Below are 72,089 nucleotides of genomic sequence, written 5' to 3'. Positions count from 1 at the left end.
TCTGCAACAGCGTGGAACCTGATTAAGACCATCAAAGGCCGCTGACACCCTGCAGCACTGTGGAACCTGATTAAGACCATCTAGGGCCGCTGACACCCTGAAGCACCATGGAACCTGATTAAGACCCTCTAGGGCCGCTGACACCCTGCAGCACCATGGAACCTGATTAAGACCATCTAGGCCCGCTGACACCCTGCAACACCATTGAACCTGATTAAGACCATCTAGGGCCGCTGACAACCTGCTGCACCATGGAACCTGATTAAGACCATCTAGGTCCGCTGACACCCTGCAGCACCATGGAACCTGATTAAGACCATCCAGGGCCGCTGACACCCTGCAACACCATGGAACCTGATTAAGACCCTCTAGGGCCGCTGACACCCTGCAGCACCATGGAACCTGATTAAGACCATCCAGGGCCGCTGACACTCTGCAACACCCTGGAACCTGATTAAGACCATCTAGGGCCACTGACACCCTGCTGCACCATGGAACCTGATTAAGAACATCTAGGGCCGCTGACACCCTGCAGCACCATGGAAGCTGATTAAGACCCTCTAGGGCCGCTGACACCCTGCAGCACCATGGAACCTGATTAAGACCATCTAGGGCCGCTGACACCCTGCAGCACCATGGAACCTCATTAAGACCATCTAGGACCGCTGACACCCTGCAGCACCATGGAACCTGATAAAGACCATATAGGGCCGCTGACACCCTGCAACACCATGGAACCTGATTAAGACCATCTAGAGCCGCTGACACCCTGCAGCACCATGCAACCTGATTAAGACCACCTGGGGCTGCTAAAATCCTGCAACACCATGGAACCTGATTAAGACCATCGAGAGCCGCTGACACCCTGCAGCACCATGGAACCTGATTAAGACCATCTACAGCCGCTAAAACCTTGCAGCACCATGGAACCTGATTAAGACCATCTAGGGCCACTGACACCCTGCAGCACCATGGAACCTGATTAAGACCATCTAGGGCCGCTGACACCCTGCAGCACCATGGAACCTGATTAAGACCATCTAGGGCCGCTGACACCCTGCAGCACTATGGAACCTGATTAAGACCATATTGGGCAGTTGACACTCTGCAGCACCATGGAACCTGATTAGGACCATCTAGGGCCGCTGACACCCTGCAGCACCATGGAACCTGATTAAGAATATCTAGGGCCGCTGACACCCTGCAGCACCATGGAATCTGATTAAGACCATCTAGGGCCGCTGACACCCTGCAGCACCATGGAACCTGATTAAGAACATCTAGGGCCGCTGACACCCTGCAGCACCATGGAACCTGATTAAGACCATCTAGGGCCGCTGACACCTTGCAGCACCATGGAACCTGATTAAGACCATCTAGGGCCGCTGACACCCTACAGCACCATGGAACCTGATTAAGACCATCCAGGACCGCTGACACTCTGCAGCACCATGGAACCTGATTAAGACCATCTAGGGCCGCTGACACCCTGCAGCACCATGGAACCTGATTAAGACCATCAGGGGCCGCTAAAATCCTGCAACACCATGGAACCTGATTAAGAAAATCGAGAGCCGCTGACACCCTGCAGCACCATGGAACCTGATTAACACCATCTAGGGCCGCTGAAACCCTGCAGCACCATGGAACCTGATTAAGACCATCTAGGGCCGCTGACACCCTGCAGCACCATGGAACCTGATTAAGACCATCTAGGGCAGCTGACACCCTGCAGCACCATGGAACCTGCTTAAGACCATCTGGGACCGCTAAAACCCTGCAGTAGCATGGAACCTGATCAAGACCATCTAGGGCCGCTGAAACCCTGCAGCATCATGGAACCTGATCGCTGACACCCTGCAGCACCATGGAACCTTATTAAGACCATCTGGGGCCACTGACACCCTGCAGCACCATGGAACCTTATTAAGACCATCTAGGGACGCTGACACACTGCAGCACCATGGAACCTGATTAAGACCATCTAGGGCCGCTGACACCTGCAGCACCATGGAACCTGATTAAGACCATCTAGGGCCGCTGACACCCTGCTGCACCATGGAACCTGATTAAGACCATCTAGGGCCACTGACATCCTGCAGCACCATGGAACCTGATTAAGACCATCGAGTGCCGCTGACACGATGCAGCACCATGGAACCTGATTAAGACTATCTAGGGCCGCTGCACCCTGCAGCACCATGGAACCTGATTAAGACCATCTAGGGCCGCTGACACCCTGCTGCACCATGGAACCTGATTAAGACCATCTAGGGCCACTGACACCCTGCAGCACCATGGAACCTGATTAAGACCATTGAGTGCCGCTGACAAGCTGCAGCACCATGGAACCTGATTAAGACCATCTAGGGCTGCTGACACCCTGCAGCACCGAGGAACCTGATTAAGACCATATAGGGCTGCTGACACCCTGCAGCACCATGGAACCTGATTAAGACCATCTGGGGTCGCTAAAATCCTGCAACACCATGGAACCTGATTAAGACCATCTAGGGCCACTAACACCCTGCAGCACCATGGAACCTGATTAAGACCATCTAGGGCCGCTAAAATCTTGCAGCACCATGGAACCTGATTAAGACCATTCACGACCGCTGACACCCTGCAGCACCATGGAACCTGATTAAGACCATCTAGGGCCGCTGACACCTTGCAGCACCATGGAACCTGATTAAGACCATCGAGTGCCGCTGACAAGCTGCAGCACCATGAAACCTGATTAAGACCATCCAGGACCGCTGACACCCTGCAGCACCATGGAACCTGATTAAGACCATTGAGTGCTGCTGACAAGCTGCAGCACCATGGAACCTGATTAAGATGATCTAGGGCCGCTGACAACCTGCAGCACCATGGAACCTGATTAAGACCATCTGGGGCCGCAAAAATCCTGCAACACCATGGAACCTGATTAAGACCATCTAGGGCCGCTGACACCCTGCAGCACCATGTAACCTGATTAAGACCATCTGGGGCCGCTAAAAAATCCTGCAGCACCATGGAACCTTATTAAAACCATTTGGGGCCACTAAAATCCTGCAACACCATGGAACCTGATTAAGACCTTCTAGGGCCGCTAAAATCCTGCAGCATCCTGGAACTTGATTAAGACCATCCAGGACCGCTGACACCCTGCAGCACTATGGAACCTGATTAAGACCATCCAGGTCTGCTGACACCCTGCAGCACCATGGAACCTGATTAAGACCATCCAGGTCCGCTGACACCCTGCAACACCATGGAACCTGATTAAGACCATCTAGGTCCGCTGACACCATGCAGCACCATGGAACCTGATTAAGACCATCTAGGTCCGCTGACACCCTGCAACACCATGGAACCTGATTAAGACCATCTAGGTCCGCTGACACCCTGCAGCACCATGGAACCTGATTAAGACCATCCAGGACCGCTGACACCCTGCAACACCATGGAACCTGATTAAGACCATCTAGGTCCGCTGACACCCTGCAGCACCATGGAACCTGATTAAGACCATCTAGGTCCGCTGACACCCTGCAGCACCATGGAACCTGATTAAGACCATCAAGGACCGCTGACACCCTGCAACACCATGGAACCTGATCAAGACCATCTAGGGCCGCTGAAACCCTGCAGCACCATGGAACCTGATTGCTGACACCCTGCAGCACCATGGAACCTTATTAAGACCATCTAGGGCCACTGACACCCTGCAGCACCATGGAACCTGATTAAGACCATCTAGGGCCGCTGACACCCTGCATCACCATAGAACCTGATTAAGACCATCTAGGGCAGCTGACACCCTGCAGCACCATAGAACCTGATTAAGACCATCTATGGCCGCTAAATCCTTGCAGCAGCATGGAACCTGATCAAGACCATCTAGGGCCGCTGAAACCCTGCAGCACCATGGAACCTGATTGCTGACACCCTGCAGCACCATGGAACCTTATTAAGACCATCTAGGGCCGCTGACACCCTGCAGCACCATGGAACCTGATTAAGACCATCTAGGGCCGCTGACACCCTGCAGCACCATGGAACCTGATTAAGACCATCTAGGGCCACTGACACCCTACAGCACCATGGAACCTGATTAAGACCATCTAGGGCCGCTGACTCCCTGCAGCACCATGGAACCTGATTAAGACCATCTAGGGCCGCTGACACCCTGCTGCACCATGGAACCTGATTAAGACCATCTAGGGCCACTGACATCCTGCAGCACCATGGAACCTGATTAAGACCATCGAGTGCCGCTGACACGATGCAGCACCATGGAACCTGATTAAGACTATCTAGGGCCGCTGTACCCTGCAGCACCATGGAACCTGATTAAGACCATCTAGGGCCGCTGACACCCTGCAGCACCATAGAACCTGATTAAGACCATCTAGGGCCACTGACACCCTGCAGCACCATGGAACCTGATTAAGACCATTGAGTGACGCTGACAAGCTGCAGCACCATGGAACCTGATTAAGACCATCTAGGGCCGCTGACACCCTGCAGCACCATGGAACCTTATTAAAACCATCTGGGGCCACTAAAATCCTGCAACACCATGGAACCTGATTAAGACCTTCTAGGGCCGCTAAAATCCTGAAGCATCCTGGAACTTGATTAAGACCATCCAGGACCGCTGACACCCTGCAGCACCATGGAACCTGATTAAGACCATCCAGGTCCGCTGACACCCTGCAGCACCATGGAACCTGATTAAGACCATCCAGGTCCGCTGACACCCTGCAACACCATGGAACCTGATTAAGACCATCTAGGTCCGCTGACACCATGCAGCACCATGGAACCTGATTAAGACCATCTAGGTCCGCTGACACCCTGCAACACCATGGAACCTGATTAAGACCATCTAGGTCCGCTGACACCCTGCAGCACCATGGAACCTGATTAAGACCATCCAGGACCGCTGACACCCTGCAACACCATGGAACCTGATTAAGACCATCTAGGTCCGCTGACACCCTGCAGCACCATGGAACCTGATTAAGACCATCTAGGTCCGCTGACACCCTGCAGCACCATGGAACCTGATTAAGACCATCAAGGACCGCTGACACCCTGCAACACCATGGAACCTGATCAAGACCATCTAGGGCCGCTGAAACCCTGCAGCACCATGGAACCTGATTGCTGACACCCTGCAGCACCATGGAACCTTATTAAGACCATCTAGGGCCACTGACACCCTGCAGCACCATGGAACCTGATTAAGACCATCTAGGGCCGCTGACACCCTGCATCACCATAGAACCTGATTAAGACCATCTAGGGCAGCTGACACCCTGCAGCACCATAGAACCTGATTAAGACCATCTATGGCCGCTAAAACCCTGCAGCAGCATGGAACCTGATCAAGACCATCTAGGGCCGCTGAAACCCTGCAGCACCATGGAACCTGATTGCTGACACCCTGCAGCACCATGGAACCTTATTAAGACCATCTAGGGCCGCTGACACCCTGCAGCACCATGGAACCTGATTAAGACCATCTAGGGCCGCTGACACCCTGCAGCACCATGGAACCTGATTAAGACCATCTAGGGCCACTGACACCCTACAGCACCATGGAACCTGATTAAGACCATCTAGGGCCGCTGACTCCCTGCAGCACCATGGAACCTGATTAAGACCATCTAGGGCCGCTGACACCCTGCTGCACCATGGAACCTGATTAAGACCATCTAGGGCCACTGACATCCTGCAGCACCATGGAACCTGATTAAGACCATCGAGTGCCGCTGACACGATGCAGCACCATGGAACCTGATTAAGACTATCTAGGGCCGCTGTACCCTGCAGCACCATGGAACCTGATTAAGACCATCTAGGGCCGCTGACACCCTGCAGCACCATAGAACCTGATTAAGACCATCTAGGGCCACTGACACCCTGCAGCACCATGGAACCTGATTAAGACCATTGAGTGCCGCTGACAATCTGCAGCACCATGGAACCTGATTAAGACCATCTAGGGCCGCTGACACCCTGCAGCACCATGGAACCTGATTAAGACCATATAGGGCTGCTGACACCCTGCAGCACCATGGAACCTGATTAAGACCATCTGGGGTCGCTAAAATCCTGCAGCACCATGGAACCTGATTAAGACCATCTAGGGCCACTAAAACCCTGCAGTAGCATGGAACCTGATCAAGACCATCTAGGGCCGCTGAAACCCTGCAGCATCATGGAACCTGATCGCTGACACCCTGCAGCACCATGGAACCTTATTAAGACCATCTGGGGCCACTGACACCCTGCAGCACCATGGAACCTTATTAAGACCATCTAGGGAGGCTGACACACTGCAGCACCATGGAACCTGATTAAGACCATCTAGGGCCGCTGACTCCCTGCAGCACCATGGAACCTGATTAAGACCATCTAGGGCCGCTGACACCCTGCTGCACCATGGAACCTGATTAAGACCATCTAGGGCCACTGACATCCTGCAGCACCATGGAACCTGATTAAGACCATCGAGTGCCGCTGACACGATGCAGCACCATGGAACCTGATTAAGACTATCTAGGGCCGCTGTACCCTGCAGCACCATGGAACCTGATTAAGACCATCTAGGGCCGCTGACACCCTGCAGCACCATAGAACCTGATTAAGACCATCTAGGGCCACTGACACCCTGCAGCACCATGGAACCTGATTAAGACCATTGAGTGACGCTGACAAGCTGCAGCACCATGGAACCTGATTAAGACCATCTAGGGCCGCTGACACCCTGCAGCACCATGGAACCTTATTAAAACCATCTGGGGCCACTAAAATCCTGCAACACCATGGAACCTGATTAAGACCTTCTAGGGCCGCTAAAATCCTGAAGCATCCTGGAACTTGATTAAGACCATCCAGGACCGCTGACACCCTGCAGCACCATGGAACCTGATTAAGACCATCCAGGTCCGCTGACACCCTGCAGCACCATGGAACCTGATTAAGACCATCCAGGTCCGCTGACACCCTGCAACACCATGGAACCTGATTAAGACCATCTAGGTCCGCTGACACCATGCAGCACCATGGAACCTGATTAAGACCATCTAGGTCCGCTGACACCCTGCAACACCATGGAACCTGATTAAGACCATCTAGGTCCGCTGACACCCTGCAGCACCATGGAACCTGATTAAGACCATCCAGGACCACTGACACCCTGCAACACCATGGAACCTGATTAAGACCATCTAGGTCCGCTGACACCCTGCAGCACCATGGAACCTGATTAAGACCATCTAGGTCCGCTGACACCCTGCAGCACCATGGAACCTGATTAAGACCATCAAGGACCGCTGACACCCTGCAACACCATGGAACCTGATCAAGACCATCTAGGGCCGCTGAAACCCTGCAGCACCATGGAACCTGATTGCTGACACCCTGCAGCACCATGGAACCTTATTAAGACCATCTAGGGCCACTGACACCCTGCATCACCATAGAACCTGATTAAGACCATCTAGGGCAGCTGACACCCTGCAGCACCATAGAACCTGATTAAGACCATCTATGGCCGCTAAAACCCTGCAGCAGCATGGAACCTGATCAAGACCATCTAGGGCCGCTGAAACCCTGCAGCACCATGGGACCTGATTGCTGACACCCTGCAGCACCATGGAACCTTATTAAGACCATCTAGGGCCGCTGACACCCTGCAGCACCATGGAACCTGATTAAGACCATCTAGGGCCGCTGACACCCTGCAGCACCATGGAACCTGATTAAGACCATCTAGGGCCACTGACACCCTACAGCACCATGGAACCTGATTAAGACCATCTAGGGCCGCTGACTCCCTGCAGCACCATGGAACCTGATTAAGACCATCTAGGGCCGCTGACACCCTGCTGCACCATGGAACCTGATTAAGACCATCTAGGGCCACTGACATCCTGCAGCACCATGGAACCTGATTAAGACCATCGAGTGCCGCTGACACGATGCAGCACCATGGAACCTGATTAAGACTATCTAGGGCCGCTGTACCCTGCAGCACCATGGAACCTGATTAAGACCATCTAGGGCCGCTGACACCCTGCAGCACCATAGAACCTGATTAAGACCATCTAGGGCCACTGACACCCTGCAGCACCATGGAACCTGATTAAGACCATTGAGTGCCGCTGACAATCTGCAGCACCATGGAACCTGATTAAGACCATCTAGGGCCGCTGACACCCTGCAGCACCATGGAACCTGATTAAGACCATATAGGGCTGCTGACACCCTGCAGCACCATGGAACCTGATTAAGACCATCTGGGGTCGCTAAAATCCTGCAACACCATGGAACCTGATTAAGACCATCTAGGGCCACTAAAACCCTGCAGTAGCATGGAACCTGATCAAGACCATCTAGGGCCGCTGAAACCCTGCAGCATCATGGAACCTGATCGCTGACACCCTGCAGCACCATGGAACCTTATTAAGACCATCTGGGGCCACTGACACCCTGCAGCACCATGGAACCTTATTAAGACCATCTAGGGACGCTGACACACTGCAGCACCATGGAACCTGATTAAGACCATCTAGGGCCGCTGACACCTGCAGCACCATGGAACCTGATTAAGACCATCTAGGGCCATTGACACCCTGCAGCACCATGGAACCTGATTAAGACCAACTAGGACCGCTGATACCCTGCAGCACCATGGAACCTGATTAAGACCATCTAGGGCCGCTGACACCCTGCAGCACCATGGAACCTGATTAAGACCATCCAGGACCGCTGACACCCTGCAGCACCATGGAACCTGATTAAGACCATCGAGAGCAGCTGACACCCTGCAGCACCATTGAACCTGAATAAGACCATCTTGGGCTGCAGTCACCCTGCAGCACCATGGAACCAGATTAAGACCAATTGGGCCGCTGACACCTGGCAGAACCATGGAACCTGATTAAGACCATCTAGGGCCACTGACACCCTGCAGCACCATGGAACCTGATTAAGACCATCTAGGGCCGCTGACACCCTGCAGCACCATGGAACCTGATTAAGACCATCCAGGTCCGCTGACACCCTGCAGCACAGTGGAACCTGATTAAGACCATCTAGGGCCGCTGACACCCTGCAGCACCATGGAACCTGATTAAGACCATCGAGAGCCGCTGACACCCTGCAGCACGATGGAACCCGATTAAGACCATCTAGGGCCACTGACATCCTGCAGCACCATGGAACCTGATTAAGACCATCGAGTGCCGCTGACACGATGCAGCACCATGGAACCTGATTAAGACTATCTAGGGCCGCTGTACCCTGCAGCACCATGGAACCTGATTAAGACCATCTAGGGCCGCTGACACCCTGCTGCACCATGGAACCTGATTAAGACCATCTAGGGCCACTGACATCCTGCAGCACCATGGAACCTGATTAAGACCATCGAGTGCCGCTGACACGATGCAGCACCATGGAACCTGATTAAGACTATCTAGGGCCGCTGTACCCTGCAGCACCATGGAACCTGATTAAGACCATCTAGGGCCGCTGACACCCTGCAGCACCATAGAACCTGATTAAGACCATCTAGGGCCACTGACACCCTGCAGCACCATGGAACCTGATTAAGACCATTGAGTGACGCTGACAAGCTGCAGCACCATGGAACCTGATTAAGACCATCTAGGGCCGCTGACACCCTGCAGCACCATGGAACCTTATTAAAACCATCTGGGGCCACTAAAATCCTGCAACACCATGGAACCTGATTAAGACCTTCTAGGGCCGCTAAAATCCTGAAGCATCCTGGAACTTGATTAAGACCATCCAGGACCGCTGACACCCTGCAGCACCATGAAACCTGATTAAGACCATCCAGGTCCGCTGACACCCTGCAGCACCATGGAACCTGATTAAGACCATCCAGGTCCGCTGACACCCTGCAACACCATGGAACCTGATTAAGACCATCTAGGTCCGCTGACACCATGCAGCACCATGGAACCTGATTAAGACCATCTAGGTCCGCTGACACCCTGCAACACCATGGAACCTGATTAAGACCATCTAGGTCCGCTGACACCCTGCAGCACCATGGAACCTGATTAAGACCATCCAGGACCGCTGACACCCTGCAACACCATGGAACCTGATTAAGACCATCTAGGTCCGCTGACACCCTGCAGCACCATGGAACCTGATTAAGACCATCTAGGTCCGCTGACACCCTGCAGCACCATGGAACCTGATTAAGACCATCAAGGACCGCTGACACCCTGCAACACCATGGAACCTGATCAAGACCATCTAGGGCCGCTGAAACCCTGCAGCACCATGGAACCTGATTGCTGACACCCTGCAGCACCATGGAACCTTATTAAGACCATCTAGGGCCACTGACACCCTGCATCACCATAGAACCTGATTAAGACCATCTAGGGCAGCTGACACCCTGCAGCACCATAGAACCTGATTAAGACCATCTATGGCCGCTAAAACCCTGCAGCAGCATGGAACCTGATCAAGACCATCTAGGGCCGCTGAAACCCTGCAGCACCATGGGACCTGATTGCTGACACCCTGCAGCACCATGGAACCTTATTAAGACCATCTAGGGCCGCTGACACCCTGCAGCACCATGGAACCTGATTAAGACCATCTAGGGCCGCTGACACCCTGCAGCACCATGGAACCTGATTAAGACCATCTAGGGCCACTGACACCCTACAGCACCATGGAACCTGATTAAGACCATCTAGGGCCGCTGACTCCCTGCAGCACCATGGAACCTGATTAAGACCATCTAGGGCCGCTGACACCCTGCTGCACCATGGAACCTGATTAAGACCATCTAGGGCCACTGACATCCTGCAGCACCATGGAACCTGATTAAGACCATCGAGTGCCGCTGACACGATGCAGCACCATGGAACCTGATTAAGACTATCTAGGGCCGCTGTACCCTGCAGCACCATGGAACCTGATTAAGACCATCTAGGGCCGCTGACACCCTGCAGCACCATAGAACCTGATTAAGACCATCTAGGGCCACTGACACCCTGCAGCACCATGGAACCTGATTAAGACCATTGAGTGCCGCTGACAATCTGCAGCACCATGGAACCTGATTAAGACCATCTAGGGCCGCTGACACCCTGCAGCACCATGGAACCTGATTAAGACCATATAGGGCTGCTGACACCCTGCAGCACCATGGAACCTGATTAAGACCATCTGCGGTCGCTAAAATCCTGCAACACCATGGAACCTGATTAAGACCATCTAGGGCCACTAAAACCCTGCAGTAGCATGGAACCTGATCAAGACCATCTAGGGCCGCTGAAACCCTGCAGCATCATGGAACCTGATCGCTGACACCCTGCAGCACCATGGAACCTTATTAAGACCATCTGGGGCCACTGACACCCTGCAGCACCATGGAACCTTATTAAGACCATCTAGGGACGCTGACACACTACAGCACCATGGAACCTGATTAAGACCATCTAGGGCCGCTGACACCTGCAGCACCATGGAACCTGATTAAGACCATCTAGGGCCATTGACACCCTGCAGCACCATGGAACCTGATTAAGACCAACTAGGACCGCTGATACCCTGCAGCACCATGGGACCTGATTAAGACCATCTAGGGCCGCTGACACCCTGCAGCACCATGGAACCTGATTAAGACCATCCAGGACCGCTGACACCCTGCAGCACCATGGAACCTGATTAAGACCATCGAGAGCAGCTGACACCCTGCAGCACCATTGAACCTGAATAAGACCATCTTGGGCTGCAGTCACCCTGCAGCACCATGGAACCAGATTAAGACCAATTGGGCCGCTGACACCTGTCAGAACCATGGAACCTGATTAAGACCATCTAGGGCCACTGACACCCTGCAGCACCATGGAACCTGATTAAGACCATCTAGGGCCGCTGACACCCTGCAGCACCATGGAACCTGATTAAGACCATCCAGGTCCGCTGACACCCTGCAGCACAGTGGAACCTGATTAAGACCATCTAGGGCCGCTGACACCCTGCAGCACCATGGAACCTGATTAAGACCATCGAGAGCCGCTGACACCCTGCAGCACGATGGAACCCGATTAAGACCATCGAGGGCCGCTGACACCCTGCAGCACCATGAAACCCGATTAAGACCATCTCGGGCCACTGACACCCTGCAGCACTGTGGAACCTGATTAAGACCATCTAGGGCCGCTGAAACCCTGCGGCACCATGGAACCTGATTAAGACCATCTAGGGCCATTGACACCCTGCAGCACCATGGAACCTGATTAAGACCATCTAGAGTTGCTGGCACCCTGCAACACCATGGAACCTGATTAAGACCATCTAGAGCCGCTGACACCCTGCAACACCATGGAACCTGATTAAGACCATCTAGGGCCGCTGACACCCTGCAGCACCATGGAACCTGATTAAGACCATCTAGGGCCGCTGACACCCTGCAGCACCGTGGAACCTGATTAAGACCATCTAGGGCCGCTGACACTCTGCAACAGCGTGGAACCTGATTAAGACCATCAAAGGCCGCTGACACCCTGCAGCACTGTGGAACCTGATTAAGACCATCTCGGGCCGCTGACACCCTGAAGCACCATGGAACCTGATTAAGACCCTCTAGGGCCGCTGACACCCTGCAGCACCATGGAACCTGATTAAGACCATCTAGGCCCGCTGACACCCTGCAACACCATTGAACCTGATTAAGACCATCTAGGGCCGCTGACAACCTGCTGCACCATGGAACCTGATTAAGACCATCTAGGTCCGCTGACACCCTGCAGCACCATGGAACCTGATTAAGACCATCCAGGGCCGCTGACACCCTGCAACACCATGGAACCTGATTAAGACCCTCTAGGGCCGCTGACACCCTGCAGCACCATGGAACCTGATTAAGACCATCCAGGGCCGCTGACACTCTGCAACACCCTGGAACCTGATTAAGACCATCTAGGGCCACTGACACCCTGCTGCACCATGGAACCTGATTAAGAACATCTAGGGCCGCTGACACCCTGCAGCACCATGGAAGCTGATTAAGACCCTCTAGGGCCGCTGACACCCTGCAGCACCATGGAACCTGATTAAGACCATCTAGGGCCGCTGACACCCTGCAGCACCATGGAACCTGATTAAGACCATCTAGGTCCGCTGACACCCTGCAGCACCATGGAACCTGATAAAGACCATATAGGGCCGCTGACACCCTGCAGCACCATGGAACCTGATTAAGACCATCAAGGACCGCTGACACCCTGCAACACCATGGAACCTGATTAAGACCATCCAGGTCCGCTGACACCCTGCAGCACCATGGAACCTGATTAAGACCATCTAGGTCCGCTGACACCCTGCAACACCATGGAACCTGATTAAGACCATCTAGGTTCGCTGATACCCTGCAGCACCATGGAACCTGATTAAGACCATCTAGGACCGCCGACACCCTGCAGCACCATGGAACCTGATTAAGACCATCTAGGGCCGCCGACACCCTGCAGCACCATGGAACCTGATTAAGACCATCGAGTGCCGCTGACAAGCTGCAGCACCATGGAACCTGATTAAGACCATCTGGTGCCGCTAAAACCCTGCAGCAGAATGGAACCTGATTAAGACCATCTAGGGTCGCTGACACCCTGCAGCACCTTGGAACCTGATTAAGACCATCTAGGGTCGCTGACACCCTGCAGCACCAGGGAACCTTATTAAGACCATCTGGTGCCGCTAAAACCCTGCAGCAGAATGGAACCTGATTAAGACCATCTAGGGCCGCTGACACCCTGCAGCACCATGGAACCTGATTAAGACCATCTTGGGCCGCTGACACCCTGCAGCACCATGGAACCTTATTAAAACCATCTGGGGCCGCTAAAACCCTGCAGCAGCATGGAACCTGATTAAGACCATCTAGGGCCGCTGACACCCTGCAGCACCATGGAACCTGATTAAGACCATCGATTGCCGCTGACAAGCTGCAGCACCATGAAACCTAATTAAGACCATCTAGGGCCGCTAAAACCTTGCAGCACCATGGAACCTGATTAAGACCATCTAGGGTCGCTGACACCCTGCAGCACCTTGGAACCTGATTAAGACCATCTAGGGTCGCTGACACCCTGCGGCACCATGGAACCTTATTAAGACCATCTGGTGCCGCTAAAACCCTGCAGCAGAATGGAACCTGATTAAGACCATCTAGGGCCGCTGACACCCTGCAGCACCATGGAACCTGATTAAGACCATCTTGGGCCGCTGACACCCTGCAGCACCATGGAACCTTATTAAAACCATCTGGGGCCGATAAAACACTGCAGCAGCATGGAACCTGATTAAGACCATCTAGGGCCGCTGACACCCTGCAGCACCATGGAACCTGATTAAGACCATCTAGGGCCTTTGACACCCTGCAGCACCAAGGAACCTGATTAAGACCATCTAGGGCCACTGACACCCTGCAGCACCATGGAACCTGATTAAAACCATCTAGGGCCGCTAAAACCCTGCAGCACCATGGAACCTGATTAAGACCATCTAGGGCCACTGACACCCTGCAGCACCATGGAACCTGATTAAGACCATCTAGAGCCGTTGACACCCTGCAGCACTATGGAACCTGATTAAGACCATCTAGGGCCACTGACACCCTGCAGCACCATGGAACCTGATTAAGACCATCGAGTGCCGCTGACAAGCTGCAGCACCATGGAACCTTATTAAGACCATCTAGGGCCGCTGACACCCTGCAGCACCATGGAACCTGATTAAGACCATCTGGGGTCGCTAAAATCCTGCAACACCATGGAACCTGATTACGACCATCTAGGGCCGCTAAAACCCTGCAGCACCATGGAACCTGATTAAGACCATCTTGGGCCACTGACACCCTGCAGCACCATGGAACCTGATTAAGACCATCTAGGGCCGCTAAAACCCTGCAGCACCATGGAACCTGATTAAGACCATCTAGGGCCACTGACACCCTGCAGCACCATGGAACCTGATTAAGACCATCTAGGGCCGCTAAAACCCTGCAGCACCATGGAACCTGATTAAGACCATCTAGGGCCGCTAAAATCTTGCAGCACCATGGAACCTGATTAAGACCATCTAGGGCCACTGACACCCGGAAGCACCATGGAACCTGATTAAGACCATCTACGGCTGCTAAAACCCTGCAGCACCATGGAACCTGATTAAGACCTTATGGGGCCACTGACACCCTGCAGCACCATGGAACCTGATTAAGACCATCTAGGGCCGCTAAAATCTTAGAGCACCATGGAACCTGATTAAGACCATCTAGGGCCACTGACACCCTGCAGCACCATGGAACCTGATTAAGACCATCTAGGGCCGCTAAAACCCTGCAGCACCATGGAACCTGATTAAGACCATCTAGGGCCACTGACACCCTGCAGCACTATGGAACCTGATTAAGACCATCTAGGGCCGCTAAAACCCTGCAGTACCATGGAACCTGATTAAGACCATCTAGGGCCACTGACACCCTGCAGCACCATGGAACCTGATTAAGACCATTGAGTGCCGCTGACAAGCTGCAGCACCATGGAACCTTATTAAGACCATCTAGGGCCGCTGACATCCTGCAGCACCATGGAACCTGATTAAGACCATCTGGGGCCACTAAAACCCTGCAGCACCATGGAACCTGATTAAGACCATCTAGGGCCGCTGACACCCTGCAACACCATGGAACCTGATTAAGACCATCTAGGGCCACTGACACCCTGCAGCATATTGGAACCTGATTAGGACCATCTAGGGCCGCTGACACCCGGCAGCACCATGGAACCTGATTAAGACCATCTAGGGCCGCTGACAACCTGCAACACTATGGAACCTGATTAAGACCATCTAGGGCCGCTGAAACCATGCAGCACCATGGAACCTGATTAAGACCATCTAGGGCCACTGACACCCTGCAGCACCATGGAACCTGATTAAGAGCATCTAGAGCCGTTGACACCCTGCAGCACTATGGAACCTGATTAAGACCATCTAGGGCCACTGACACCCTGCAGCACCATGGAACCTGATTAAGACCATCGAGTGCCGCTGACAAGCTGCAGCACCATGGAACCTTATTAAGACCATCTAGGGCCGCTGACACCCTGCAGCACCATGGAACCTGATTAAGACCATCTGGGGTCGCTAAAATCCTGCAACACCATGGAACCTGATTACGACCATCTAGGGCCGCTAAAACCCTGCAGCACCATGGAACCTGATTAAGACCATCTCGGGCCACTGACACCCTGCAGCACCATGGAACCTGATTAAGACCATCTAGGGCCGCTAAAACCCTGCAGCACCATGGAACCTGATTAAGACCATCTAGGGCCACTGACACCCTGCAGCACCATGGAACCTGATTAAGACCATCTAGGGCCGCTAAAACCCTGCAGCACCATGGAACCTGATTAAGACCATCTAGGGCCGCTAAAATCTTGCAGCACCATGGAACCTGATTAAGACCATCTAGGGCCACTGACACCCGGAAGCACCATGGAACCTGATTAAGACCATCTAGGGCTGCTAAAACCCTGCAGCACCATGGAACCTGATTAAGACCTTATGGGGCCACTGACACCCTGCAGCACCATGGAACCTGATTAAGACCATCTAGGGCCGCTAAAATCTTAGAGCACCATGGAACCTGATTAAGACCATCTAGGGCCACTGACACCCTGCAGCACCATGGAACCTGATTAAGACCATCTAGGGTCGCTAAAACCCTGCAGCACCATGGAACCTGATTAAGACCATCTAGGGCCACTGACACCCTGCAGCACTATGGAACCTGATTAAGACCATCTAGGGCCGCTAAAACCCTGCAGTACCATGGAACCTGATTAAGACCATCTAGGGCCACTGACACCCTGCAGCACCATGGAACCTGATTAAGACCATTGAGTGCCGCTGACAAGCTGCAGCACCATGGAACCTTATTAAGACCATCTAGGGCCGCTGACATCCTGCAGCACCATGGAACCTGATTAAGACCATCTGGGGCCACTAAAACCCTGCAACACCATGGAACCTGATTAAGACCACCTAGGGCCGCTGACACCCTGCAACACCATGGAACCTGATTAAGACCATCTAGGGCCACTGACACCCTGCAGCATGTTGGAACCTGATTAGGACCATCTAGGGCCGCTGACACCCGGCAGCACCATGGAACCTGATTAAGACCATCTAGGGCCGCTGACAACCTGCAACACTATGGAACCTGATTAAGACCATCTGGGGCCGCTAAAATCCTGCAACATCATGGAACCTGATTAAGACCATCCAGGCCGCTGACACCCTGCAACAACATGGAACCTGATTAAGACCAACTAGAGCCGCTGACACCCTGCTGCACCATTGAACCTGATTAAGACCATCGAGTGCCGCTGACAAGCTGCAGCACCATGGAACCTGATTAAGACCATCTAGGGCCACTGACACCCTGCAGCACCATGGAACCTGAGTAAGACCATTGAGTGCCGCTGACAAGCTGCAGCACCATGGAACCTGATTAAGACCATCTAGGGCCACTGACACCCTGCAGCACCATGGAACCTGATTAAGACCATCTAGGGCCACTGACACCCTGCAGCACCATGGAACCTGATTAAGACCATCTAGGGCCACTGACACCCTGCAGCACTATGGAACCTGATTAAGACCATCTAGGGCCGCTAAAACCCTGCAGTACCATGGAACCTGATTAAGACCATCTAGGGCCACTGACACCCTGCAGCACCATGGAACCTGATTAAGACCATTGAGTGCCGCTGACAAGCTGCAGCACCATGGAACCTTATTAAGACCATCTAGGGCCGCTGACATCCTGCAGCACCATGGAACCTGATTAAGACCATCTGGGGCCACTAAAACCCTGCAACACCATGGAACCTGATTAAGACCATCTAGGGCCGCTGACACCCTGCAACACCATGGAACCTGATTAAGACCATCTAGGGCCACTGACACCCTGCAGCATGTTGGAACCTGATTAGGACCATCTAGGGCCGCTGACACCCGGCAGCACCATGGAACCTGATTAAGACCATCTAGGGCCGCTGACAACCTGCAACACTATGGAACCTGATTAAGACCATCTGGGGCCGCTAAAATCCTGCAACATCATGGAACCTGATTAAGACCATCCAGGCCGCTGACACCCTGCAACAACATGGAACCTGATTAAGACCAACTAGAGCCGCTGACACCCTGCTGCACCATTGAACCTGATTAAGACCATCGAGTGCCGCTGACAAGCTGCAGCACCATGGAACCTGATTAAGACCATCTAGGGCCACTGACACCCTGCAGCACCATGGAACCTGAGTAAGACCATTGAGTGCCGCTGACAAGCTGCAGCACCATGGAACCTGATTAAGACCATCTATGGCCGCTAAAATCTTGCAGCACCATGGAACCTGATTAAGACCATCTAGGGCCACTGACACCCTGCAGCACCATGGAACCTGATTAAGACCATCTAGGGCCGCTAAAACCCTGCAGCACCATGGAACCTGATTAAGACCATCTAGGGCCACTGACACCCTGCAGCATGTTGGAACCTGATTAGGACCATCTAGGGCCGCTGACACCCAGCAGCACCATGGAACCTGATTAAGACCATCTAGGGCCGCTGACAACCTGATACACTATGGAACCTGATTAAGACCATCTGGGGCCGCTAAAATCCTGCAACATCATGGAACCTGATTAAGACCATCCAGGGCCGCTGACACCCTGCACCACAACATGGAACCTGATTAAGACCATCTAGAGCCGCTGACACCCTGCTGCACCATTGAACCTGATTAAGACCATCGAGTGCCGCTGACAAGCTGCAGCACCATGGAACCTGATTAAGACCATCTAGGGCCACTGACACCCTGCAGCACCATGGAACCTGAGTAAGACCATTGAGTGCCGCTGACAAGCTGCAGCACCATGGAACCTGATTAAGACCATATAGGGCCGCTAAAATCTTGCAGCACCATGAAACCTGATTAAGACCATCGAGTGCCGCTGACAAGCTGCAGCACCATGGAACCTTATTAAGACCATCTAGGGCCGCTGACACCCTGCAGCACCATGGAACCTGATTAAGACCATCTGGGGTCGCTAAAATCCTGCAACACCATGGAACCTGATTACGACCATCTAGGGCCGCTAAAACCCTGCAGCACCATGGAACCTGATTAAGACCATCTAGGGCCACTGACACCCTGCAGCACCATGGAACCTGATTAAGACCATCTAGGGCCGCTAAAACCCTGCAGCACCATGGAACCTGATTAAGACCATCTAGGGCCACTGACACCCTGCAGCACCATGGAACCTGATTAAGACCATCTAGGGCCGCTAAAACCCTGCAGCACCATGGAACCTGATTAAGACCATCTAGGGCCGCTAAAATCTTGCAGCACCATGGAACCTGATTAAGACCATCTAGGGCCACTGACACCCCGCAGCACCATGGAACCTGATTAAGACCATCTAGGGCTGCTAAAACCCTGCAGCACCATGGAACCTGATTAAGACCTTATAGGGCCACTGACACCCTGCAGCACCATGGAACCTGATTAAGACCATCTAGGGCCGCTAAAACCCTGCAGCACCATGGAACCTGATTAAGACCATCTAGGGCCGCTAAAATCTTGCAGCACCATGGAACCTGATTAAGACCATCTAGGGCCACTGACACCCTGCAGCATCATGGAACCTGATTAAGACCATCTAGGGCCGCTAAAACCCTGCAGCACCATGGAACCTGATTAAGACCATCTAGGGCCACTGACACCCTGCAGCACTATGGAACCTGATTAAGACCATCTAGGGCCGCTAAAACCCTGCAGCACCATGGAACCTGATTAAGACCATCTAGGGCCACTGACACCCTGCAGCACCATGGAACCTGATTAAGACCATCGAGTGCCGCTGACAAGCTGCAGCACCATGGAACCTTATTAAGACCATCTAGGGCCGCTGACATCCTGCAGCACCATGGAACCTGGTTAAGACCATTTGGGGCCACTAAAACCCTGCAGCACCATGGAACCTGATTAAGACCATCTAGGGCCGCTGACACCCTGCAACACCATGGGACCTGATTAAGACCATCTAGGGCCACTGACACCCTGCAGCATGTTGGAACCTGATTAGGACCATCTAGGGCCGCTGACACCCTGCAGCACCATGGAACCTGATTAAGACCATCTAGGGCCGCTGACACCCTGCAACACCATGGAACCTGATTAAGACCATCTGGGGCCGCTAAAATCCTGCAACAATATGGAACCTGATTAAGACCATCTAGAGCAGCTGACACCCTGCTGCACCATTGAACCTGATTAAGACCATAGAGTGCCGCTGACAAGCTGCAGCACCATGGAACCTGATTAAGACCATCTAGGGCCACTGACACCCTTCAGCAACATGGAACCTGATGAAGACCATCGAGTGCCGCTGACAAGCTGCAGCACCATGGAACCTGATTAAGACCATCTAGGGCCACTGACACCCTGCAGCACCATGGAACCTGATTAAGACCATCGAGTGCCGCTGACACCCTGCAGCACCATGGAACCTGATTAAGACCATCTGGGGCCACTAAAATCCTGCAACACCATGGAACCTGATTAAGACCATCTAGGGCCGCTGACAAGCTGCAGCACCATGGAACCTGATTAAGACCATCTAGGGCCGCTGACTCCCTGCAGCACCATGGAACCTGATTAAGACCATCTAGGGCCGCTGACACCCTGCTGCACCATGGAACCTGATTAAGACCATCTAGGGCCACTGACATCCTGCAGCACCATGGAACCTGATTAAGACCATCGAGTGCCGCTGACACGATGCAGCACCATGGAACCTGATTAAGACTATCTAGGGCCGCTGTACCCTGCAGCACCATGGAACCTGATTAAGACCATCTAGGGCCGCTGACACCCTGCAGCACCATAGAACCTGATTAAGACCATCTAGGGCCACTGACACCCTGCAGCACCATGGAACCTGATTAAGACCATTGAGTGCCGCTGACAATCTGCAGCACCATGGAACCTGATTAAGACCATCTAGGGCCGCTGACACCCTGCAGCACCATGGAACCTGATTAAGACCATATAGGGCTGCTGACACCCTGCAGCACCATGGAACCTGATTAAGACCATCTGGGGTCGCTAAAATCCTGCAACACCATGGAACCTGATTAAGACCATCTAGGGCCACTAACACCCTGCAGCACCATGGAACCTGATTAAGACCATCTAGGGCCGCTAAAATCTTGCAGCACCATGGAACCTGATTAAGACCATTCACGACCGCTGACACCCTGCAGCACCATGGAACCTGATTAAGACCATCTAGGGCCGCTGACACCTTGCAGCACCATGGAACCTGATTAAGACCATCGAGTGCCGCTGACAAGCTGCAGCACCATGGAACCTGATTAAGACCACCCAGGACCGCTGACACCCTGCAGCACCATGGAACCTGATTAAGACCATCGAGTGCTGCTGACAAGCTGCAGCACCATGGAACCTGATTAAGACCATCTAGGGCCGCTGACAACCTGCAGCACCATGGAACCTGATTAAGACCATCTGGGGCCGCAAAAATCCTGCAACACCATGGAACCTGATTAAGACCATCTAGGGCCGCTGACACCCTGAAGCACCATGTAACCTGATTAAGACCATCTGGGGCCGCTAAAAAATCCTGCAGCACCATGGAACCTTATTAAAACCATCTGGGGCCACTAAAATCCTGCAACACCATTGAACCTGATTAAGACCTTCTAGGGCCGCTAAAATCCTGCAGCATCCTGGAACTTGATTAAGACCATCCAGGACCGCTGACACCCTGCAGCACCATGGAACCTGATTAAGACCATCCAGGTCCGCTGACACCCTGCAGCACCATGGAACCTGATTAAGACCATCCAGGTCCGCTGACACCCTGCAGCACCATGGAACCTGATTAAGACCATCCAGGACCGCTGACACCCTGCAACACCATGGAACCTGATTAAGACCATCTAGGTCCGCTGACACCATGCAGCACCATGGAACCTGATTAAGACCATCTAGGTCCGCTGACACCCTGCAACACCATGGAACCTGATTAAGACCATCTAGGTCCGCTGACACCCTGCAGCACCATGGAACCTGATTAAGACCATCCAGGACCGCTGACACCCTGCAACACCATGGAACCTGATTAAGACCATCTAGGTCCGCTGACACCCTGCAGCACCATGGAACCTGATTAAGACCATCTAGGTCCGCTGACACCCTGCAGCACCATGGAACCTGATTAAGACCATCAAGGACCGCTGACACCCTGCAACACCATGGAACCTGATTAAGACCATCCAGGTCCGCTGACACCCTGCAGCACCATGGAACCTGATTAAGACCATCTAGGTCCGCTGACACCCTGCAACACCATGGAACCTGATTAAGACCATCGAGTGCCGCTGACAAGCTGCAGCACCATGAAACCTAATTAAGACCATCTAGGGCCGCTAAAACCTTGCAGCACCATGGAACCTGATTAAGACAATCCAGGACCGCTGACACCCTGCAGCACCATGGAACCTGATTAAGACCATCGAGTGCCGCTGACAAGCTGCAGCACCATGGAACCTTATTAAGACCATCTGGTGCCGCTAAAACCATGCAGCAGAATGGAACCTGATTAAGACCATCTAGGGTCGCTGACACCCTGCAGCACCTTGGAACCTGATTAAGACCATCTAGAGTCGCTGACACCCTGCAGCACCAGGGAACCTTATTAAGACCATCTAGGGCCGCTAAAATCCTGCAACACCATGGAACCTGATTAAGACCATCTAGGGCCACTAACACCCTGCAGCACCATGGAACCTGATTAAGACCATCTAGGGCCGCTAAAATCTTGCAGCACCATGGAACCTGATTAAGACCATTCATGACCGCTGACACCCTGCAGCACCATGGAACCTGATTAAGACCATCTAGGGCCGCTGACACCTTGCAGCACCATGGAACCTGATTAAGACCATCGAGTGCCGCTGACAAGCTGCAGCACCATGGAACCTGATTAAGACCATCCAGGACCGCTGACACCCTGCAGCACCATGGAACCTGATTAAGACCATCGAGTGCTGCTGACAAGCTGCAGCACCATGGAACCTGATTAAGACCATTTAGGGCCGCTGACAACCTGCAGCACCATGGAACATGATTAAGACCATCTGGGGCCGCAAAAATCCTGCAACACCATGGAACCTGATTAAGACTATCTAGGGCCGCTGACACCCTGCAGCACCATGTAACCTGATTAAGACCATCTGGGGCCGCTAAAAAATCCTGCAGCACCATGGAACCTTATTAAAACCATCTGGGGCCACTAAAATCCTGCAACACCATGGAACCTGATTAAGACCTTCTAGGGCCGCTAAAATCCTGCAGCATCCTGGAACTTGATTAAGACCATCCAGGACCGCTGACACCCTGCAGCACCATGGAACCTGATTAAGACCATCCAGGTCCGCTGACACCCTGCAGCACCATGGAACCTGATTAAGAACATCCAGGTCCGCTGACACCCTGCAGCACCATGGAACCTGATTAAGACCATCCAGGACCGCTGACACCCTGCAACACCATGGAACCTGATTAAGACCATCTAGGTCCGCTGACACCATGCAGCACCATGGAACCTGATTAAGACCATCTAGGTCCGCTGATACCCTGCAACACCATGGAACCTGATTAAGACCATCTAGGTCCGCTGACACCCTGCAGCACCATGGAACCTGATTAAGACCATCCAGGACCGCTGACACCCTGCAACACCATGGAACCTGATTAAGACCATCTAGGTCCGCTGACACCCTGCAGCACCATGGAACCTGATTAAGACCATCTAGGTCCGCTGACACCCTGCAGCACCATGGAACCTGATTAAGACCATCAAGTACCGCTGACACCCTGCAACACCATGGAACCTGATCAAGACCATCTAGGGCCGCTGAAACCCTGCAGCACCATGGAACCTGATTAAGACCATCTAGGGCCGCTGACACCCTGCTGCACCATGGAACCTGATTAAGACCATCTAGGGCCACTGACATCCTGCAGCACCATGGAACCTGATTAAGACCATCGAGTGCCGCTGACACGATGCAGCACCATGGAACCTGATTAAGACTATGTAGGGCCGCTGTACCCTGCAGCACCATGGAACCTGATTAAGACCATCTAGGGCCGCTGACACCCTGCTGCACCATGGAACCTGATTAAGACCATCTAGGGCCACTGACACCCTGTAGCACCATGGAACCTGATTAAGACCATTGAGTGCCGCTGACAAGCTGCAGCACCATGGAACCTGATTAAGACCATCGAGTGCCGCTGACACGATGCAGCACCATGGAACCTGATTAAGACTATGTAGGGCCGCTGTACCCTGCAGCACCATGGAACCTGATTAAGACCATCTAGGGCCGCTGACACCCTGCTGCACCATGGAACCTGATTAAGACCATCTAGGGCCACTGACACCCTGTAGCACCATGGAACCTGATTAAGACCATTGAGTGCCGCTGACAAGCTGCAGCACCATGGAACCTGATTAAGACCATCTAGGGCCGCTGACACCCTGCAGCACCATGGAACCTGATTAAGACCATATAGGGCTGCTGACACCCTGCAGCACCATGGAACCTGATTAAGACCATCTGGGGTCGCTAAAATCCTGCAACACCATGGAACCTGATTAAGACCATCTAGGGCCACTAACACCCTGCAGCACCATGGAACCTGATTAAGACCATCTAGGGCCGCTAAAATCTTGCAGCGCCATGGAACCTGATTAAGACCATTCACGACCGCTGACACCGTGCAGCACCATGGAACCTGATTAAGACCATCTAGGGCCGCTGACACCTTGCAGCACCATGGAACCTGATTAAGACCATCGAGTGCCGCTGACAAGCTGCAGCACCATGGAACCTGATTAAGACCATCCAGGACCGCTGACACCCTGCAGCACCATGGAACCTTATTAAGACCATCGAGTGCTGCTGACAAGCTGCAGCACCATGGAACCTGATTAAGACCATCTAGGGCCGCTGACACCCTGAAGCACCATGTAACCTGATTAAGACCATCTGGGGCCGCTAAAAAATCCTGCAGCACCATGGAACCTGATTAAGACCATCCAGGACCGCTGACACCCTGCAGCACCATGGAACCTGATTAAGACCATCGAGTGCTGCTGACAAGCTGCAGCACCATGGAACCTGATTAAGACCATCTAGGGCCGCTGACAACCTGCAGCACCATGGAACCTGATTAAGACCATCTGGGGCCGCAAAAAACCTGCAACACCATGGAACCTGATTAAGACCATCCAGGACCGCTGACACCCTGCAGCACCATGGAACCTGATTAAGACCATCGAGTGCTGCTGACACTCTGCAGCACCATGGAACCTGATTAAGACCATCTAGGGTCGCTGACACCCTGCAGCACCATGGAACCTGATTAAGACCATCAAGGACCGCTGACACCCTGCAACACCATGGAACCTGATTAAGACCATCCAGGTCCGCTGACACCCTGCAGCACCATGGAACCTGATTAAGACCATCTAGGTCCGCTGACACCCTGCAACACCATGGAACCTGATTAAGACCATCTAGGTTCGCTGATACCCTGCAGCACCATGGAACCTGATTAAGACCATCTAGGACCGCCGACACCCTGCAGCACCATGGAACCTGATTAAGACCATCTAGGGCCGCCGACACCCTGCACCACAACATGGAACCTGATTAAGACCATCCAGGGCCGCTGACACCCTGCACCACAACATGGAACCTGATTAAGACCATCTAGAGCCGCTGACACCCTGCTGCACCATTGAACCTGATTAAGACCATCGAGTGCCGCTGACAAGCTGCAGCACCATGGAACCTGATTAAGACCATCTGGTGCCGCTAAAACCCTGCAGCAGAATGGAACCTGATTAAGACCATCTAGGGTCGCTGACACCCTGCAGCACCTTGGAACCTGATTAAGACCATCTAGGGTCGCTGACACCCTGCAGCACCAGGGAACCTTATTAAGACCATCTGGTGCCGCTAAAACCCTGCAGCAGAATGGAACCTGATTAAGACCATCTAGGGCCGCTGACACCCTGCAGCACCATGGAACCTGATTAAGACCATCTTGGGCCGCTGACACCCTGCAGCACCATGGAACCTTATTAAAACCATCTGGGGCCGCTAAAACCCTGCAGCAGCATGGAACCTGATTAAGACCATCTAGGGCCGCTGACACCCTGCAGCACCATGGAACCTGATTAAGACCATTGATTGCCGCTGACAAGCTGCAGCACCATGAAACCTAATTAAGACCATCTAGGGCCGCTAAAACCTTGCAGCACCATGGAACCTGATTAAGACCATCTAGGGTCGCTGACACCCTGCAGCACCTTGGAACCTGATTAAGCCCATCTAGGGTCGCTGACACCCTGCGGCACCATGGAACCTTATTAAGACCATCTGGTGCCGCTAAAACCCTGCAGCAGAATGGAACCTGATTAAGACCATCTAGGGCCGCTGACACCCTGCAGCACCATGGAACCTGATTAAGACCATCTTGGGCCGCTGACACCCTGCAGCACCATGGAACCTTATTAAAACCATCTGGGGCCGATAAAACACTGCAGCAGCATGGAACCTGATTAAGACCATCTAGGGCCGCTGACACCCTGCAGCACCATGGAACTTGATTAAGACCATCTAGGGCCGTTGACACCCTGCAGCACCAAGGAACCTGATTAAGACCATCTAGGGCCACTGACACCCTGCAGCACCATGGAACCTGATTAAAACCATCTAGGGCCGCTAAAACCCTGCAGCACCATGGAACCTGATTAAGACCATCTAGGGCCACTGACACCCTGCAGCACCATGGAACCTGATTAAGACCATCTAGAGCCGTTGACACCCTGCAGCACTATGGAACCTGATTAAGACCATCTAGGGCCACTGACACCCTGCAGCACCATGGAACCTGATTAAGACCATCTGGGGTCGCTAAAATCCTGCAACACCATGGAACCTGATTACGACCATCTAGGGCCGCTAAAACCCTGCAGCACCATGGCACCTGATTAAGACCATCTCGGGCCACTGACACCCTGCAGCACCATGGAACCTGATTAAGACCATCTAGGGCCGCTAAAACCCTGCAGCACCATGGAACCTGATTAAGACCATCTAGGGCCACTGACACCCTGCAGCACCATGGAACCTGATTAAGACCATCTAGGGCCGCTAAAACCCTGCAGCACCATGGAACCTGATTAAGACCATCTAGGGCCGCTAAAATCTTGCAGCACCATGGAACCTGATTAAGACCATCTAGGGCCACTGACACCCGGAAGCACCATGGAACCTGATTAAGACCATCTAGGGCTGCTAAAACCCTGCAGCACCATGGAACCTGATTAAGACCTTATGGGGCCACTGACACCCTGCAGCACCATGGAACCTGATTAAGACCATCTAGGGCCGCTAAAATCTTAGAGCACCATGGAACCTGATTAAGACCATCTAGGGCCACTGACACCCTGCAGCACCATGGAACCTGATTAAGACCATCTAGGGCCGCTAAAACCCTGCAGCACCATGGAACCTGATTAAGACCATCTAGGGCCACTGACACCCTGCAGCACTATGGAACCTGATTAAGACCATCTAGGGCCGCTAAAACCCTGCAGTACCATGGAACCTGATTAAGACCATATAGGGCCACTGACACCCTGCAGCACCATGGAACCTGATTAAGACCATTGAGTGCCGCTGACAAGCTGCAGCACCATGGAACCTGATTAAGACCATCTAGAGCCGTTGACACCCTGCAGCACTATGGAACCTGATTAAGACCATCTAGGGCCACTGACACCCTGCAGCACCATGGAACCTGATTAAGACCATCTGGGGTCGCTAAAATCCTGCAACACCATGGAACCTGATTACGACCATCTAGGGCCGCTAAAACCCTGCAGCACCATGGCACCTGATTAAGACCATCTCGGGCCACTGACACCCTGCAGCACCATGGAACCTGATTAAGACCATCTAGGGCCGCTAAAACCCTGCAGCACCATGGAACCTGATTAAGACCATCTAGGGCCACTGACACCCTGCAGCACCATGGAACCTGATTAAGACCATCTAGGGCCGCTAAAACCCTGCAGCACCATGGAACCTGATTAAGACCATCTAGGGCCGCTAAAATCTTGCAGCACCATGGAACCTGATTAAGACCATCTAGGGCCACTGACACCCGGAAGCACCATGGAACCTGATTAAGACCATCTAGGGCTGCTAAAACCCTGCAGCACCATGGAACCTGATTAAGACCTTATGGGGCCACTGACACCCTGCAGCACCATGGAACCTGATTAAGACCATCTAGGGCCGCTAAAATCTTAGAGCACCATGGAACCTGATTAAGACCATCTAGGGCCACTGACACCCTGCAGCACCATGGAACCTGATTAAGACCATCTAGGGCCGCTAAAACCCTGCAGCACCATGGAACCTGATTAAGACCATCTAGGGCCACTGACACCCTGCAGCACTATGGAACCTGATTAAGACCATCTAGGGCCGCTAAAACCCTGCAGTACCATGGAACCTGATTAAGACCATCTAGGGCCACTGACACCCTGCAGCACCATGGAACCTGATTAAGACCATTGAGTGCCGCTGACAAGCTGCAGCACCATGGAACCTTATTAAGACCATCTAGGGCCGCTAAAATCTTGCAGCGCCATGGAACCTGATTAAGACCATTCACGACCGCTGACACCGTGCAGCACCATGGAACCTGATTAAGACCATCTAGGGCCGCTGACACCTTGCAGCACCATGGAACCTGATTAAGACCATCGAGTGCCGCTGACAAGCTGCAGCACCATGGAACCTGATTAAGACCATCCAGGACCGCTGACACCCTGCAGCACCATGGAACCTTATTAAGACCATCGAGTGCTGCTGACAAGCTGCAGCACCATGGAACCTGATTAAGACCATCTAGGGCCGCTGACACCCTGAAGCACCATGTAACCTGATTAAGACCATCTGGGGCCGCTAAAAAATCCTGCAGCACCATGGAACCTGATTAAGACCATCCAGGACCGCTGACACCCTGCAGCACCATGGAACCTGATTAAGACCATCGAGTGCTGCTGACAAGCTGCAGCACCATGGAACCTGATTAAGACCATCTAGGGCCGCTGACAACCTGCAGCACCATGGAACCTGATTAAGACCATCTGGGGCCGCAAAAAACCTGCAACACCATGGAACCTGATTAAGACCATCCAGGACCGCTGACACCCTGCAGCACCATGGAACCTGATTAAGACCATCGAGTGCTGCTGACACTCTGCAGCACCATGGAACCTGATTAAGACCATCTAGGGTCGCTGACACCCTGCAGCACCATGGAACCTGATTAAGACCATCAAGGACCGCTGACACCCTGCAACACCATGGAACCTGATTAAGACCATCCAGGTCCGCTGACACCCTGCAGCACCATGGAACCTGATTAAGACCATCTAGGTCCGCTGACACCCTGCAACACCATGGAACCTGATTAAGACCATCTAGGTTCGCTGATACCCTGCAGCACCATGGAACCTGATTAAGACCATCTAGGACCGCCGACACCCTGCAGCACCATGGAACCTGATTAAGACCATCTAGGGCCGCCGACACCCTGCAGCACCATGGAACCTGATTAAGACCATCGAGTGCCGCTGACAAGCTGCAGCACCATGGAACCTGATTAAGACCATCTGGTGCCGCTAAAACCCTGCAGCAGAATGGAACCTGATTAAGACCATCTAGGGTCGCTGACACCCTGCAGCACCTTGGAACCTGATTAAGACCATCTAGGGTCGCTGACACCCTGCAGCACCAGGGAACCTTATTAAGACCATCTGGTGCCGCTAAAACCCTGCAGCAGAATGGAACCTGATTAAGACCATCTAGGGCCGCTGACACCCTGCAGCACCATGGAACCTGATTAAGACCATCTTGGGCCGCTGACACCCTGCAGCACCATGGAACCTTATTAAAACCATCTGGGGCCGCTAAAACCCTGCAGCAGCATGGAACCTGATTAAGACCATCTAGGGCCGCTGACACCCTGCAGCACCATGGAACCTGATTAAGACCATTGATTGCCGCTGACAAGCTGCAGCACCATGAAACCTAATTAAGACCATCTAGGGCCGCTAAAACCTTGCAGCACCATGGAACCTGATTAAGACCATCTAGGGTCGCTGACACCCTGCAGCACCTTGGAACCTGATTAAGCCCATCTAGGGTCGCTGACACCCTGCGGCACCATGGAACCTTATTAAGACCATCTGGTGCCGCTAAAACCCTGCAGCAGAATGGAACCTGATTAAGACCATCTAGGGCCGCTGACACCCTGCAGCACCATGGAACCTGATTAAGACCATCTTGGGCCGCTGACACCCTGCAGCACCATGGAACCTTATTAAAACCATCTGGGGCCGATAAAACACTGCAGCAGCATGGAACCTGATTAAGACCATCTAGGGCCGCTGACACCCTGCAGCACCATGGAACTTGATTAAGACCATCTAGGGCCGTTGACACCCTGCAGCACCAAGGAACCTGATTAAGACCATCTAGGGCCACTGACACCCTGCAGCACCATGGAACCTGATTAAAACCATCTAGGGCCGCTAAAACCCTGCAGCACCATGGAACCTGATTAAGACCATCTAGGGCCACTGACACCCTGCAGCACCATGGAACCTGATTAAGACCATCTAGAGCCGTTGACACCCTGCAGCACTATGGAACCTGATTAAGACCATCTAGGGCCACTGACACCCTGCAGCACCATGGAACCTGATTAAGACCATCTGGGGTCGCTAAAATCCTGCAACACCATGGAACCTGATTACGACCATCTAGGGCCGCTAAAACCCTGCAGCACCATGGCACCTGATTAAGACCATCTCGGGCCACTGACACCCTGCAGCACCATGGAACCTGATTAAGACCATCTAGGGCCGCTAAAACCCTGCAGCACCATGGAACCTGATTAAGACCATCTAGGGCCACTGACACCCTGCAGCACCATGGAACCTGATTAAGACCATCTAGGGCCGCTAAAACCCTGCAGCACCATGGAACCTGATTAAGACCATCTAGGGCCGCTAAAATCTTGCAGCACCATGGAACCTGATTAAGACCATCTAGGGCCACTGACACCCGGAAGCACCATGGAACCTGATTAAGACCATCTAGGGCTGCTAAAACCCTGCAGCACCATGGAACCTGATTAAGACCTTATGGGGCCACTGACACCCTGCAGCACCATGGAACCTGATTAAGACCATCTAGGGCCGCTAAAATCTTAGAGCACCATGGAACCTGATTAAGACCATCTAGGGCCACTGACACCCTGCAGCACCATGGAACCTGATTAAGACCATCTAGGGCCGCTAAAACCCTGCAGCACCATGGAACCTGATTAAGACCATCTAGGGCCACTGACACCCTGCAGCACTATGGAACCTGATTAAGACCATCTAGGGCCGCTAAAACCCTGCAGTACCATGGAACCTGATTAAGACCATATAGGGCCACTGACACCCTGCAGCACCATGGAACCTGATTAAGACCATTGAGTGCCGCTGACAAGCTGCAGCACCATGGAACCTGATTAAGACCATCTAGAGCCGTTGACACCCTGCAGCACTATGGAACCTGATTAAGACCATCTAGGGCCACTGACACCCTGCAGCACCATGGAACCTGATTAAGACCATCTGGGGTCGCTAAAATCCTGCAACACCATGGAACCTGATTACGACCATCTAGGGCCGCTAAAACCCTGCAGCACCATGGCACCTGATTAAGACCATCTCGGGCCACTGACACCCTGCAGCACCATGGAACCTGATTAAGACCATCTAGGGCCGCTAAAACCCTGCAGCACCATGGAACCTGATTAAGACCATCTAGGGCCACTGACACCCTGCAGCACCATGGAACCTGATTAAGACCATCTAGGGCCGCTAAAACCCTGCAGCACCATGGAACCTGATTAAGACCATCTAGGGCCGCTAAAATCTTGCAGCACCATGGAACCTGATTAAGACCATCTAGGGCCACTGACACCCGGAAGCACCATGGAACCTGATTAAGACCATCTAGGGCTGCTAAAACCCTGCAGCACCATGGAACCTGATTAAGACCTTATGGGGCCACTGACACCCTGCAGCACCATGGAACCTGATTAAGACCATCTAGGGCCGCTAAAATCTTAGAGCACCATGGAACCTGATTAAGACCATCTAGGGCCACTGACACCCTGCAGCACCATGGAACCTGATTAAGACCATCTAGGGCCGCTAAAACCCTGCAGCACCATGGAACCTGATTAAGACCATCTAGGGCCACTGACACCCTGCAGCACTATGGAACCTGATTAAGACCATCTAGGGCCGCTAAAACCCTGCAGTACCATGGAACCTGATTAAGACCATCTAGGGCCACTGACACCCTGCAGCACCATGGAACCTGATTAAGACCATTGAGTGCCGCTGACAAGCTGCAGCACCATGGAACCTTATTAAGACCATCTAGGGCCGCTGACATCCTGCAGCACCATGGAACCTGATTAAGACCATCTGGGGCCACTAAAACCCTGCAGCACCATGGAACCTGATTAAGACCATCTAGGGCCGCTGACACCCTGCAACACCATGGAACCTGATTAAGACCATCTAGGGCCACTGACACCCTGCAGCATATTGGAACCTGATTAGGACCATCTAGGGCCGCTGACACCCGGCAGCACCATGGAACCTGATTAAGAGCATCTAGGGCCGCTGACAACCTGCAACACTATGGAACCTGATTAAGACCATCTAGGGCCGCTGAAACCATGCAGCACCATGGAACCTGATTAAGACCATCTAGGGCCACTGACACCCTGCAGCACCATGGAACCTGATTAAGACCATCTAGAGCCGTTGACACCCTGCAGCACTATGGAACCTGATTAAGACCATCTAGGGCCACTGACACCCTGCAGCACCATGGAACCTGATTAAGACCATCGAGTGCCGCTGACAAGCTGCAGCACCATGGAACCTTATTAAGACCATCTAGGGCCGCTGACACCCTGCAGCACCATGGAACCTGATTAAGACCATCTGGGGTCGCTAAAATCCGGCAACACCATGGAACCTGATTACGACCATCTAGGGCCGCTAAAACCCTGCAGCACCATGGAACCTGATTAAGACCATCTCGGGCCACTGACACCCTGCAGCACCATGGAACCTGATTAAGACCATCTAGGGCCGCTAAAACCCTGCAGCACCATGGAACCTGATTAAGACCATCTAGGGCCACTGACACCCTGCAGCACCATGGAACCTGATTAAGACCATCTAGGGCCGCTAAAACCCTGCAGCACCATGGAACCTGATTAAGACCATCTAGGGCCGCTAAAATCTTGCAGCACCATGGAACCTGATTAAGACCATCTAGGGCCACTGACACCCGGAAGCACCATGGAACCTGATTAAGACCATCTAGGGCTGCTAAAACCCTGCAGCACCATGGAACCTGATTAAGACCTTATGGGGCCACTGACACCCTGCAGCACCATGGAACCTGATTAAGACCATCTAGGGCCGCTAAAATCTTAGAGCACCATGGAACCTGATTAAGACCATCTAGGGCCACTGACACCCTGCAGCACCATGGAACCTGATTAAGACCATCTAGGGCCGCTAAAACCCTGCAGCACCATGGAACCTGATTAAGACCATCTAGGGCCACTGACACCCTGCAGCACTATGGAACCTGATTAAGACCATCTAGGGCCGCTAAAACCCTGCAGTACCATGGAACCTGATTAAGACCATCTAGGGCCACTGACACCCTGCAGCACCATGGAACCTGATTAAGACCATTGAGTGCCGCTGACAAGCTGCAGCACCATGGAACCTTATTAAGACCATCTAGGGCCGCTGACATCCTGCAGCACCATGGAACCTGATTAAGACCATCTGGGGCCACTAAAACCCTGCAGCACCATGGAACCTGATTAAGACCATCTAGGGCCGCTGACACCCTGCAACACCATGGAACCTGATTAAGACCATCTAGGGCCACTGACACCCTGCAGCATGTTGGAACCTGATTAGGACCATCTAGGGCCGCTGACACCCGGCAGCACCATGGAACCTGATTAAGACCATCTAGGGCCGCTGACAACCTGCAACACTATGGAACCTGATTAAGACCATCTGGGGCCGCTAAAATCCTGCAATATCATGGAACCTGATTAAGACCATCCAGGCCGCTGACACCCTGCAACAACATGGAACCTGATTAAGACCAACTAGAGCCGCTGACACCCTGCTGCACCATTGAACCTGATTAAGACCATCGAGTGCCGCTGACAAGCTGCAGCACCATGGAACCTGATTAAGACCATCTAGGGCCACTGACACCCTGCAGCACCATGGAACCTGAGTAAGACCATTGAGTGCCGCTGACAAGCTGCAGCACCATGGAACCTGATTAAGACCATCTATGGCCGCTAAAATCTTGCAGCACCATGGAACCTGATTAAGACCATCTAGGGCCACTGACACCCTGCAGCACCATGGAACCTGATTAAGACCATCTAGGGCCGCTAAAACCCTGCAGCACCATGGAACCTGATTAAGACCATCTAGGGCCACTGACACCCTGCAGCATGTTGGAACCTGATTAGGACCATCTAGGGCCGCTGACACCCAGCAGCACCATGGAACCTGATTAAGACCATCTAGGGCCGCTGACAACCTGATACACTATGGAACCTGATTAAGACCATCTGGGGCCGCTAAAATCCTGCAACATCATGGAACCTGATTAAGACCATCCAGGGCCGCTGACACCCTGCACCACAACATGGAACCTGATTAAGACCATCTAGAGCCGCTGACACCCTGCTGCACCATTGAACCTGATTAAGACCATCGAGTGCCGCTGACAAGCTGCAGCACCATGGAACCTGATTAAGACCATCTAGGGCCACTGACACCCTGCAGCACCATGGAACCTGAGTAAGACCATTGAGTGCCGCTGACAAGCTGCAGCACCATGGAACCTGATTAAGACCATATAGGGCCGCTAAAATCTTGCAGCACCATGAAACCTGATTAAGACCATCGAGTGCCGCTGACAAGCTGCAGCACCATGGAACCTTATTAAGACCATCTAGGGCCGCTGACACCCTGCAGCACCATGGAACCTGATTAAGACCATCTGGGGTCGCTAAAATCCTGCAACACCATGGAACCTGATTACGACCATCTAGGGCCGCTAAAACCCTGCAGCACCATGGAACCTGATTAAGACCATCTAGGGCCACTGACACCCTGCAGCACCATGGAACCTGATTAAGACCATCTAGGGCCGCTAAAACCCTGCAGCACCATGGAACCTGATTAAGACCATCTAGGGCCACTGACACCCTGCAGCACCATGGAACCTGATTAAGACCATCTAGGGCCGCTAAAACCCTGCAGCACCATGGAACCTGATTAAGACCATCTAGGGCCGCTAAAATCTTGCAGCACCATGGAACCTGATTAAGACCATCTAGGGCCACTGACACCCGGCAGCACCATGGAACCTGATTAAGACCATCTAGGGCTGCTAAAACCCTGCAGCACCATGGAACCTTATTAAGACCTTATAGGGCCACTGACACCCTGCAGCACCATGGAACCTGATTAAGACCATCTAGGGCCGCTAAAACCCTGCAGCACCATGGAACCTGATTAAGACCATCTAGGGCCGCTAAAATCTTGCAGCAGCATGGACCTGATTAAGACCATCTAGGGCCACTGACACCCTGCAGCACCATGGAACCTGATTAAGACCATCTAGGGCCGCTAAAACCCTGCAGCACCATGGAACCTGATTAAGACCATCTAGGGCCACTGACACCCTGCAGCACTATGGAACCTGATTAAGACCATCTAGGGCCGCTAAAACCCTGCAGCACCATGGAACCTGATTAAGACCATCTAGGGCCACTGACACCCTGCAGCACCATGGAACCTGATTAAGACCATCGAGTGCCGCTGACAAGCTGCAGCACCATGGAACCTTATTAAGACCATCTAGGGCCGCTGACATCCTGCAGCACCATGGAACCTGGTTAAGACCATTTGGGGCCACTAAAACCCTGCAGCACCATGGAACCTGATTAAGACCATCTAGGGCCGCTGACACCCTGCAACACCATGGGACCTGATTAAGACCATCTAGGGCCACTGACACCCTGCAGCATGTTGGAACCTGATTAGGACCATCTAGGGCCGCTGACACCCTGCAGCACCATGGAACCTGATTAAGACCATCTAGGGCCGCTGACACCCTGCAACACCATGGAACCTGATTAAGACCATCTGGGGCCGCTAAAATCCTGCAACAATATGGAACCTGATTAAGACCATCTAGAGCAGCTGACACCCTGCTGCACCATTGAACCTGATTAAGACCATAGAGTGCCGCTGACAAGCTGCAGCACCATGGAACCTGATTAAGACCATCTAGGGCCACTGACACCCTTCAGCAACATGAACCTGATGAAGACCATCGAGTGCCGCTGACAAGCTGCAGCACCATGGAACCTGATTAAGACCATCTAGGGCCACTGACACCCTGCAGCACCATGGAACCTGATTAAGACCATCGAGTGCCGCTGACACCCTGCAGCACCATGGAACCTGATTAAGACCATCTGGGGCCACTAAAATCCTGCAACACCATGGAACCTGATTAAGACCATCTAGGGCCGCTGACAAGCTGCAGCACCATGGAACCTTATTAAGACCATCTAGGACCGCTGACACCCTGCAGCACCATGGAACCTGATTAAGACCATCTACAGCCACTGAAACCCTGCAGCACCATGGAACCTGATTAAGACCATCTAGGGCCACTGACACCCTGCAGCACCATGGAACCTGATTAAGACCATTGAGTGCCGCTGACAAGGTGCAGCACCATGGAACCTTATTAAGACCATCTAGGGCCGTTGACACCCTGCAGCACCATAGAACCTGATTAAGACCATCTAGGGCCGCTGAAACCATGCAGCACCATGGAACCTGATTAAGACCATCTAGTGCCGCTGACACCCTGCAGCACCATGGAACCTGATTAAGACCATCTAGGGCCACTGACACCCTGCAGCACCATGGAACCTGATTAAGACCATCTAGGGCCGCTAAAACCCTGCAGCACCATGGAACCTGATTAAGACCATCTAGGGCCGCTGACACCCTGCAGCACCATGGAACCTGATTAAGACCATCTAGGGCCACTGACACCCTGCAGCACCATGGAACCTGATTAAGACCATCTAGGGCCGCTAAAACCCTGCAGCACCATGGAACCTGATTAAGACCATCTAGGGCCACTGACACCCTGCAGCACCATGGAACCTGATTAAGACCATCTAGGGCCGCTGAAACCATGCAGCACCATGGAACCTGATTAAGACCATCTAGGGCCGCTGACACCCTGCAGCACCATGGAACCTGATTAAGACCATCTAGGGCCACTGACACCCTGCAGCACCATGGAACCTGATTAAGACCATCTAGGGCCGCTAAAACCCTGCAGCACCATGGAACCTGATTAAGATCATCTAGGGCCGCTGACACCCTGCAGCACCATGGAACCTGATTAAGACCATCGAGTGCCGCTGACACCCTCCAGCACCATGGAACCTGATTAAAACCATCTAGGGCCGCTGACACCATGCAGCACCATGGAACCTTATTAAGACCATCTAGGGCCGCTGACACCTTGCAGCACTATGGAACCTGATTAAGACCATCTTGGGCAGTTGAAACTCTGCAGCACCATGGAACCTGATTAAGACCATCTAGGGCCGCTAAAATCCTTCAACACCATGGAACCTGATTAAGACCATCTAGGGCCGCTAAAACCCTGCAGCACCATGGAACCTGATTAAGACCATCTAGGGCCGCTAAAATCTTGCAGCACCATGGAACCTGATTAAGACCATCTAGGGCCACTAAAACCCTGCAGCACCATGGAACCTGATTAAGACCATCTAGGGCCACTGACACCCTGCAGCACCATGGAACCTGATTAAGACCATCTAGGGCCGCTAAAATCTTGCAGCACCATGGAACCTGATTAAGACCATTCAGGACCGCTGACACCCTGCAGCACCATGGAACCTGATTAAGACCATCTAGGGCCGCTGACACCCTGCAGCACCATGGAACCTGATTAAGACCATTGAGTGCCGCTGACAAGCCGCAGCACCATGGAACCTGATTAAGACCATCCAGGACTGCTGACACCCTGCAGCACCATGGAACCTGATTAAGACCATCTAGGGCCGCTGACACCCTGCAGCACCATGGAACCTGATTAAGAGCATCGAGTGCCGCTGACAAGCTGCAGCACCATGGAACCTGATTAAGACCATCTAGGGCCGCTGACACCCTGCAGCACCATGCAACCTGATTAAGACCACCTGGGGCCGCTAAAATCCTGCAACACCATGGAACCTGATTAAGACGATCTAGGGCCGCTAAAACTCTGCAGCACCATGGAACCTGATTAAGACCATCTAGGGCCACTGACACCCTGCAGCACCATGGAACCTGATTAAGACCATTTGGAGCTGCTAAAACCTTGCAGCACCATGCAACCTGATTAAGACCATCCAGGACCGCTGACAACCTGCAGCACCATGGAAACTGATTAAGACCATCTAGGGCCGCTGACACCCTGCAGCACCATGGAACCTGCTTAAGACCATCTGGGACCGCTAAAACCCTGCAGTAGCATGGAACCTGATCAAGACCATCTAGGGCCGCTGAAACCCTGCATCATCATGGAACCTGATCGCTGACACCCTGCAGCACCATGGAACCTTATTAAGACCATCTGGGGCCACTGACACCCTGCAGCACCATGGAACCTTAGTAAGACCATCTAGGGCCGCTGACACCCTGCAGCACCATGGAACCTGATTAAGACCATCTAGGGCCACTGACACCCTGCAGCACCATGGAACCTGATTAAGACCATCTCGGGCCGCTGACACCCTGCAGCACCATGGAACCTGATTAAGACCATCGAGAACAGCTGACACCCTGCAGCACCATGGAACCTGATTAAGACCATATAGGGCCGCTGACACCCTGCAGCACCATGGAACCTGATTAAGACCATCTCGGGCCGCTGACACCCTGCAGCACCATGGAACCTGATTAAGACCATCTAGGGCCGCTGACACCCTGCAGCACCATGGAACCTGATTAAGACCATCTAGGGCCGCTGACACCCTACAGCACCATGGAACCTGATTAAGACCATCTAGGGCCACTGACACCCTGCAGCACTATGGAACCTGATTAAGACCATCTAGGGCCGCTAAAACCCTGCAGTACCATGGAACCTGATTAAGACCATCTAGGGCCACTGAAACCCTGCAGCACCATGGAACCTGATTAAGACCATCTAGGGCCGCTAAAACCCTGCAGCACCATGGAACCTGATTAAGACCATCTAGGGCCACTGACACCCTGCAGCACTATGGAACCTGATTAAGACCATCTAGGGCCGCTAAAACCCTGCAGTACCATGGAACCTGATTAAGACCATCTAGGGCCACTGACACCCTGCAGCACCATGGAACCTGATTAAGACCATCTAGGGCCGCTGACACCCTGCAACACCATGGAACCTGATTAAGACCATCTAGGGCCACTGACACCCTGCAGCATGTTGGAACCTGATTAGGACCATCTAGGGCCGCTGACACCCGGCAGCACCATGGAACCTGATTAAGACCATCTAGGGCCGCTGACAACCTGATACACTATGGAACCTGATTAAGACCATCTGGGGCCGCTAAAATCCTGCAACATCATGGAACCTGATTAAGACCATCCAGGGCCGCTGACACCCTGCACCACAACATGGAACCTGATTAAGACCATCTAGAGCCGCTGACACCCTGCTGCACCATTGAACCTGATTAATACCATCGAGTGCCGCTGACAAGCTGCAGCACCATGGAACCTGATTAAGACCATCTAGGGCCACTGACACCCTGCAGCACCATGGAACCTGAGTAAGACCATTGAGTGCCGCTGACAAGCTGCAGCACCATGGAACCTGATTAAGACCATATAGGGCCGCTAAAATCTTGCAGCACCATGGAACCTGATTAAGACCATCGAGTGCCGCTGACAAGCTGCAGCACCATGGAACCTTATTAAGACCATCTAGGGCCGCTGACACCCTGCAGCACCATGGAACCTGATTAAGACCATCTGGGGTCGCTAAAATCCTGCAACACCATGGAACCTGATTACGACCATCTAGGGCCGTTAAAACCCTGCAGCACCATGGAACCTGATTAAGACCATCTAGGGCCACTGACACCCTGCAGCACCATGGAACCTGATTAAGACCATCTAGGGCCGCTAAAACCCTGCAGCACCATGGAACCTGATTAAGACCATCTAGGGCCACTGACACCCTGCAGCACCATGGAACCTGATTAAGACCATCTAGGGCCGCTAAAACCCTGCAGCACCATGGAACCTGATTAAGACCATCTAGGGCCGCTAAAATCTTGCAGCACCATGGAACCTGATTAGGACCATCTAGGGCCACTGACACCCGGCAGCACCATGGAACCTGATTAAGACCATCTAGGGCTGCTAAAACCCTGCAGCACCATGGAACCTGATTAAGACCTTATAGGGCCACTGACACCCTGCAGCACCATGGAACCTGATTAAGACCATCTAGGGCCGCTAAAACCCTGCAGCACCATGGAACCTGATTAAGACCATCTAGGGCCGCTAAAATCTTGCAGCACCATGGAACCTGATTAAGACCATCTAGGGCCACTGACACCCTGCAGCACCATGGAACCTGATTAAGACCATCTAGGGCCGCTAAAACCCTGCAGCACCATGGAACCTGATTAAGACCATCTAGGGCCACTGACACCCTGCAGCACTATGGAACCTGATTAAGACCATCTAGGGCCGCTAAAACCCTGCAGCACCATGGAACCTGATTAAGACCATCTAGGGCCACTGACACCCTGCAGCTCCATGGAACCTGATTAAGACCATCGAGTGCCGCTGACAAGCTGCAGCACCATGGAACCTTATTAAGACCATCTAGGGCCGCTGACATCCTGCAGCACCATGGAACCTGGTTAAGACCATTTGGGGCCACTAAAACCCTGCAGCACCATGGAACCTGATTAAGACCATCTAGGGCCGCTGACACCCTGCAACACCATGGGACCTGATTAAGACCATCTAGGGCCACTGACACCCTGCAGCATGTTGGAACCTGATTAGGACCATCTAGGGCCGCTGACACCCTGCAGCACCATGGAACCTGATTAAGACCATCTAGGGCCGCTGACACCCTGCAACACCATGGAACCTGATTAAGACCATCTGGGGCCGCTAAAATCCTGCAACAATATGGAACCTGATTAAGACCATCTAGAGCAGCTGACACCCTGCTGCACCATTGAACCTGATTAAGACCATAGAGTGCCGCTGACAAGCTGCAGCACCATGGAACCTGATTAAGACCATCTAGGGCCACTGACACCCTTCAGCAACATGGAACCTGATGAAGACCATCGAGTGCCGCTGACAAGCTGCAGCACCATGGAACCTGATTAAGACCATCTAGGGCCACTGACACCCTGCAGCACCATGGAACCTGATTAAGACCATCGAGTGCCGCTGACACCCTGCAGCACCATGGAACCTGATTAAGACCATCTGGGGCCACTAAAATCCTGCAACACCATGGAACCTGATTAAGACCATCTAGGGCCGCTGACAAGCTGCAGCACCATGGAACCTTATTAAGACCATCTAGGACCGCTGACACCCTGCAGCACCATGGAACCTGATTAAGACCATCTACGGCCACTGACACCCTGCAGCACCATGGAACCTGATTAAGACCATCTAGGGCCACTGACACCCTGCAGCACCATGGAACCTGACTAAGACCATTGAGTGCCGCTGACAAGGTGCAGCACCATGGAACCTTATTAAGACCATCTAGGGCCGCTGACACCCTGCAGCACCATAGAACCTGATTAAGACCATCTAGGGCCACTGAAACCATGCAGCACCATGGAACCTGATTAAGACCATCTAGGGCCACTGACACCCTGCAGCACCATGGAACCTGATTAAGACCATCTAGGGCCGCTAAAACCCTGCAGCACCATGGAACCTGATTAAGATCATCTAGGGCCGCTGACACCCTGCAGCACCATGGAACCTGATTAAGACCATCTAGGGCCGCTGAAACCATGCAGCATCATGGAACCTGATTAAGACCATCTAGGGCCGCTGACACTCTGCAGCACCATGGAACCTGATTAAGACCATCTAGGGCCACTGACACCCTGCAGCACCATGGAACCTGATTAAGACCATCTAGGGCCGCTAAAACCCTGCAGCACCATGGAACCTGATTAAGATCATCTAGGGCCGCTGACACCCTGCAGCACCATGGAACTTGATTAAGACCATCGAGTGCCGCTGACACCCTCCAGCACCATGGAACCTGATTAAAACCATCTAGGGCCGCTGACACCATGCAGCACCATGGAACCTTATTAAGACCATCTAGGGCCGCTGACACCTTGCAGCACTATGGAACCTGATTAAGACCATCTTGGGCAGTTGAAACTCTGCAGCACCATGGAACCTGATTAAGACCATCTAGGGCCGCTAAAATCCTTCAACACCATGGAACCTGATTAAGACCATCTAGGGCCGCTAAAACCCTGCAGCACCATGGAACCTGATTAAGACCATCTAGGGCCGCTAAAATCTTGCAGCACCATGGAACCTGATTAAGACCATCTAGGGCCGCTAAAACCCTGCAGCACCATGGAACCTGATTAAGACCATCTAGGGCCACTGACACCCTGCAGCACCATGGAACCTGATTAAGACCATCTAGGGCCGCTAAAATCTTGCAGCACCATGGAACCTGATTAAGACCATTCAGGACCGCTGACACCCTGCAGCACCATGGAACCTGATTAAGACCATCTAGGGCCGCTGACACCCTGCAGCACCATGAAACCTGATTAAGACCATTGAGTGCCGCTGACAAGCCGCAGCACCATGGAACCTGATTAAGACCATCCAGGACTGCTGACACCCTGCAGCACCATGGAACCTGATTAAGACCATCTAGGGCCGCTGACACCCTGCAGCACCATGGAACCTGATTAAGACCATCTAGGGCCGCTGACACCCTGCAGCACCATGGAACCTGATTAAGACCATTGAGTTCCGCTGACAAGCCGCAGCACCATGGAACCTGATTAAGACCATCCAGGACTGCTGACACCCTGCAGCACCATGGAACCTGATTAAGACCATCTAGGGCCGCTGACACCCTGCAGCACCATGCAACCTGATTAAGACCACCTGGGGCCGCTAAAATCCTGCAACACCATGGAACCTGATTAAGACCATCTAGGGCCGCTAAAACTCTGCAGCACCATGGAACCTGATTAAGACCATCTAGGGCCACTGAAACCCTGCAGCACCATGGAACCTGATTAAGACCATTTGGAGCTGCTAAAACCTTGCAGCACCATGCAACCTGATTAAGACCATCCAGGACCGCTGACACCCTGCAGCACCATGGAACCTGATTAAGATCATATAGGGCCGTTGACACCCTGCAGCACCATGGAACCTGATTAAGACCATCTGGGGCCACTAAAATCCTGCAGCACCATGGAACCTGATTAAGACCATCGAGTGCTGCTGACACCCTCCAGCACCATGGAACCTGATTAAGACCATCTAGGGCCGCTGACACCCTGCAGCACCATGGAACCTTATTAAGACCATCTAGGGCCACTGACACCTTGCAGCACCATGGAACCTGATTAAGACCATCTGGGGCCACTAAAATCCTGCAGCACCATGGAACCTGATTAAGACCATCTTGGGCAGTTGACACTCTGCAGCACCATGGAACCTGATTAAGACCATCTGGGGTCGCTAAAATCCTTCAACACCATGGAACCTGATTAAGACCATCTAGGGCCGCTAAAACCCTGCAGCACCATGGAACCTGATTAAGACCATCTAGGGCCGCTAAAATCTTGCAGCACCATGGAACCTGATTAAGACCATCTAGGGCCGCTAAAACCCTGCAGCACCATGGAACCTGATTAAGACCATCTAGGGCCACTGACACCCTGCAGCACCATGGAACCTGATTTAGACCATCCAGGGCCGCTAAAATCTTGCAGCACCATGGAACCTGATTAAGACCATTCAGGACAGCTGACACCCTGCAGCACCATGGAACCTGATTTAGACCATCCAGGGCCGCTAAAATCTTGCAGCACCATGGAACCTGATTAAGACCATTCAGGACAGCTGACACCCTGCAGCACCATGGAACCTGATTAAGACCATCTAGGGCCGCTGACACCCTACAGCACCATGGAACCTGATTAAGACCATCAAGTGCCGCTGACAAGCCGCAGCACCATGGAACCTGATTAAGACCATCCAGGACTGCTGACACCCTGCAGCACCATGGAACCTGATTAAGACCATCTAGGGCCGCTAAAATCCTTCAACACCATGGAACCTGATTAAGACCATCTAGGGCTGCTAAAACCCTGCAGCACCATGGAACCTGATTAAGACCATCTAGGGCCGCTAAAATCTTGCAGCACCATGGAACCTGATTAAGACCATCTAGGGCCGCTAAAACCCTGCAGCACCATGGAACCTGATTAAGAGCATCTAGGGCCACTGACACCCTGCAGCACCATGGAACCTGATTAAGACCATCTAGGGCCGCTAAAATCTTGCAGCACCATGGAACCTGATTAAGACTATTCAGGACCGCTGACACCCTGCAGCACCATGGAACCTGATTAAGACCATCTAGGGTCGCTGACACCCTGCAGCACCATGGAACCTGATTAAGACCATCGAGTGCCCCTGACAAGCCGCAGCACCATGGAACCTGATTAAGACCATCAAGGACTGCTGACACCCTGCAGCACCATGGAACCTGATTAAGACCATCTAGGGCCGCTGACACCCTGCAGCACCATGGAACCTGATTAAGAGCATCGAGTGCCACTGACAAGCTGCAGCACCATGGAACCTGATTAAGACCATCAAGGGCCGCTGACACCCTGCAGCACCATGGAACCTGATTAAGACCACCGAGTGCCGCTGACAAGCTGCAGCACCATGGAACCTGATTAAGACCATCTAGGGCCGCTGACACCCTGCAGCACCATGCAACCTGATTAAGACCACCTGGGGCCGCTAAAATCCTGCAACACCATGGAACCTGATTAAGACCATCTAGGGCCGCTAAAACTCTGCAGCACCATGGAACCTGATTAAGACCATCTAGGGCCACTGACACCCTGCAGCACCATGGAACCTGAATAAGACCATTTGGAGCTGCTAAAACCTTGCAGCACCATGCAACCTGATTAAGACCATCCAGGACCGCTGACACCCTGCAGCACCATGGAACCTGATTAAGACCATCTGGGGCCACTAAAATCCTGCAGCACCATGGAACCTGATTAAGACCATCGAGTGCCGCTGACACCCTCCAGCACCATGGAACCTGATTAAGACCATCTAGGGCCGCTGACACCCTGCAGCACCATGGAACCTGATTAAGACCATCTTGGGCAGTTGACACTCTGCAGCACCATGGAACCTGATTAAGACCATCTGGGGTCGCTAAAATCCTTCAACACCATGGAACCTGATTAAGACCATCTAGGGCCGCTAAAACCCTGCAGCACCATGGAACCTGATTAAGACCATCTAGGGCCGCTAAAATCTTGCAGCACCATGGAACCTGATTAAGACCATCTAGGGCCGCTAAAACCCTGCAGCACCATGGAACCTGATTAAGACCATCTAGGGCCACTGACACCCTGCAGCACCATGGAACCTGATTTAGACCATCCAGGGCCGCTAAAATCTTGCAGCACCATGGAACCTGATTAAGACCATTCAGGACAGCTGACACCCTGCAGCACCATGGAACCTGATTAAGACCATCTAGGGCGGCTGACACCCTACAGCACCATGGAACCTCATTAAGACCATCAAGTGCCGCTGACAAGCCGCAGCACCATGGAACCTGATTAAGACCATCCAGGACTGCTGACACCCTGCAGCACCATGGAACCTGATTAAGACCATCTAGGGCCGCTGACACCCTGCAGCACCATGGAACCTGATTAAGAGCATCGAGTGCTGCTGACAAGCTGCAGCACCATGGAACCTGATTAAGACCATCAATGGCCGCTGACACCCTGCAGCACCATGGAACCTGATTAAGACCACCGAGTGCCGCTGACAAGCTGCAGCACCATGGAACCTGATTAAAACCATCTAGGGCCGCTGACACCCTGCAGCACCATGGAACCTGATTAAGACCATCTGGGGTCGCTAAAATCCTGCAACACCATGGAACCTGATTACAACCATCTAGGGCCGCTAAAACCCTGCAGCACCATGGAACCTGATTAAGACCATCTAGGGCCACTGACACCCTGCAGCACCATGGAACCTGATTAAGACCATCGAGTGCCGCTGACAAGCTGCAGCACCATGGAACCTTATTAAGACCATCTAGGGCTGCTGACACCCTGCAGCACCATGGAACCTGATTACGACCATCTGGGGTCGCTAAAATCCTGCAACACCATGGAACCTGATTACGACCATCTAGGGCCGCTAAAACCCTGCAGCACCATGGAACCTGATTAAGACCATCAAGGGCCACTGACACCCTGCAGCACCATGGAACCTGATTAAGACCATCTAGGGCCGCTAAAACCCTGCAGCACCATGGAACCTGATTAAGACCATCTAGGGCCACTGACACCCTGCAGCACCATGGAACCTGATTAAGACCATCTAGGGCCGCTAAAACCCTGCAGCACCATGGAACCTGATTAAGACCATCTAGGGGCGCTAAAATCTTGCAGCACCATGGAACCTGATTAAGACCATCTAGGGCCACTGACACCCGGCAGCACCATGGAACCTGATTAAGACCATCTAGGGCTGCTAAAACCCTGCAGCACCATGGAACTTGATTAAGACCTTATAGGGCCACTGACACCCTGCAGCACCATGGAACCTGATTAAGACCATCTAGGGCCGCTAAAACCCTGCAGCACCATGGAACCTGATTAAGACCATCTAGGGCCGCTAAAATCTTGCAGCACCATGGAACCTGATTAAGTCCATCTAGGGCCACTGACACCCTGCAGCACCATGGAACCTGATTAAGACCATCTAGGGCCGCTAAAACCCTGCAGCACCATGGAACCTGATTAAGACCATCTAGGGCCACTGACACCCTGCAGCACTATGGAACCTGATTAAGACCATCTAGGGCCGCTAAAACCCTGCAGCACCATGGAACCTGATTAAGACCATCTAGGGCCACTGACACCCTGCAGCACCATGGAACCTTATTAAGACCATCTAGGGCCGCTGACATCCTGCAGCACCATGGAACCTGATTAAGACCATCTGGGGCCACTAAAACCCTGCAGCACCATGGAACCTGATTAAGACCATCTAGGGCCGCTGACACCCTGCAACACCATGGAACCTGATTAAGACCATCTAGGGCCACTGACACCCTGCAGCATGTTGGAACCTGATTAGGACCATCTAGGGCCGCTGACACCCTGCAGCACCATGGAACCTGATTAAGACCATCTAGGGCCGCTGACACCCTGCAACACCATGGAACCTGATTAAGACCATCTGGGGCCGCTAAAATCCTGCAACATCATGGAACCTGATTAAGACCATCCAGGGCCGCTGACACCCTGCAACAACATGGAACCTGATTAAGACCATCTAGAGCCGCTGACACCCTGCTGCACCATTGAACCTAATTAAGACCATCTAGGGCCACTGACACCCTGCAGCACCATGGAACCTGATTAAGACCATCTAGGGCCGCTAAAATCTTGCAGCACCATGGAACCTGATTAAGACCATCTAGGGCCGCTAAAACCCTGCAGCACCATGGAACCTGATTAAGACCATCTAGGGCCACTGACACCCTGCAGCACCATGGAACCTGATTAAGACCATCTAGGGCCACTGACACCCTTCAGCAACATGGAACCTGATGAAGACCATCGAGTGCCGCTGACAAGCTGCAGCACCATGGAACCTGATTAAGACCATCTAGGGCCACTGACACCCTGCAGCACCATGGAACCTGATTAAGACCATCGAGTGCCGCTGACACCCTGCAGCACCATGGAACCTGATTAAGACCATCTGGGGCCACTAAAATCCTGCAACACCATGGAACCTGATTAAGACCATCTAGGGCCGCTGACAAGCTGCAGCACCATGGAACCTTATTAAGACCATCTAGGACCGCTGACACCCTGCAGCACCATGGAACCTGATTAAGACCATCTACGGCCACTGACACCCTGCAGCACCATGGAACCTGATTAAGACCATCTAGGGCCACTGACACCCTGCAGCACCATGGAACCTGACTAAGACCATTGAGTGCCGCTGACAAGGTGCAGCACCATGGAACCTTATTAAGACCATCTAGGGCCGCTGACACCCTGCAGCACCATAGAACCTGATTAAGACCATCTAGGGCCACTGAAACCATGCAGCACCATGGAACCTGATTAAGACCATCTAGGGCCACTGACACCCTGCAGCACCATGGAACCTGATTAAGACCATCTAGGGCCGCTAAAACCCTGCAGCACCATGGAACCTGATTAAGATCATCTAGGGCCGCTGACACCCTGCAGCACCATGGAACCTGATTAAGACCATCTAGGGCCGCTGAAACCATGCAGCATCATGGAACCTGATTAAGACCATCTAGGGCCGCTGACACTCTGCAGCACCATGGAACCTGATTAAGACCATCTAGGGCCACTGACACCCTGCAGCACCATGGAACCTGATTAAGACCATCTAGGGCCGCTAAAACCCTGCAGCACCATGGAACCTGATTAAGATCATCTAGGGCCGCTGACACCCTGCAGCACCATGGAACCTGATTAAGACCATCGAGTGCCGCTGACACCCTCCAGCACCATGGAACCTGATTAAAACCATCTAGGGCCGCTGACACCATGCAGCACCATGGAACCTTATTAAGACCATCTAGGGCCGCTGACACCTTGCAGCACTATGGAACCTGATTAAGACCATCTTGGGCAGTTGAAACTCTGCAGCACCATGGAACCTGATTAAGACCATCTAGGGCCGCTAAAATCCTTCAACACCATGGAACCTGATTAAGACCATCTAGGGCCGCTAAAACCCTGCAGCACCATGGAACCTGATTAAGACCATCTAGGGCCGCTAAAATCTTGCAGCACCATGGAACCTGATTAAGACCATCTAGGGCCGCTAAAACCCTGCAGCACCATGGAACCTGATTAAGACCATCTAGGGCCACTGACACCCTGCAGCACCATGGAACCTGATTAAGACCATCTAGGGCCGCTAAAATCTTGCAGCACCATGGAACCTGATTAAGACCATTCAGGACCGCTGACACCCTGCAGCACCATGGAACCTGATTAAGACCATCTAGGGCCGCTGACACCCTGCAGCACCATGAAACCTGATTAAGACCATTGAGTGCCGCTGACAAGCCGCAGCACCATGGAACCTGATTAAGACCATCCAGGACTGCTGACACCCTGCAGCACCATGGAACCTGATTAAGACCATCTAGGGCCGCTGACACCCTGCAGCACCATGGAACCTGATTAAGACCATCTAGGGCCGCTGACACCCTGCAGCACCATGGAACCTGATTAAGACCATTGAGTTCCGCTGACAAGCCGCAGCACCATGGAACCTGATTAAGACCATCCAGGACTGCTGACACCCTGCAGCACCATGGAACCTGATTAAGACCATCTAGGGCCGCTGACACCCTGCAGCACCATGCAACCTGATTAAGACCACCTGGGGCCGCTAAAATCCTGCAACACCATGGAACCTGATTAAGACCATCTAGGGCCGCTAAAACTCTGCAGCACCATGGAACCTGATTAAGACCATCTAGGGCCACTGAAACCCTGCAGCACCATGGAACCTGATTAAGACCATTTGGAGCTGCTAAAACCTTGCAGCACCATGCAACCTGATTAAGACCATCCAGGACCGCTGACACCCTGCAGCACCATGGAACCTGATTAAGATCATATAGGGCCGTTGACACCCTGCAGCACCATGGAACCTGATTAAGACCATCTGGGGCCACTAAAATCCTGCAGCACCATGGAACCTGATTAAGACCATCGAGTGCTGCTGACACCCTCCAGCACCATGGAACCTGATTAAGACCATCTAGGGCCGCTGACACCCTGCAGCACCATGGAACCTTATTAAGACCATCTAGGGCCACTGACACCTTGCAGCACCATGGAACCTGATTAAGACCATCTGGGGCCACTAAAATCCTGCAGCACCATGGAACCTGATTAAGACCATCTTGGGCAGTTGACACTCTGCAGCACCATGGAACCTGATTAAGACCATCTGGGGTCGCTAAAATCCTTCAACACCATGGAACCTGATTAAGACCATCTAGGGCCGCTAAAACCCTGCAGCACCATGGAACCTGATTAAGACCATCTAGGGCCGCTAAAATCTTGCAGCACCATGGAACCTGATTAAGACCATCTAGGGCCGCTAAAACCCTGCAGCACCATGGAACCTGATTAAGACCATCTAGGGCCACTGACACCCTGCAGCACCATGGAACCTGATTTAGACCATCCAGGGCCGCTAAAATCTTGCAGCACCATGGAACCTGATTAAGACCATTCAGGACAGCTGACACCCTGCAGCACCATGGAACCTGATTTAGACCATCCAGGGCCGCTAAAATCTTGCAGCACCATGGAACCTGATTAAGACCATTCAGGACAGCTGACACCCTGCAGCACCATGGAACCTGATTAAGACCATCTAGGGCCGCTGACACCCTACAGCACCATGGAACCTGATTAAGACCATCAAGTGCCGCTGACAAGCCGCAGCACCATGGAACCTGATTAAGACCATCCAGGACTGCTGACACCCTGCAGCACCATGGAACCTGATTAAGACCATCTAGGGCCGCTAAAATCCTTCAACACCATGGAACCTGATTAAGACCATCTAGGGCTGCTAAAACCCTGCAGCACCATGGAACCTGATTAAGACCATCTAGGGCCGCTAAAATCTTGCAGCACCATGGAACCTGATTAAGACCATCTAGGGCCGCTAAAACCCTGCAGCACCATGGAACCTGATTAAGAGCATCTAGGGCCACTGACACCCTGCAGCACCATGGAACCTGATTAAGACCATCTAGGGCCGCTAAAATCTTGCAGCACCATGGAACCTGATTAAGACTATTCAGGACCGCTGACACCCTGCAGCACCATGGAACCTGATTAAGACCATCTAGGGTCGCTGACACCCTGCAGCACCATGGAACCTGATTAAGACCATCGAGTGCCCCTGACAAGCCGCAGCACCATGGAACCTGATTAAGACCATCAAGGACTGCTGACACCCTGCAGCACCATGGAACCTGATTAAGACCATCTAGGGCCGCTGACACCCTGCAGCACCATGGAACCTGATTAAGAGCATCGAGTGCCACTGACAAGCTGCAGCACCATGGAACCTGATTAAGACCATCAAGGGCCGCTGACACCCTGCAGCACCATGGAACCTGATTAAGACCACCGAGTGCCGCTGACAAGCTGCAGCACCATGGAACCTGATTAAGACCATCTAGGGCCGCTGACACCCTGCAGCACCATGCAACCTGATTAAGACCACCTGGGGCCGCTAAAATCCTGCAACACCATGGAACCTGATTAAGACCATCTAGGGCCGCTAAAACTCTGCAGCACCATGGAACCTGATTAAGACCATCTAGGGCCACTGACACCCTGCAGCACCATGGAACCTGAATAAGACCATTTGGAGCTGCTAAAACCTTGCAGCACCATGCAACCTGATTAAGACCATCCAGGACCGCTGACACCCTGCAGCACCATGGAACCTGATTAAGACCATCTGGGGCCACTAAAATCCTGCAGCACCATGGAACCTGATTAAGACCATCGAGTGCCGCTGACACCCTCCAGCACCATGGAACCTGATTAAGACCATCTAGGGCCGCTGACACCCTGCAGCACCATGGAACCTGATTAAGACCATCTTGGGCAGTTGACACTCTGCAGCACCATGGAACCTGATTAAGACCATCTGGGGTCGCTAAAATCCTTCAACACCATGGAACCTGATTAAGACCATCTAGGGCCGCTAAAACCCTGCAGCACCATGGAACCTGATTAAGACCATCTAGGGCCGCTAAAATCTTGCAGCACCATGGAACCTGATTAAGACCATCTAGGGCCGCTAAAACCCTGCAGCACCATGGAACCTGATTAAGACCATCTAGGGCCACTGACACCCTGCAGCACCATGGAACCTGATTTAGACCATCCAGGGCCGCTAAAATCTTGCAGCACCATGGAACCTGATTAAGACCATTCAGGACAGCTGACACCCTGCAGCACCATGGAACCTGATTAAGACCATCTAGGGCGGCTGACACCCTACAGCACCATGGAACCTCATTAAGACCATCAAGTGCCGCTGACAAGCCGCAGCACCATGGAACCTGATTAAGACCATCCAGGACTGCTGACACCCTGCAGCACCATGGAACCTGATTAAGACCATCTAGGGCCGCTGACACCCTGCAGCACCATGGAACCTGATTAAGAGCATCGAGTGCTGCTGACAAGCTGCAGCACCATGGAACCTGATTAAGACCATCAATGGCCGCTGACACCCTGCAGCACCATGGAACCTGATTAAGACCACCGAGTGCCGCTGACAAGCTGCAGCACCATGGAACCTGATTAAAACCATCTAGGGCCGCTGACACCCTGCAGCACCATGGAACCTGATTAAGACCATCTGGGGTCGCTAAAATCCTGCAACACCATGGAACCTGATTACAACCATCTAGGGCCGCTAAAACCCTGCAGCACCATGGAACCTGATTAAGACCATCTAGGGCCACTGACACCCTGCAGCACCATGGAACCTGATTAAGACCATCGAGTGCCGCTGACAAGCTGCAGCACCATGGAACCTTATTAAGACCATCTAGGGCTGCTGACACCCTGCAGCACCATGGAACCTGATTACGACCATCTGGGGTCGCTAAAATCCTGCAACACCATGGAACCTGATTACGACCATCTAGGGCCGCTAAAACCCTGCAGCACCATGGAACCTGATTAAGACCATCAAGGGCCACTGACACCCTGCAGCACCATGGAACCTGATTAAGACCATCTAGGGCCGCTAAAACCCTGCAGCACCATGGAACCTGATTAAGACCATCTAGGGCCACTGACACCCTGCAGCACCATGGAACCTGATTAAGACCATCTAGGGCCGCTAAAACCCTGCAGCACCATGGAACCTGATTAAGACCATCTAGGGGCGCTAAAATCTTGCAGCACCATGGAACCTGAATAAGACCATCTAGGGCCACTGACACCCGGCAGCACCATGGAACCTGATTAAGACCATCTAGGGCTGCTAAAACCCTGCAGCACCATGGAACTTGATTAAGACCTTATAGGGCCACTGACACCCTGCAGCACCATGGAACCTGATTAAGACCATCTAGGGCCGCTAAAACCCTGCAGCACCATGGAACCTGATTAAGACCATCTAGGGCCGCTAAAATCTTGCAGCACCATGGAACCTGATTAAGTCCATCTAGGGCCACTGACACCCTGCAGCACCATGGAACCTGATTAAGACCATCTAGGGCCGCTAAAACCCTGCAGCACCATGGAACCTGATTAAGACCATCTAGGGCCACTGACACCCTGCAGCACTATGGAACCTGATTAAGACCATCTAGGGCCGCTAAAACCCTGCAGCACCATGGAACCTGATTAAGACCATCTAGGGCCACTGACACCCTGCAGCACCATGGAACCTTATTAAGACCATCTAGGGCCGCTGACATCCTGCAGCACCATGGAACCTGATTAAGACCATCTGGGGCCACTAAAACCCTGCAGCACCATGGAACCTGATTAAGACCATCTAGGGCCGCTGACACCCTGCAACACCATGGAACCTGATTAAGACCATCTAGGGCCACTGACACCCTGCAGCATGTTGGAACCTGATTAGGACCATCTAGGGCCGCTGACACCCTGCAGCACCATGGAACCTGATTAAGACCATCTAGGGCCGCTGACACCCTGCAACACCATGGAACCTGATTAAGACCATCTGGGGCCGCTAAAATCCTGCAACATCATGGAACCTGATTAAGACCATCCAGGGCCGCTGACACCCTGCAACAACATGGAACCTGATTAAGACCATCTAGAGCCGCTGACACCCTGCTGCACCATTGAACCTAATTAAGACCATCTAGGGCCACTGACACCCTGCAGCACCATGGAACCTGATTAAGACCATCTAGGGCCGCTAAAATCTTGCAGCACCATGGAACCTGATTAAGACCATCTAGGGCCGCTAAAACCCTGCAGCACCATGGAACCTGATTAAGACCATCTAGGGCCACTGACACCCTGCAGCACCATGGAACCTGATTAAGACCATCTAGGGCCGCTAAAATCTTGCAGCACCATGGAACCTGATTAAGACCATTCAGGACCGCTGACACCCTGCAGCACCATGGAACCTGATTAAGACCATCTAGGGCCGCTGACACCCTGCAGCACCATGGAACCTTATTAAGACATCTAGGGCCGCTGACATCCTGCAGCACCATGGAACCTGATTAAGACCATCTGGGGCCACTAAAACCCTGCAGCACCATGGAACCTGATTAAGACCATCTAGGGCCGCTGACACCCTGCAACACCATGGAACCTGATTAAGACCATCTAGGGCCACTGACACCCTGCAGCATGTTGGAACCTGATTAGGACCATCTAGGGCCGCTGACACCCTGCAGCACCATGGAACCTGATTAAGACCATCTAGGGCCACTGACACCCTGCAGCACCATGGAACCTGATTAAGACCATCTAGGGCCACTGACACCCTACAGCACCATGGAACCTGATTAAGACCATCTAGGGCCGCTGACACCCTGCAGCACCATGGAACCTGATTAAGACCATCTAGGGCCGCTGACACCCTGCAACACCATGGAACCTGATTAAGACCATCTGGGGCCGCTAAAATCCTGCAACATCATGGAACCTGATTAAGACCATCCAGGGCCGCTGACACCCTGCAACAACATGGAACCTGATTAAGACCATCTAGAGCCGCTGACACCCTGCTGCACCATTGAACCTAATTAAGACCATCGAGTGCCGCTGACAAGCTGCAGCACCATGGAAACTGATTAAGACCATCTAGGGCCACTGACACCCTGCAGCACCATGGCAACTGAGTAAGACCATTGAGTGTTGCTGACAAGCTGCAGCACCATGGAACCTGATTAAGACCATATAGGGCCGCTAAAATCTTGCAGCACCATGGAACCTGATTAAGACCATCGAGTGCCGCTGACAAGCTGCAGCACCATGGAACCTTATTAAGACCATCTAGGGCCGCTGACACCCTGCAGCACCATGGAACCTGATTAAGACCATCTGGGGTCGCTAAAATCCTGCAACACCATGGAACCTGATTACGACCATCTAGGGCCGCTAAAACCCTGCAGCACCATGGAACCTGATTAAGACCATCTAGGGCCACTGACACCCTGCAGCACCATGGAACCTGATTAAGACCATCTAGGGCCGCTAAAACCCTGCAGCACCATCGAACCTGATTAAGACCATCTAGGGCCACTGACACCCTGCAGCACCATGGAACCTGATTAAGACCATCTAGGGCCGCTAAAACCCTGCAGCACCATGGAACCTGATTAAGACCATCTAGGGCCGCTAAAATCTTGCAGCACCATGGAACCTGATCAAGACCATCTAGGGCCACTGACACCCAGCAGCACCATGGAACCTGATTGAGACCATCTAGGACTACTAAAACCCTGCAGCACCATGGAACCTGATTAAGACCTTATAGGGCCACTGACACCCTGCAGCACCATGGAACCTGATTAAGACCACTGAGTGCCGCTGACAAGCTGCAGCACCATGGAACCTGATTAAAACCATCTAGGGCTGCTGACACCCTGCAGCACCATGGAACCTGATTAAGACCATCTAGGGCCGCTACAACCCTGCAGCACCATGGAACCTGATTAAGACCATCTAGGGCCACTGACACCCTGCAGCACCATGGAACCTGATTAAGACCATCTAGGGCCGCTAAAACCCTGCAGCACCATGGAACCTGATTAAGACCATCTAGGGCCACTGAGAACGGGCAGCACCATGGAACCTGATTAAGACCATCTAGGGATGCTAAAACCCTGCAGCACCATGGAACCTGATTAAGACCTTATAGGGCCACTGACACCCTGCAGCACCATGGAACCTGATTAAGACCATCTAGGGCCGCTAAAACCCTGCAGCACCATGGAACCTGATTAAGACCATCTAGGGCCGCTAAAATCTTGCAGCACCATGCAACCTGATTAAGACCATCTAGGGCCACTGACACCCTGCAGCACCATGGAACCTGATTAAGACCATCTAGGGCCGCTAAAACCCTGCAGCACCATGGAACCTGATTAAGACCATATAGGGCCACTGACACCCTGCAGCACCATGGAACCTGATTAAGACCATCTAGGGCCACTGACACCCTGCAGCACCATGGAACCTGATTAAGACAATCTAGGGCCACTGACACCCTGCAGCACCATGGAACCTGATTAAGACCATCTAGGGCCGCTAAAACCCTTCAGCACCATGGAACCTGATTAAGACCATCTAGGGCCACTGACACCTGCAGCACTATGGAACCTGATTAAGACCATCTAGGGCCGCTAAAACCCTGCAGCACCATGGAACCTGATTAAGACCATCTAGGGCCACTGACACCCTGCAGCACCATGGAACCTGATTAAGACCATTGAGTGCCGCTGACAAGCTGCAGCACCATGGAACCTTATTAAGACCATCTAGGGCCGCTGACATCCTGCAGCACCATGGAACCTGATTAAGACCATCTGGGGCCACTAAAACCCTGCAGCACCATGGAACCTGATTAAGACCATCTAGGGCCGCTGACACCCTGCAACACCATGGAACCTGATTAAGACCATCTAGGGCCACTGACACCCTGCAGCATGTTGGAACCTGATTAGGACCATCTAGGGCCGCTGACACCCTGCAGCACCATGGAACCTGATTAAGACCATCTAGGGCCGCTGACACCTTGCAACACCATGGAACCTGATTAAGACCATCTGGGGCCGCTAAAATCCTGCAACATCATGGAACCTGATTAAGACCATCCAGGGCCGCTGACACCCTGCAACAACATGGAACCTGATTAAGACCATCTAGAGCCGCTGACACCCTGCTGCACCATTGAACCTGATTAAGACCATCGAGTGCCGCTGACAAGCTGCAGCACCATGGAACCTGAGTAAGACCATTGAGTGCCGCTGACAAGCTGCAGCACCATGGAACCTGATTAAGACCATATAGGGCCGCTAAAATCTTGCAGCACCATGGAACCTGATTAAGACCATCGAGTGCCGCTGACAAGCTGCAGCACCATGGAACCTTATTAAGACCATCTAGGGCCGCTGACACCCTGCAGCACCATGGAACCTGATTAAGACCATCTGGGGTCGCTAAAATCCTGCAACACCATGGAACCTGATTATGACCATCTAGGGCCGCTAAAACCCTGCAGCACCATGGAACCTGATTAAGACCATCTAGGGCCACTGACACCCTGCAGCACCATGGAACCTGATTAAGACCATCTAGGGCCGCTAAAACCCTGCAGCACCATGGAACCTGATTAAGACCATCTAGGGCCACTGACACCCTGCAGCACCATGGAACCTGATTAAGACCATCTAGGGCCGCTAAAACCCTGCAGCACCATGGAACCTGATTAAGACCATCTAGGGCCGCTAAAATCTTGCAGCACCATGGAACCTGATTAAGACCATCTAGGGCCACTGACACCCGGCAGCACCATGGAACCTGATTAAGACCATCTAGGGCTGCTAAAACCCTGCAGCACCATGGAACCTGATTAAGACCTTATAGGGCCACTGACACCCTGCAGCACCATGGAACCTGATTAAGACCATCTAGGGCCACTAAAACCCTGCAGCACCATGGAACCTGATTAAGACCATCTAGGGCCGCTATAATCTTGCAGCACCATGGAACCTGATTAAGACCATCTAGGGCCACTGACACCCTGCAGCACCATGGAACCTGATTAAGACCATCTAAGGCTGCTAAAACCCTGCAGCACCATGGAACCTGATTAAGACCATCTAGGGCCACTGACACCCTGCAGCACTATGGAACCTGATTAAGACCATCTAGGGCCGCTAAAACCCTGCAGCACCATGGAACCTGATTAAGACCATCTAGGGCCACTGACACCCTGCAGCACCATGGAACCTGATTAAGACCATCGAGTGCCGCTGACAAGTTGCAGCACCATGGAACCTTATTAAGACCATCTAGGGCCGCTGACATCCTGCAGCACCATGGAACCTGATTAAGACCATTTGGGGCCACTAAAACCCTGCAGCACCATAGAACCTGATTAAGACCATCTAGGGCCGCTGACACCCTGCAACACCATGGAACCTGATTAAGACCATATAGGGCCACTGACACCGTGCAGCATGTTGGAACCTGATTAGGACCATCTAGGGCCGCTGACACCCTGCTGCACCATGGAACCTGATTAAGACCATCTAGGGCCGCTGACACCCTGCAACACCATGGAACCTGATTAAGACCATCTGGGGCCGCTAAAATCCTGCAACAATATGGAACCTGATTAAGACCATCTAGAGCCGCTAAAACCCTGCAGCACCATGGAACCTGATTAAGACCATCTAGGGCCACTGACACCCTGCAGCACCATGGAACCTGATTAAGATCATCTAGGGACGCTAAAACCCTGCAGCACCATGGAACCTGATTAAGACCATCTAGGGCCACTGACACTCTGCAGCACCATGGAACCTGATTAAGACCATCTAGGGCCACTGACACCCTGCAGCACCATGGAACCTGATTAAGACCATCTAGGGCCACTGACACCCTGCAACACCATGGAACCTGATTAAGACCATCTAGGGCCACTAAAACCCTGCAGCACCATGGAACCTGATTAAGACCATCTAGGGCCACTGACACCTGCAGCACTATGGAACCTGATTAAGACCATCTAGGGCCGCTAAAACCCTGCAGCACCATGGAACCTGATTAAGACCATCTAGGGCCACTGACACCCTGCAGCACCATGGAACCTGATTAAGACCATCGAGTGCCGCTGACAAGCTGCAGCACCATGGAACCTGATTAAGACCATCTGGGGCCACTAAAACCCTGCAGCACCATGGAACCTGATTAATACCATCTAGGGCCGCTGACACCCTGCAACACCATGGAACCTGATTAAGACCATCTAGGGCCACTGACACCCTGCAGCATGTTGGAACCTGATTAGGACCATCTAGGGCCGCTGACACCCTGCAGCACCATGGAACCTGATTAAGACCATCTAGGGCCGCTGACACCCTGCAACACCATGGAACCTGATTAAGACCATCTGGGGCCGCTAAAATCCTGCAACATCATGGAACCTGATTAAGACCATCCAGGGCCGCTGACACCCTGCAACAACATGGAACCTGATTAAGACCATCTAGAGCCGCTGACACCCTGCTGCACCATTGAACCTGATTAAGACCATCGAGTGCCGCTGACAAGCTGCAGCACCATGGAACCTGATTAAGACCATCTAGGGCCACTGACACCCTGCAGCACCATGGAACCTGAGTAAGACCATTGAGTGCCGCTGACAAGCTGCAGCACCATGGAACCTGATTAAGACCATATAGGGCCGCTAAAATCTTGCAGCACCATGGAACCTGATTAAGACCATCGAGTGCCGCTGACAAGCTGCAGCACCATGGAACCTTATTAAGACCATCTAGGGCAGCTGACACCCTGCAGCACCATGGAACCTGATTAAGACCATCTGGGGTCGCTAAAATCCTGCAACACCATGGAACCTGATTATGACCATCTAGGGCCGCAAAAACCCTGCAGCACCATGGAACCTGATTAAGACCATCTAGGGCCACTGACACCCTGCAGCACCATGGAACCTGATTAAGACCATCTAGGGCCGCTAAAACCCTGCAGCACCATGGAACCTGATTAAGACCATCTAGGGCCGCTGACACGCTGCAGCACCATGGAACCTGATTAAGACCATCTAGGGCCGCTAAAACCCTGCAGCACCATGGAACCTGATTAAGACCATCTAGGGCCGCTAAAATCTTGCAGCACCATGGAACCTGATTAAGACCATCTAGGGCCACTGACACCCGGCAGCACCATGGAACCTGATTAAGACCATCTAGGGCTGCTAAAACCCTGCAGCACCATGGAACCTGATTAAGACCTTATAGGGCCACTGACACCCTGCAGCACCATGGAACCTGATTAAGACCATCTAGGGCCGCTAAAACCCTGCAGCACCATGGAACCTGATTAAGACCATCTAGGGCCGCTAAAATCTTGCAGCACCATGGAACCTGATTAAGACCATCTAGGGCCACTGACACCCTGCAGCACCATGGAACCTGATTAAGACCATCTAGGGCCGCTAAAACCCTGCAGCACCATGGAACCTGATTAAGACCATCTAGGGCCACTGACACCCTGCAGCACTATGGAACCTGATTAAGACCATCTAGGGCCGCTAAAACCCTGCAGCACCATGGAACCTGATTAAGACCATCTAGGGCCACTGACACCCTGCAGCACCATGGAACCTGATTAAGACCATCGAGTGCCGCTGACAAGCTGCAGCACCATGGAACCTTATTAAGACCATCTAGGGCCGCTGACATCCTGCAGCACCATGGAACCTGATTAAGACCATTTGGGGCCACTAAAACCCTGCAGCACCATGGAACCTGATTAAGACCATCTAGGGCCGCTGACACCCTGCAACACCATGGAACCTGATTAAGACCATCTAGGGCCACTGACACCCTGCAGCATGTTGGAACCTGATTAGGACCATCTAGGGCCACTGACACCCTGCAGCACCATGGAACCTGATTAAGACCATCTAGGGCAGCTGACACCCTGCAACACCATGGAACCTGATTAAGACCATCTGGGGCTGCTAAAATCCTGCAACAATATGGAACCTGATTAAGACCATCTAGAGCCGCTGACAACCTGCTGCACCATTGAACATGATTAAGACCATAGAGTGCCGCTGACAAGCTGCAGCACCATGGAACCTGATTAAGACCATCTAGGGCCACTGACACTCTGCAGCACCATTGAACATGATTAAGACCATAGAGTGCCGCTGACAAGCTGCAGCACCATGTAACCTGATTAAGACCATCTAGGGCCACTGACACTCTGCAGCACCATGGAACCTGATTAAGACCATCTAGGGCCACTGACACCCTGCAGCACCATGGAACCTGATTAAGACCATCTAGGGCCACTGACACCCTGCAACACCATGGAACCTGATTAAGACCATCTAGGGCCACTAAAACCCTGCAGCACCATGGAACCTGATTAAGACCATCTAGGGCCACTGACACCTGCAGCACTATGGAACCTGATTAAGACCATCTAGGGCCGCTAAAACCCTGCAGCACCATGGAACCTGATTAAGACCATCTAGGGCCACTGACACCCTGCAGCACCATGGAACCTGATTAAGACCATCGAGTGCCGCTGACAAGCTGCAGCACCATGGAACCTGATTAAGACCATCTGGGGCCACTAAAACCCTGCAGCACCATGGAACCTGATTAAGACCATCTAGGGCCGCTGACACCCTGCAACACCATGGAACCTGATTAAGACCATCTAGGGCCACTGACACCCTGCAGCATGTTGGAACCTGATTAGGACCATCTAGGGCCGCTGACACCCTGCAGCACCATGGAACCTGATTAAGACCATCTAGGGCCGCTGGCACCCTGCAACACCATGGAACCTGATTAAGACCATCTGGGGCCGCTAAAATCCTGCAACATCATGGAACCTGATTAAGACCATCCAGGGCCGCTGACACCCTGCAACAACATGGAACCTGATTAAGACCATCTAGAGCCGCTGACACCCTGCTGCACCATTGAACCTGATTAAGACCATCGAGTGCCGCTGACAAGCTGCAGCACCATGGAACCTGATTAAGACCATCTAGGGCCACTGACACCCTGCAGCACCATGGAACCTGAGTAAGACCATTGAGTGCCGCTGACAAGCTGCAGCACCATGGAACCTGATTAAGACCATATAGGGCCGCTAAAATCTTGCAGCACCATGGAACCTGATTAAGACCATCGAGTGCCGCTGACAAGCTGCAGCACCATGGAACCTTATTAAGACCATCTAGGGCCGCTGACACCCTGCAGCACCATGGAACTTGATTAAGACCATCTGGGGTCGCTAAAATCCTGCAACACCATGGAACCTGATTATGACCATCTAGGGCCGCAAAAACCCTGCAGCACCATGGAACCTGATTAAGACCATCTAGGGCCACTGACACCCTGCAGCACCATGGAACCTGATTAAGACCATCTAGGGCCGCTAAAACCCTGCAGCACCATGGAACCTGATTAAGACCATCTAGGGCCGCTGACACGCTGCAGCACCATGGAACCTGATTAAGACCATCTAGGGCCGCTAAAACCCTGCAGCACCATGGAACCTGATTAAGACCATCTAGGGCCGCTAAAATCTTGCAGCACCATGGAACCTGATTAAGACCATCTAGGGCCACTGACACCCGGCAGCACCATGGAACCTGATTAAGACCATCTAGGGCTGCTAAAACCCTGCAGCACCATGGAACCTGATTAAGACCTTATAGGGCCACTGACACCCTGCAGCACCATGGAACCTGATTAAGACCATCTAGGGCCGCTAAAACCCTGCAGCACCATGGAACCTGATTAAGACCATCTAGGGCCGCTAAAATCTTGCAGCACCATGGAACCTGATTAAGACCATCTAGGGCCACTGACACCCTGCAGCACCATGGAACCTGATTAAGACCATCTAGGGCCGCTAAAACCCTGCAGCACCATGGAACCTGATTAAGACCATCTAGGGCCACTGACACCCTGCAGCACTATGGAACCTGATTAAGACCATCTAGGGCCGCTAAAACCCTGCAGCACCATGGAACCTGATTAAGACCATCTAGGGCCACTGACACCCTGCAGCACCATGGAACCTGATTAAGACCATCGAGTGCCGCTGACAAGCTGCAGCACCATGGAACCTTATTAAGACCATCTAGGGCCGCTGACATCCTGCAGCACCATGGAACCTGATTAAGACCATTTGGGGCCACTAAAACCCTGCAGCACCATGGAACCTGATTAAGACCATCTAGGGCCGCTGACACCCTGCAACACCATGGAACCTGATTAAGACCATCTAGGGCCACTGACACCCTGCAGCATGTTGGAACCTGATTAGGACCATCTAGGGCCACTGACACCCTGCAGCACCATGGAACCTGATTAAGACCATCTAGGGCCGCTGACACCCTGCAACACCATGGAACCTGATTAAGACCATCTGGGGCCGCTAAAATCCTGCAACAATATGGAACCTGATTAAGACCATCTAGAGCCGCTGACAACCTGCTGCACCATTGAACATGATTAAGACCATAGAGTGCCGCTGACAAGCTGCAGCACCATGGAACCTGATTAAGACCATCTAGGGCCACTGACACCCTGCGGCACCATGGAACCTGAGTAAGACCATTGAGTGCCGCTGACAAGCTGCAGCACCATGTAACCTGATTAAGACCATATAGGGCCGCTAAATTCTTGCAGCACCATGGAACCTGATTAAGACCATCGAGTGCCGCTGACAAGCTGCAGCACCATGGAACCTGATTAAGACCATCTAGGGCCACTGACACCCTGCAGCATCATGGAACCTGATGAAGACCATCGAGTGCCGCTGACAAGCTGCAGCACCATGGAACCTGATTAAGACCATCTAGGGCCACTGACACCCTGCAGCACCATGAAACCTGATTAAGACCATTGAGTGCCGCTGACACCCTGCAGCACCATGGAACCTGATTAAGACCATCTGGGGCCGCTAAAATCCTGCAACACCATGGAACCTGATTAAGACCATCTAGGGCCGCTGACAAGCTGCAGCACCATGGAACCTTATTAAGACCATCTAGGACCGCTGACACCCTGCAGAACCATGGAACCTGATTAAGACCATCTACGGCCACTGACACCCTGCAGCACCATGGAACCTGATTAAGACCATCTAGGGCCACTGACACCCTGCAGCACCATGGAACCTGATTAAGACCATTGAGTGCCGCTGACAAGGTGCAGCACCAAGGAACCTTATTAAGACCATCTAGGGCCGCTGATACCCTGCAGCACCATGGAACCCGATTAAGACCATCTAGGGCCGCTGAAACCATGCAGCACCATGGAACCTGATTAAGACCATCTAGGGACGCTGACACCCTGCAGCACCATGGAACCCGATTAAGACCATCTAGGGCCACTGACACCCTGCAGCACTATGGAACCTGATTAAGACCATCGAGTGCCGCTGACACCCTCCAGCACCATGGAACCTGATTAAGACCATCTAGGGCCGCTGACACCCTGCAGCACCATGGAACCTTTTTAAGACCATCTAGGGCCGCTGACACCTTGCAGCACTATGGAACCTGATTAAGACCATCTTGGGCAGTTGACACTCTGCAGCACCATGGAACCTGATTAAGACCATCTAGGGCCGCTAAAATCCTTCAACACCATGGAACCTGATTAAGACCATCTAGGGCTGCTAAAACCCTGCAGTACCATGGAACCTGATTAAAACCATCTAGGGCCGCTAAAATCTTGCAGCACCATGGAACCTGATTAAGACCATCTAGGGCCGCTAAAATCTTGCAGCACCATGGAACCTGATTAAGACCATCTAGGGCCACTGACACCCTGCAGCACCATGGAACCTGATTAAGACCATTGAGTGCCGCTGACAAGGTGCAGCACCAAGGAACCTTATTAAGACCATCTAGGGCCGCTGATACCCTGCAGCACCATGGAACCCGATTAAGACCATCTAGGGCCGCTGAAACCATGCAGCACCATGGAACCTGATTAAGACCATCTAGGGACGCTGACACCCTGCAGCACCATGGAACCTGATTAAGACCATCTAGGGCCACTGACACCCTGCAGCACTATGGAACCTGATTAAGACCATCGAGTGCCGCTGACACCCTCCAGCACCATGGAACCTGATTAAGACCATCTAGGGCCGCTGACACCCTGCAGCACCATGGAACCTTTTTAAGACCATCTAGGGCCGCTGACACCTTGCAGCACTATGGAACCTGATTAAGACCATCTTGGGCAGTTGACACTCTGCAGCACCATGGAACCTGATTAAGACCATCTAGGGCCGCTAAAATCCTTCAACACCATGGAACCTGATTAAGACCATCTAGGGCTGCTAAAACCCTGCAGTACCATGGAACCTGATTAAAACCATCTAGGGCCGCTAAAATCTTGCAGCACCGTGGAACCTGATTAAGACCATTCAGGACCGCCGACACCCTGCAGCACCATGGAACCTGATTAAGACCATCTAGAGCCGCTGACACCCTGCAGCACCATGGAACCTGATTAAGACCATCGAGTGCCGCTGACAAGCCGCAGCACCATGGAACCTGATTAAGACCATCCAGGACTGCTGACACCCTGCAGCACCATGGAACCTGATTAAGACCATCTAGGGCCGCTGACACCCTGCAGCACCATGGAACCTGATTAAGAGCCTCGAGTGCCGCTGACAAGCTGCAGCACCATGGAACCTGATTAAGACCATCAAGGGCCGCTGACACCCTGCAGCACCATGGAACCTGATTAAGACCACCGAGTGCCGCTGACAAGCTGCAGCACCATGGAACCTGATTAAGACCATCTAGGGCCGCTGACACCCTGCAGCACCATGCAACCTGATTAAGACCATCTGGGGCCGCTAAAATCCTGCAACACCATGGAACCTGATTAAGACCATCTAGGGCCGCTAAAACTCTGCAGCACCATGGAACCTGATTAAGACCATCTAGGGCCACTGACACCCTGCAGCACCATGGAACCTGATTAAGACCATTTAGAGCTGCTAAAACCTTGCAGCACCATGCAACCTGATTAAGACCATCCAGGACCGCTGACACCCTGCAGCACCATGGAACCTGATTAAGACCATCTGGGGCCACGAAAATCCTGCAGCACCATGGAACCTGATTAAGACCATCGAGTGCCGCTGACACCCTCCAGCACCATGGAACCTGATTAAGACCATCTAGGGCCGCTGACACCCTGCAGCACCAAGGAACCTTATTAAGACCATCTAGGGCCACTGACACCTTGCAGCACTATGGAACCTGATTAAGACCATCTTGGGCAGTTGACACTCTGCAGCACCATGGAACCTGATTAAGACCATCTGGGGTCGCTAAAATCCTTCAACACCATGGAACCTGATTAAGACCATCTAGGGCCGCTAAAACCCTGCAGCACCATGGAACCTGATTAAGACCATCTAGGGCCGCTAAAATCTTGCAGTACCATGGAACCTGATTAAGACCATCTAGGGCCGCTAAAACCCTGCAGCACCATGGAACCTGATTAAGACCATCTAGGGCCACTGACACCCTGCAGCACCATGGAACCTGATTAAGACCATCTAGGGCCGCTAAAACCCTGCAGCACCATGGAACCTGATTAAGACCATCTAGGGCCACTGACACCCTGCAGCACTATGGAACCTGATTAAGACCATCTAGGGCCGCTAAAACCCTGCAGCACCATGGAACCTGATTAAGACCATCTAGGGCCACTGACACCCTGCAGCACCATGGAACCTGATTAAGACCATCGAGTGCCGCTGACAAGCTGCAGCACCATGGAACCTTATTAAGACCATCTAGGGCCGCTGACATCCTGCAGCACCATGGAACCTGATTAAGACCATTTGGGGCCACTAAAACCCTGCAGCACCATGGAACCTGATTAAGACCATCTAGGGCCGCTGACACCCTGCAACACCATGGAACCTGATTAAGACCATCTAGGGTCACTGACACCCTGCAGCATGTTGGAACCTGATTAGGACCATCTAGGGCCACTGACACCCTGCAGCACCATGGAACCTGATTAAGACCATCTAGGGCCGCTGACACCCTGCAACACCATGGAACCTGATTAAGACCATCTGGGGCCGCTAAAATCCTGCAACAATATGGAACCTGATTAAGACCATCTAGAGCCGCTGACAACCTGCTGCACCATTGAACATGATTAAGACCATAGAGTGCCGCTGACAAGCTGCAGCACCATGGAACCTGATTAAGACCATCTAGGGCCACTGACACCCTGCGGCACCATGGAACCTGAGTAAGACCATTGAGTGCCGCTGACAAGCTGCAGCACCATGTAACCTGATTAAGACCATATAGGGCCGCTAAATTCTTGCAGCACCATGGAACCTGATTAAGACCATCGAGTGCCGCTGACAAGCTGCAGCACCATGGAACCTGATTAAGACCATCTAGGGCCACTGACACCCTGCAGCATCATGGAACCTGATGAAGACCATCGAGTGCCGCTGACAAGCTGCAGCACCATGGAACCTGATTAAGACCATCTAGGGCCACTGACACCCTGCAGCACCATGGAACCTGATTAAGACCATTGAGTGCCGCTGACACCCTGCAGCACCATGGAACCTGATTAAGACCATCTGGGGCCGCTAAAATCCTGCAACACCATGGAACCTGATTAAGACCATCTAGGGCCGCTGACAAGCTGCAGCACCATGGAACCTTATTAAGACCATCTAGGACCGTTGACACCCTGCAGAACCATGGAACCTGATTAAGACCATCTACGGCCACTGACACCCTGCAGCACCATGGAACCTGATTAAGACCATCTAGGGCCATTGACACCCTGCAGCACCATGGAACCTGATTAAGACCATTGAGTGCCGCTGACAAGGTGCAGCACCAAGGAACCTTATTAAGACCATCTAGGGCCGCTGATACCCTGCAGCACCATGGAACCCGATTAAGACCATCTAGGGCCGCTGAAACCATGCAGCACCATGGAACCTGATTAAGACCATCTAGGGCCGCTGACACCCTGCAGCACCATGGAACCTGATTAAGACCATCTAGGGCCACTGACACCCTGCAGCACTATGGAACCTGATTAAGACCATCGAGTGCCGCTGACACCCTCCAGCACCATGGAACCTGATTAAGACCATCTAGGGCCGCTGACACCCTGCAGCACCATGGAACCTTTTTAAGACCATCTAGGGCCGCTGACACCTTGCAGCACCATGGAACCTGATTAAGACCATCCAGGACCGCTGACACTCTGCAACACCCTGGAACCTGATTAAGACCATCTTGGGCAGTTGACACTCTGCAGTACCATGGAACCTGATTAAGACCATCTTGGGCAGTTGACACTCTGCAGTACCATGGAACCTGATTAAGACCATCTTGGGCAGTTGACACTCTGCAGTACCATGGAACCTGATTAAGACCATCTTGGCCGCTGACACCCTGCAGCACCATGGAACTGATTAAGATCATCGAGGGCCGCTGACACCCTGCAGCACCATGGAACCTGATTAAGACCATCTAGGGCCGCTAAAACCCTGCAGCACCATGGAACCTGATTAAGACCATCTAGGGCCGCTAAAATCCTTCAACACCATGGAACCTGATTAAGACCATCTAGGGCCGCTAAAATCCTTCAACACCATGGAACCTGATTAAGACCATCTAGGGCCGCTAAAACCCTGCAGTACCATGGAACCTGATTAAAACCATCTAGGGCCGCTAAAATCTTGCAGCACCATGGAACCTGATTAAGACCATCTAGGGCCGCTAAAATCTTGCAGCACCGTGGAACCTGATTAAGACCATTCAGGACCGCTGACACCCTGCAGCACCATGGAACCTGATTAAGACCATCTAGGGCCGCTGACACCCTGCAGCACCATGGAACCTGATTAAGACCATCGAGTGCCGCTGACAAGCCGCAGCACCATGGAACCTGATTAAGACCATCCAGGACTGCTGACACCCTGCAGCACCATGGAACCTGATTAAGACCATCTAGGGCCGCTGACACCCTGCAGCACCATGGAACCTGATTAAGAGCCTCGAGTGCCGCTGACAAGCTGCAGCACCATGGAACCTGATTAAGACCATCAAGGGCCGCTGACACCCTGCAGCACCATGGAACCTGATTAAGACCACCGAGTGCCGCTGACAAGCTGCAGCACCATGGAACCTGATTAAGACCATCTAGGGCCGCTGACACCCTGCAGCACCATGCAACCTGATTAAGACCATCTGGGGCCGCTAAAATCCTGCAACACCATGGAACCTGATTAAGACCATCTAGGGCCGCTAAAACTCTGCAGCACCATGGAACCTGATTAAGACCATCTAGGGCCACTGACACCCTGCAGCACCATGGAACCTGATTAAGACCATTTAGAGCTGCTAAAACCTTGCAGCACCATGCAACCTGATTAAGACCATCCAGGACCGCTGACACCCTGCAGCACCATGGAACCTGATTAAGACCATCTGGGGCCACGAAAATCCTGAAGCACCATGGAACCTGATTAAGACCATCGAGTGCCGCTGACACCCTCCAGCACCATGGAACCTGATTAAGACCATCTAGGGCCGCTGACACCCTGCAGCACCATGGAACCTTATTAAGACCATCTAGGGCCACTGACACCTTGCAGCACTATGGAACCTGATTAAGACCATCTTGGGCAGTTGACACTCTGCAGCACCATGGAACCTGATTAAGACCATCTGGGGTCGCTAAAATCCTTCAACACCATGGAACCTGATTAAGACCGTCTAGGGCCGCTAAAACCCTGCAGCACCATGGAACCTGATTAAGACCATCTAGGGCCGCTAAAATCTTGCAGCACCATGGAACCTGATTAAGACCATCTAGGGCCGCTAAAACCCTGCAGCACCATGGAACCTGATTAAGACCATCTAGGGCCACTGACACCCTGCAGCACCATGGAACCTGATTAAGACCATCTAGGGCCGCTGACACCCTGCAGCACCATGGAACCTGATTAAGACCATCAAGTGCCGCTGACAAGCCACAGCACCATGGAACCTGATGAAGACCATCCTCGACTGCTGACACCCTGCAGCACCAAGGAACCTGATTAAGACCATCTAGGGCCGCTGACACCCTGCAGCACCATGGAACCTGATTAAGAGCATCGAGTGCTGCTGACAAGCTGCAGCACCATGGAACCTGATTAAGACCATCAAGGGCCGCTGACACCCTGCAGCACCATGGAACCTGATTAAGACCACCGAGTGCCGCTGACAAGCTGCAGCACCATGGAACCTGATTAAAACCATCTAGGGCCGCTGACACACTGCAGCACCATGGAACCTGATTTAGACCATCCAGGGCCGCTAAAATCTTGCAGCACCATGGAACCTGATTAAGACCATTCAGGACCGCTGACACCCTGCAGCACCATGGAACCTGATTAAGACCATCTAGGGCCGCTGACACCCTGCAGCACCATGGAACCTGATTAAGACCATCAAGTGCCGCTGACAAGCCGCAACACCATGGAACCTGATGAAGACCATCCAGGACTGCTGACACCCTGCAGCACCAAGGAACCTGATTAAGACCATCTAGGGCCGCTGACACCCTGCAGCACCATGGAACCTGATTAAGAGCATCGAGTGCTGCTGACAAGCTGCAGCACCATGGAACCTGATTAAGACCATCAAGGGCCGCTGACACCCTGCAGCACCATGGAACCTGATTAAGACCACCGAGTGCCGCTGACAAGCTGCAGCACCATGGAACCTGATTAAAACCATCTAGGGCCGCTGACACACTGCAGCACCATGGAACCTGATTAAGACCATCTGGGGTCGCTAAAATCCTGCAACACCATGGAACCTGATTACAACCATCTAGGGCCGCTGAAACCCTGCAGCACCATGGAACCTGATTAAGACCATCTAGGGCCACTGACACCCTGCAGCACCATGGAACCTGATTAAGACCATCGAGTGCCGCTGACAAGCTGCAGCACCATGGAACCTTATTAAGACCATCTAGGGCCGCTGACACCCTGCAGCACCATGGAACCTGATTAAGACCATCTGGGGTCGCTAAAATCCTGCAACACCATGGAACCTGATTACGACCATCTAGGGCCGCTAAAACCCTGCAGCACAATGGAACCTGATTAAGACCATCAAGGGCCACTGACACCCTGCAGCACCATGGAACCTGATTAAGACCATCTAGGGCCACTGACACCCTGCAGCACCATGGAACCTGATTAAGACCATCTAGGGCCGCTAAAACCCTGCAGCACCATGGAACCTGATTAAGACCATCTAGGGCCACTAAAATCTTGCAGCACCATGGAACCTGATTAAGACCATCTAGGGCCACTGACACCCGGCAGCACCATGGA

The sequence above is a fragment of the Ambystoma mexicanum genome, chromosome 5q, assembly GCF_040938575.1.
Source record: "Ambystoma mexicanum isolate Mex_15411 chromosome 5q, UKY_AmexF1_1, whole genome shotgun sequence".
NCBI classification, from domain to species: Eukaryota; Metazoa; Chordata; class Amphibia; order Caudata; family Ambystomatidae; genus Ambystoma; species Ambystoma mexicanum.
This window is presented reverse-complemented; position numbering follows the sequence as displayed.